This window comes from Mustela erminea, chromosome 3, assembly GCF_009829155.1.
Source record: "Mustela erminea isolate mMusErm1 chromosome 3, mMusErm1.Pri, whole genome shotgun sequence".
NCBI classification, from domain to species: domain Eukaryota; kingdom Metazoa; phylum Chordata; class Mammalia; order Carnivora; family Mustelidae; genus Mustela; species Mustela erminea.
In genome coordinates this window covers 12,952,705-13,024,793 of record NC_045616.1, presented here as the reverse complement: position 1 = coordinate 13,024,793, position 72,089 = coordinate 12,952,705, and the positions used below count along the sequence as shown (strand labels likewise).

At 40.5% G+C, this 72,089-nt stretch overlaps 2 protein-coding genes and 1 long non-coding RNA gene across 4 annotated transcripts; 2 read left to right on the top strand and 1 right to left on the bottom strand.

Annotated features, from left to right (window-relative positions):
• Positions 1-26,342: 26,342 nt before the first annotated feature.
• LOC116585877 (T-cell-specific guanine nucleotide triphosphate-binding protein 2-like) lies at positions 26,343-27,676 on the top strand. The gene has a single exon (XM_032335232.1). It carries the CDS (start codon positions 26,345-26,347, stop codon positions 27,674-27,676), a length of 1,332 nt encoding a protein of 443 aa, XP_032191123.1. The 5' UTR covers positions 26,343-26,344.
• A 15,744-nt stretch (positions 27,677-43,420) lies between these two features.
• Positions 43,421-62,096, bottom strand: LOC116585885. Its single transcript, XR_004283795.1, has 2 exons — positions 61,279-62,096; positions 43,421-43,697 (listed from the first exon to the last, which is right to left on the bottom strand). It is a non-coding gene; the product is annotated as an uncharacterized LOC116585885 (long non-coding RNA).
• Positions 62,097-62,271: 175 nt separating this feature from the next.
• On the top strand, positions 62,272-71,408 carry LOC116585880 (immunity-related GTPase family M protein-like). 2 transcript variants are annotated; one of them, XM_032335234.1, is made up of 2 exons: positions 62,272-62,588; positions 69,593-71,408. In XM_032335234.1, the coding sequence occupies exon 2, from the start codon at positions 69,605-69,607 to the stop codon at positions 70,805-70,807; it is 1,203 nt and encodes a 400-aa protein (XP_032191125.1). In that variant the 5' UTR covers positions 62,272-62,588; positions 69,593-69,604; the 3' UTR covers positions 70,808-71,408. The 2 variants fall into 2 exon arrangements, with proteins under 2 accessions (XP_032191125.1, XP_032191126.1); XM_032335235.1 differs by having other exon boundaries at positions 62,273-62,487.
• Positions 71,409-72,089: the final 681 nt, after the last annotated feature.

Here is a 72,089-nt window from a genome sequence, read left to right as displayed (position 1 = left end):
TTTTTCCTGGTGATTTTTCAGTATATAGGTGATCATTATACTACACAAGAAAGTAAAAGATTTAAAATAGAAAAATATCTCAGTTCTTCCCAGATTTTTGCTGTGTATATTCTTCTGCATGTACTAGGTCCTGAATCTCTCCCTCTTGCCATATTTTGGGGACATCAGAGAAATGTCCAACATCTGACATACAGAGACAATCACTGCTATGATGGGACAAAGACTGAGAAATCATTCAGGGAGGAAGCACTGGGCAAGAGAGACTGAAATTCCAGGTGGAAGCAATAGCAAGGCAAAGATGCAGGCTCACACATGAGCTTGACAACTGGCTATGGATGCAGAGGAGCACACACAGCCAGCCAATTACAGCTGTCAGTAGTAAGGTAGGAAAATCCTCTGAGGCTCAGGTACCCTGGCAGTGATGGGGTTCTTTGTAGTGGCAGAAAGCTCTCACTCAGGGGATCCTTGGGGTGGGCTGCTCTCCAGCAGTGTGTGAGAATCACTCTGGGACTGGTGGTGTATTTGGCTCTGGTTTGCAGTGTCCTTGGCAACCAGTAGGTGGGGGCCTGATGCCTTACTATGCCCACCTCAGGGTCCAGAGTTAGACTTGCTGCTCCTAAGTCAATGTTAAAAGGTCAGGAGGTATGATTTATGAGGATAATTCCTCTGTTCAGAAAAGGAAAATCAATTCTTTTCATAAATAAATGACCTTAGAAATACCCTCTCTCCTGGTCCCACTCAGATGAGTAGAGTCCAGTTAGTGTAATATGCAATTTCCAGACTTTTGTAGAATAGAAATCTTCCCTGCCCTGGCTCAGTTCCTCTTCCAGCCGAGTGAGACACCTGAAGCAGGGACAGGAAAAGAGTCAGCTTCTTTCCTCTTTCTTCCTCCCACTGCCCCCATTATAGGAACAAACTTGGATAGGAGAACTACAAAGGTAGGAAAGGACTCACTCAGGTAGGACATTTGCAATCCAGCTGATAGCCTGGTGTGGTAAATGTCCCTCAGGGAGAAGGTCCCTGGAAGGCCCATGCTGATGCCCCCATTGGGATCTTGGGGCAGGAATAATCCAGACTTCGTAGACTTCTACCTCCTCCGTGGTGTTGGTCACAGGAGGGCAACCCTAACTTTTTTTTTTCCTGATAGCTTTATTTTTTATTAATTTCTTTTCAGCATAACAGAATTCATTGTTTATGCACCACACCCAGTGCTCTATGTAATATGTGCCCTCCATAATACCCACCACCCGGGTCCCCCAACCTCCCACCCTACACTAACTTTTTCTCCTCATCCTACGCAAGGAGACCATGTGCAGCCCTCATGGTTGACCATGTCCCTTGAAACAGGCTCACTAAAATAAGCCTTGCCTTTCCTCTCCTCAACCTTTCAGCTGTCATTTTCTCCCCCAGGGGAGGACTCAAGGATAGCAATGCCAAATTCACAATCTCTTAGCCAGAGAAATATTTCATAACTTTTATGGGCATAGCAATATTGGTGGAAACTGTAAAACAGATCTTCCTTTTTTATTTAAAGTCAATCTAATTAAGGTATAGTGTATTGTTAATTTCACAGATAGAATTTAGTAATGTATCAGTTGCCTTTAACACCCACTACTCATTACATCGAGTGCCTTCCTTAATTCCTATCACCCAGTTACCACATCCCCCGACCCACCTCCATTCCAGCAACCTTCAATTTGTTTCCTATATTAACAGTCTTTTATGGTTTGTCTCCCTCTCTGATTTTGTCTTATTTTATTTTTCCCTCCCTTCCCTTATGATCCTCTGTTTTATTTCTTAATTTCCACATATGAGTGAAATCATATATTTGAAATCATTATATTTTATGACTACTTATTTCACTTGGTTTAATACCTTCTAGTTCCTTGCACATCATTGCAAATAGCAAGAGTTCACCATTTTTGGCTGGCTGAAATATATTCCACATTTTGGGCATTTTGGACATTGCTGATATAAACATTGGAGGGCATTGCTCCCTTTGAATCACTATAAAACAGACCTTCTTTATCATTCTGTGGCAGTCACACAGTGCCCTCCCTGGGGCCTCACTCCCAACCACAATCACCTTGGGTTGCTTTTCCTTCTATTCCTTCATGATAATGAGGGCATGACAATCACTGAAGAGTTAAGCAGCTACCCCAAATCACCCAGACTGTAGTGAACACACAGAGACTCACACCCTCACCTGGCTGAGACAGGTAAATTGACACCAGGTAAGGTCACAGCTGGGTCAAGAACACCACCATAGATGGCATCTGCACTCTGATCCCCATGGATGGAAGTGAGTTAGCCACTGAGCTGGGCACATTGGGCATCCACAAGGAGCAAATTTGCAGGCAGTGTCTGCACCCATCTTAGGGGCCAGACTCAGTTGCTGAATGTGGACTTCTCACTGGTCTGGGCACTGACATCAGAGGAAGCATCTCCAGGTAGAATATAGCAGGATGTGTCTCAGAACACCCCATCCACTTCTGGGACTCTGTACTGAAAGTCCTCAAAATAATCCTGTATAATCCTCAGGCAAATGCTGTAGGAGCCCTACCCATCAGAATGAAGAAATTGAAGATGGTTCACCCCCATTTTGAGAAAATTACACAGGTCTGAGTAGGAAAAGCACCGGAGAAGAATACCCTCAAAATCTCCTTGTCCTTCACAGCACCACTTCCTACCTTCTCTTTAGGATCTTCCTAGGACAACCACAACCCAACACATCTTGCTTCCTTCCTTTGGGAGCATCCTGGGCTGAAACCAGTTAAGGATGGTCCCAGAGGTAACCGTCTCTGCTGGCCCCTTCCCCAGGGTGGGGTAACTTACCAGGAGACTACTGATATCTGCCTGATCATGGTCACCTTCTGTTTTCTGGAGCAGGTGACTGAGAGAGCTCCTACAACCCAAATTGGCTAATAACTCTGCTAATGTAAAGACATGAAAGACAGAGCCTGACACCAGGGCAGGAGAGCTTGTTGAGTTCCCTTCCTTCCATACACAATGTTTTGAACATTTTTATCATGAAAACACATTTAATGTTGTCAAATGCTTTTTCTGCTTCAACTGAGATGACCATATGATTTTGATCCTTAATTCTGTTTATGTGATCTATTATATACATGTGAAATTATGCTTGCTTCCTAGGGATAAATCTCACCTGATCCTGATGAAAGATCCTTTTGATATGCTGTTGTGTTTGGTTTATTAGCATTTGGGGTGGGGGGAATGTATCTATACTCATTAAGGATACTGGCCTATAATGTTTTTTCTCTTCTAGTGTCCACTCAGGCTTTAGTCCACAACTAATTCTGAACGTGCAGAATGGGTGTCTCTTGCTATTTAATTTTTTAGAAAAGTTTGAGAAAAATGTGCATAAGTTCTTCTTTAAATATTTGGTAGAATTAGTCTTTATTCAGAGTCTTAATTGCTGATTCACTCTTTCATCATTATCTGCTCAGATATTTTTTCATTTTCTCCCTGAGTCAGTCTTGATAGTTGTATGTTTCCAGGAATTCATCCATTTCTTCTAGGTATGGGGGAATACAAAATCCTTTATTTTACCAGTTCTCAATTTATTTATTGGTATCTTATCTTTTTTTTCTCAGTGTAGATTAAAATTTGTCAATTTTGAATATCTTTCTTGAAAAGTAGCTCTTAGTTTCATCAATATTTTCTATTGTTTTCTTGTCTTTATCTCTTTCTGTTTCGAGGTTTATTTTCTTCCTTCTGCTTGCACATGGCTTAGGGTTTTTTTTTTTCCTTTTTATTTCTTTGAGATGTAAAGTGTGGATTTCTTTTTAAATTTTTTTTTCCTTTTTCTTAATGTAGGGATTATCACTGTAACCTCTTTGAACTGCTTTATATGTGACACATATATTTTGGCATGTTGCTTGTTCATTATGTTTGTGCAAGATTTTTTTTTTAATTTTTTAATTTTTTATAAACATATATTTTTATCCCAGGGGTACAGGTCTGTGAATTGCCAGGTTTACACACTTCACACCACTCACCAAAGCACATACCCTCCCCAGTGTCCATAACCATACCTCCCTTCTCCCAACCCCCCTCCTCCCAGAAACCCTCAGTTTGTTTGGTGAGATTAAGAGTCACTTATGTTTTGTCTCCCTCCCAATCCCATCTTGTTTCATTGATTCTTCTCCTACCCAATTAAGTCCCCATGTTGCATCACCACTTCCTCATATCAGGGAGATCATATGATAGTTGTCTTTCTCTGCTTGACTTATTTTGCTAAGCATGATACGCTCTAGTTCCATCCATGTTGTCACAAATGGCAAGATTTCATTTCTTTTGATGGCTGCATAGTATTCCATTGTGTATATATACCACATCTTCTTTCATCTGTTGATGGACATCTAGATTCTTTCCATAGTTTGGCTATTGTGGACATTGCTGCTATAAACATTCGGGTGTGCCTGCCCCTTCGGATCACTACGTTTGTATCTTTAGGGTAAATACCCAGTAGTGCAATTGCTGGGTCATAGGGCAGTTCAATTTTCAACACTTTGAGGAACCTCCATGCTATTTTCCAGAGTGGTTGCACCAGCTTGCATTCCCACCAACAGTGTAGGAGGGTTCCCCTTTCTCCGCATCCTCGCCAGCATCTCTCATTTCCTGACTTGTTGATTTTAGCCATTCTGACTGGTGTGAGGTGATATCTCATTGTGGTTTTGATTTGTATTTCCCTGATGCCGAGTGATGTGGAGCACTTTTTCATGTGTCTGTTGGCCATCTGGATGTCTTCTTTGCAGAAATGTCTGTTCATGTCCTCTGCCCATTTCTTGATTGGATTATTTGTTCTTTGGGTGTTGAGTTTGCTAAGTTCTTCATAGATTTTGGACACTAGTCCCTTATCTGATATGTCGTTTGCAAATATCTTCTCCCATTCTGTCAGTTGTCTTTTGATTTTGTTAACTGTTACCTTTGCTGTACAGAAGCTTTTGATCTTGATGAAATCCCAATAGTTCATTTTTGCCCTTGCTTCCCTTGCCTTTGGCGATGTTCCTAAGAAGATGTTGCAGCGGCTCAGGTCGAAGAGGTTGCTGCCTGTGTTCTCCTCAAGGATTTTGATAGATTCCTTTCTCACATTGAGGTTCTTCATCCATTTTGAGTCTATTTTCATGTGTGGTGTAAGGAAATGGTCCAATTTCATTTTTCTGCATGTGGCTGTCCAATTTTCCCAACACCATTTATTGAAGAGGCTGTCTTTTTTCCATTGGACATTCTTTCCTGCTTTGTCAAGATTAGTTGACCATAGAGTTGAGGGTCTATTTCTGGGCTCTCTATTCTGTTCCATTGATCTATGTGTCTGTTTTTGTGCCAGTACCATACTGCCTTGATGATGACAGCTTTGTAATAGAGCTTGAAGTCCGGAATTGTGATGCCACCAACTTTGGCTTTCTTTTTCAATATCCCTTTGGCTATTCGAGGTCTTTTCTGGTTCCATATAAATTTTAGTATCATTTGTTCCATTTCTTTGAAAAAGATGGATGGTACTTTTTTTTAAGATTATTTATTTATTTGACAGAGAGAGATCACAAGTAGGCAGAGAGGCAGGCAGAGAGAGAGAGAGAGGAGGAAGCAGACTCCCTGCTGAGCAGAGAGCCCGATGCGGGACTTGATCCCAGGACCCTGAGATCATGACCCGAGCCGAAGGCAGCGGCCTAACCCCCTGAGCCACCCAGGCACCCTGGATGGTACTTTGATAGGAATTGCATTAAATGTGTAGATTGCTTTAGGTAGCATAGACATTTTCACAATATTTATTCTTCCAATCCAGGAGCTTGGAACATTTTTCTATTTCTTTGTGTCTTCTTCAATTTCTTTCATGAGTACTTTATAGTTTTCTGAGTATAGGTTCTTAACTTCTTTGGTTAGGTTTATTCCTAGGTATCTTATGGTTTTGGGTGCAATTGTAAATGGGATTGACTCCTTAATTTATCTTTCTTCTGTCTTGTTGTTGGTGTACAGAAATGCAACTGATTTCTGTGCATTGATTTTATATTCTGACACGTTACTGAATTCCTGTATAAGTTCTAGCAGTTTTGGAGTGGAGTCTTTTGGGTTTTCCACATATAGTATCATATCATCTGCGAAGAGTGATAATTTGACTTCTTCTTTGCCGATTTGGATGGCTTTAATTTCCTTTTGTTGTCTGATTGCTGAGGCTAGGACTTCTAGTACTATGTTGAATAGCAGTGGTGATAATGGACATCCCTGCCGTGTTCCTGACCTTAGCGGAAAAGCTTTCAGTTTTTCTCCATTGAGAATGATATTTGCGGTGGGTTTTGCATAGATGGCTTTGATGATATTGAGGTATGTGCCCTCTATCCCTACACTTTGAAGAGTTTTGATCAGGAAGGGATGCTGTACTTTGTCAAATGCTTTTTCAGCATCTATTGAGAGTATCATATGGTTCTTGTTCTTTCTTTTATTGATGTGTTGTATCACATTGACTGATTTGCAGATATTGAACCAACCTTGCAGCCCTGGAATAAATCCCACTTGGTCGTGGTGAATAATCCTTTTAATGTACTGTTGAATCCTATTGGCTAGTATTTTGGTGAGAATCCTCGCTTCTGTGTTCATCAAGGATATTGGTCTATAACTCTCTTTTTTGATGGGATCCTTGTCTGGTTTTGGGATCAAGGTGATTCTGGCCTCATAAAATGAGTTTGGAAGTTATCCTTCCATTTCTACTTTTTGGAACAGTTTCAGGAGAATAAGAATTAGTTCTTCTTTAAATGTTTGGTAGAATTCCCCCGGGAAGCCGTCTGGCCCTGGGCTTTTGTTTGTTTGGAGATTTTTAATGACTGTTTCAATCTCCTTACTGGTTATGGGTCTGTTCAGGCTTTCTATTTCTTCCTGGATCAGTTGTGGTAGTTTATATGTTTCTAGGAATGCATCCTTTCTTCCAGATTGTCAAATTGGTTGGCGTAGAGTTGCTCATAGTATGTTCTTATAATAGTTTGTATATCTTTGGTGTTAGTTGTGATTTCTCCTTTTTCATTCATGAATTTATTTATTTGGGTCCTTTCTCTTTTCTTTTTGATAAGTCGGGCCATGGGTTTATCAATTTTATTAATTCTTTCAAAGAACCAGCTCCTAGTTTCGTTGATTTGTTCTATTGTTTTTTTTGGTTTCTATTTCATTGATTTCTGCTCTGATCTTTATGATTTCTCTTCTTCTGCTGGGCTTAGGGTTTCTTTCTTGTTCTTTCTTCAGCTCCTTTAGGTGTAGGGTTAGGTTGTGTACCTGAGACCTTTCTTGTTTCTTGAGAAACGCTTGTACAACTATATATTTTCCTCTCAGAACTGCCTTTGTTGTGTCCCACAGATTTTGAACCGTTGTATTTTCATTATCATTTGTTTCCATGATTTTTATCAATTCTTCTTTAATTTCCTGGTTGACCCATTCATTCTTTAGAAGGATGCTGTTTAGTCTCCATGTATTTGGGTTCTTTCCAAACTTCCTTTTGTGGTTGAGTTCTAGCTTCAGAGCATTGTGGTCTGAAAATATGCAGGGAATGATCCCAATCTTTTGATACCGGTTGAGTCCTGATTTAGGACCGAGGATGTGATCTATTCTGGAGAATGTTCCATGCGCACTAGAGAAGAATGTGTATTCTGTTGCTTTGGGATGAAATGTTCTGAATATATCTGTGATGTCCATCTGGTCCAGTATGTCGTTTAAGGCCTTTATTTCTTTGTTGATCTTTTGCTTGGATGATCTGTCCATTTCAGTGAGGGGGAGTGTTAATGTCCCCTACTATTATTGTATTATTGTTGATGTGTTTCCTTGATTTTGTTATTTATTGGTTTATATAGTGGGCTGCTCCCACGTTGGGGGCATAGATATTTTAAATTGTTAGATCTTCTTGTTGGACAGATCCTTTGAGTATGATATAGTGTCCTTCCTCATCTCTTATTATAGTCTTTGACTTAAAATCTATTGATCTGATATAAGGATTGCCACTCCTGCTTTCTTCTGATGACCATTAGCATGGTAAATTCTTTTCCACCCCCTCACTTTAAATCTGGAGATGTCTTCGGGCTTAAAATGAGTTTCTTGTAGGCAAAATATAGATGGGTTTTGTTTTTTTTATCCATTCTGATACCCTGTGTCTTTTGATTGGGGCATTTAGCCCATTAACATTCAGGGTAACTATTGAGAGATATGAATTTTGTGCCATTGTATTGCCTGTAAGGTGACTGTTACTGTATATTGTCTCTGTTCCTTACTGATCTACCACTTGTAGGCTCTCTCTTTGCTTAGAGGACCCCTTTCAATATTATCTGTAGAGCTGGTTTGGTGTTTGCAAATTCTTTCAGTTTTTGTTTATCCTGGAAGCTTTTTTTTTTTTTTTTTTTTTTTTTAGCAATGGGTTCTGTTGTCATTTTCTTTTAAGATTTTATTTATTTATTTGAGAGAGAGACAATGAGAGAGAGCATGAGCGAGGAGAAGGTCAGAGGGAGAAGCAGACTCCCCGAGGAGCTGGGAGCCTGATGTGGGACTGGATACCGGGACTCCGGGATCATGACCTGAGCCGAAGGCAGTTGTCCAACCAACTGAGCCACCCAGGTGTCCCTGTCCTGGAAGCTTTTATTCTCTCCTTCTATTTTCAATGATAGCCTAGCTGGATATAGTATTCTTGGCTGCATGTTTTTCTCGTTTAGTGCTCTGAAAATATCATGCCAGCTCTTTCTGGCCTGCCAGGTCTCTGTGGATTAGTCAGCTGCCAATCTAATATTTTTATCATTGTATGTTACAGACTTCTTTTCCCGGGCTGCTTTCAGGATTTTCTCTTTGTCACTGAGACTTGTAAATTTTACTATTAGGTGACGGGGTGTGGGCCTATTCTTATTGATTTTGAGGGGCATTCTCTGAACCTCCTGAATTTTGATGCTCGTTCCCTTTGCCATATTGGGGAAATTCTCCCCAATAATTCTCTCCAGTATACCTTCTGCTCCCCTCTCTCTTTCTTCTTCTTCTGGAATCCCAATTATTCTAATGTTGTTTCGTCTTATGGTGTCACTTATCTCTCGAATTCTCCCCTCATGGTCCTGTAGCTGTTTGTCCCTCTTTTGCTCAGCTTCTTTATTCTCTGTCATTTGATCTTCTATATCGCTAATTCCTTCTTCTGCCTCATTTATCCTAGCAGTGAGAGCCTCCATTTTTTATTGCACCTCATGAATAGCTTTTTTGATTTCAACTTGGTTAGATTTTAGTTCTTTTATTTCTCCAGAAAGGGCTTTTATGTCTCCCGAGAGGGTTTCTCTAATATCTTCCATGTCTTTTTTGAGCCCGGCTAGAACCTTGAGAATTGTCATTCTGAACTCTAGATCTGACATATTACCAATGTTTGTATTGATTAGGTCCCTAGCCTTTGGTACTGCCTCTTGTTCTTTTTTTTGTGGTGAATTTTTCCGCCTTGTCATTTTGTCCAGATAAGAGTATATGAAGGAGCAAGTAAAATACTAAAAGGGTGGCAACAACCCCAGGAAAATATGCTTTAACCAAATTAGAAGAGATCCCAAATCGTGAGGGGGGAGAAAGGGGATAAAAAGAGGTTCAAAAAGAAAAAAAGAAAAAAAAAAGAATAGAAAAGAATTTTTTAAAAAAAGAAAACTAATAAAGAAAAATATAAAAGAGAAAAAATATATATATTAGATAAACTAGTTAAAAAAGAAAAGGGTAAAAGTTAAAAAAATTTTAGCAGAAGAAGAGAAAAAAACGAAAAAGAAAAAAATTAAATTAACTGCAAGACTAAAAAAATCACAGGGATGGGGCGCCTGGGTGGCTCAGTGGGTTAAAGCCTCTGCTTTCAGCTCAGATCATGATCCCAGGGTCCTGGGATTGAGCCCCGCATCGGACTCTCTGTTCGGCAGGGAGCCTGCTTTCCTTCCTCTCTCTTTGCCTGCCTCTCTGCCTACTTGTGATCTCTGTCAAATAAATTTAAAAAAAAAAAAGAACATCCTAGGTACTAATAGTTCAGAGGTTATCATAAATGCTTTAAAAAAAAAATCACAGGGAGAAAGCCATGAGTTCCATGCTTTGTTTTCTCCTCCTCTGGAATTCTGCTGCTCTCCTTGGTATTGAAACCGCACTCCTTGGTAGGTGAACCTAGTCTTGGCTGGATTTCTTGTTTATCTTCTGGGGGAGGGGCCTGGTCTAGTGATTCTCAAGTGTCTTTGCCCCAGGTGGAATTGCACCGCTCTTACCAGGGGCTCGGCTGAGTAATCCACTTGGGTTTGCTATCAGGAGCCTTTGTTCCATGAGCGCTTTCCCTAGAGTCCGGAGGACATGAATACAAATGGCGGCCTCCTGGTCTCCCGCCCAGAGGTGCCGAGAGCCTGGGGCCCCACTCCTCAGTGTGTCCTCAGAGAACAGCGCCCAGTTACTCCCGTCTGCCTGACCTCCAGCCACACTCCGAGCTCACTGAGCCTGTGGCTGGTTCAAGGTAACCCCGAGCTGTGAGCTTACTGTCGGCTCTGTCTCAGTAGCAGGTTTTCCCATTCCAATACCCGCAAGCTCGCAACACTCAGACCCCCCCGATCCTTCTGTGACCCTGTGGGACCTGAGGCCATGCTGACCCCGCGTGGGCTTCGCCGCGGTTAAGCCTCTGGAGTGATGTCCCTCAGCGGAACAGATTTCTAAAAGTCCTGATTTTGTGCTCTGTTGCTCCGCCACTTGCCGGGAGCTGGCCCCTCCCTCCAGGGTCTATCTTCCCATAGCTTTGGATTCACTTCTCCGCCTGTCCTACCTTTCAGAAAGTGGTTGTTTTTCTGTTTCCAGAATTGCTGTTCTTCTCTTAGATCTGCCGATGGGTTTGCAGGTGTTTGCAATCTTTAGATAAGCTATCTAGCTGATCTCCTGCTAGCTGAAGTAGTCTCAGCCTGCTACTTCTCCGCCATCTTGACTCCTCTCCTCTGCAAGATATTTTTCATTTCCCTTTTAATTTCCTTTTGGTCCCTTGGTTGTTTAGGAGCAAGTTGTTTGATATGTATATATTTCTGATTTTCCTTTCAAAAGCTTCCTCCTGGTTTCATTAATTACTTTGAATAAAATGGACTAATGTTCCCATCAATAGATATAGGGTGACAGAATGGATAAAAATGAAAGAGTCAGGGACGCCTGGGTGGCTCAGTTGGTTAAGCAACTGCCTTCGGCTCAGGTCATGATCCCAGCGTCCTGGGATCGAGTCCCACATCAGGCTCCTTGCCCCGCAAGGAGCCTGCCTCTCCCTCTGACTCTGCCTGCTACTCTGCCTGTGCTCTCTCTCTCTCTCTCTCTCTCTGACAAATAAATAAATAAATTAAATCTTTTTTTAAAAAAATGAAAGAGTCATCTATACACTGCTCTCAAGAGAATCTTTACATACCTAAATACATATGCAGATTGAAAATGGGGGATTGAAGGATGCCTGAATAGCTCAGTTGGTTAAATATCTGATTTCATCCCAGATCCTGGGATCAAGCCCCATATCAGCCCCCCTGCTCAGTGGGGAGTCTGCTTCTCCCTTTCCCTCCACCTCTCTCCTCTGTTCCTGCTTGCACACTCTCTCTCTAAAACAAATAAATACAATATTTAAAAAAGAAAGAAAGATAGAGATGGAGAAGCATTTATCATGAACACTGATACAAATAGAAAGCTTCTGTAGCAATACATTTATAGTCAAAAGATACTTTAAAACAAAGATTATAACAAGAGAGAAAGAACACTCCCTGATCATAAACAAAAGAATTCAACAAGGAGATAAAAAAACTGTAAATATTTATGCACTTAACATGGAGAACACCCCAATACATAAAGCAGCTAAAAACAAATATAAAGGAAGTAATAGATAATAATACAATAATAATGGGAAACTTTAACACCCTACTTTCTCAATTGATGGATCATCAAAACAGAATGTTACTACAGAAATTATGGCTTTGAATGACACATTGGACCAAACGGATTTAACTGATATATCCAGAACATTTCATCTTAAAATATTAGAATACACATTCCTTTTGGGTGCACATGGAACATTTTCCAGAATGGATCAGATTTTAGGCCACAAAACAAACCTCAACCAATTTTAAAAGACCAAAGTTATACCATGCACCTTTTTGGACCAAAATGCTATGAAATTAGAAGGCAACCAGAAGAAAAAACTTTGGAAAGAGCACAAGTACATGGGGGTTACATAACATGCTACTACACAATGAAGGGGTAAACCTAGAAATCAAAGAAGAAATCAGAAAATACATGGAGACATGAAGATGAATACACAGTGGTCCCAAATCTTTGAGATACAGTGAAAGCAGTTCTAAGACTTAAGTTTATACCAATACAGGTCTACCTCAAGAAGCAAGAAAAATATCAAATAAACAACTTCACCTTGTACCTACAGGAGTTAGAAAATGAAGAGCAAACAAAACCCCCAAAAAAGCAGAAAGATGGAAATAATATAGATTACAGAAATATATGAACTACAACTCCAAAGTCAATAGAAAAGATCAATGAAACCAGGAGAAGTTGCTCTGAAAAGATCAGCAAAATTGATAAGCCTCTAGCCAGAATCATAAAAAGAGGGAGTGTGGGAGAGAGGGAGAGAGGAGAGAGCCTCCCAGAAACAAAATCAGAACTAAAAGAGGAGAAATAGCAGGTGACACCACAGAAGTGCAAAGGATTGCAAGAGAATATTATAAAAATTATATACCAAGAAATTGGATAACAGAGAAGAAATGGATGAATACTTAGAAACATGTGACCTCCTAAAACTTAATCAAGAAAGAAAAATTAGAAAATTTGAACAGACCAATTCCCAGCCATGAAATTGAATCATTTCTCAAAAAACTCCCCAAAACCAAAGTCAGGACAAGACAGCTTCACAGGTGAAGTTTTGCAAGTATTTAGAGAAGAGCTAATACCTGTTCTCATCAAACAATTCCAAAAAAATGGAAGAAGGTAAACTGCCAGATTCATACTGTAAAACCCTCATTAACCTGACACCAAAATCAGATAAAATAAAAACAAAAATAAAAGAGAGAGAGAGAGAGAGCTGCAGGCCAATATCTTTGATGAACATTTCATGCAAAACCCTCACAAAATATTAGGAAGCCAAATACAAAAGTTCATTACAAAAATCGTTCACCATGATCAAGTGGGATCTATTCCCCATGCAAGTGGGGTTCAATATATTCAAATAATTCAAAATAAATCAATCATTGTAATATGTCACATGAATAAGAGAAAGAATAAAAACCATAGGATAATTTTCAGTACATGCAAAAAGAAAAAAAAAACACTGACAAAGTACAACACTGATTGATATAAAAATCATTGACAAAGTAGGCTTAGAGGGAGCAAACATCAACATCATAAAGCCCATATATGGAAAAACAAACAGCAAACATCATTCTCAATCATGAAAAACTGAGAACATTTCCCCTAAGGTCAGGAAGAAGACAAGGTTGTCCACTCTCATCACATTTATTCAACATATTACTGCAAGTCCCAGCCACAGCAATCAGACAAGAAAAAGGAATAAAAGACTAAAGTGGCAGGATGCAAAGTCAATGTACGGAAGTCCATTGCATTTATATAAAATAATAATAAGACAGCAGAAAGGGAAATTATAAAAAACAATCCCACTTACAATTGCACCAAAAATGATAAAAATACCTAGGAATAAACTACAGAGGTGAAAGATCTGCACCCTGGAAACTATGAAACATTGATGAAAGAATGAAGATGACACATAAAAATGGAAAGATATTCCATTCTCGTGCATCGGAAGAACAAACACTGTTAAAACATCTATACAATGCATTGCAACAAACAGATTTAATACAATCCCCTAACAAAATACCAACAGCATTTTTCACAGAACTGGAACAAACAATACTAAAATTTGTATGGAACCACAAAGACCTCAATGGCCAAAGCAATCTTGAAAAAGAAAAATGAAGCTGGAGGCATCACAACTCCAGATGCCAAGTTTTACAGCAGTAGTAATTAAAATAGTATTGGCACAAAAAATAGAAAGGAGATAAATGAAACAGAATTGAAAGCCCAGAAATACACCCACAGGTATATGGTCAATTAATATACAACAAAGGAAGCAAGACTGTGCAAAGAGAAAAAGCAGGGGTTTTTTTAATCTTTTTTTTTAATATTTTATGTATTTACCTGACAAAGAGAAATCACAAGCAGATGGAGAGGCAGGCAGAGAGAGAGAAGGAAGCAGGCTCCCCACCGAGCAGAGATCCCGATGCGGGACTCGATCCCAGGACCCTGAGATCATGACCTGAGCCGAAGGCAGCAGCTTAACCCACTGAGCCACCCAGGAGCCCCAAGAAAAAGCAGTTTTTTCAATAAATTGTATTAGGAAAACCAGACAGCTACAGGCAAAAGAATGAAACTGGACCACTTTATACAACATACACAAAAATAAACTAAAAATGGATTAGAAACCAAAATGTGATTTCTGAAATCATAAAACTCCTAAAAAATTATATGCAGTAAGCTCTTGGAGATCTCCCTTAGTAACATACTTGGAGAATATGTCTTTCCAGTCAGGGTAAAGAAAAGCAAAAGTAAACTATTGTCACTATAATGAAATAAAAAGCTTTCACACAGGGAAGGAAACTAGAAACAAAATATAATGCAACCCAGTAAATGGGAGAAGGTATTTGTAAATAAAATATCTGATAAGGGGTTAATATAGAAAATGTAAGAAGAACTTACCCAACTCAACACCGAAAAAAAAAAATCTGATTTAAAAATGGACAGGGGACCTGATTAGACATTACTCCTGTCCAAAAACAATAACAAACCCAAAAGCATACAAATTATCAATAGATATGAAAAGATGATCAACATCCCTAATCACTAAGGAAATGAAAATCAAAACCACAGTGAGATATTTCACACCAGTCTGAATGGAGAATATTAAAAAGATAAAAAATAACAACTAGTGAAGATGTGGAACAAAGGGAACTGAATTCATCCAGCCATTGTGGAAAGCTGTATGGAAATTCCTCAAAAGATTAAGAACAGAAACACGATATAATCTAGTAATTCCACCACTGTGCATTTACTGAAAGAAAACAAAAACACTAATTCAAAATGGCATCTGCAACTCTTAAGTTTATTGCAGCATTATTTACAATAGTCAAGATATGGAAGCAACACATGTATTGATAGATGATACACAAGATGTGATATATATATATATATATATTTACATACACAATGTATTATTTCTCAGGCATAAAAAAAAATGACAGCTTGCTTTTGCGACAACATGGGTGGTTTAGAGGAAATGAAATAAGTCAGAAAGAAAAAGACAAATACTGCATAAATTGACTTATATGTGACGCCTGAACAAGCAAACAACAACAAAACAGACTATTAAATACAGAGAACAAACTGGTAGTTGAAACAGGGGAGGTGGGTGGGGGCAAAGGTGAAATAAATAAAGGAAATTAAGAGGTACAAACTTCCAGTTATAAAGAATATTCAGTCACAGAGAGAATAGTACAACACAGAGAATGTGGTCAACGATACTGGAACAATGTTGTATGGTGACGAACGGTTACTGCACATGATGTGTTGAGCTTTGAGTAATGTTTAAAATGGTTTTGGCTTTTTGTTTCAAGTTTTTATTTAAATTCTACTCTGTTCACATATAGTATAATATTGGTTTCAGGAGTAGAATTTAGGGATCTAAGTGCATACTACACCAGTGTTCATCATAACAAGAGCCCTCTTTAATACCCAACACCCACTGAGCCCATCTCACAAACAACTCCCAACAATGCTCAGTTTCTTCTGTATCATTGAGTCACTTATGGTTCGCCTCCCTCTCTTTTTTTCTTTTTTCTCTTCCCCTGCTCCTCTGTTTTGTTTCTTAAATTCCACATCTAAGTGAAATCTTATGGTGTTTGACTTCCTCTGACTGATGTATTTCCCTTAGCATAATACACTCTATCTCTGTCCACATCATTGCAAATCAGGATGTTGTGCCCCTAACACTAATGGAATATTTAATGTTAATTTGCTTCAAAAAAAAAAAAAATGGTGTGAGGAGGGGAATAAACTCCATGTTGGAGAGGGATTCCTATAAACTCACCAGAGCTTACCAGGCTTTCATATTATAAATTGAAAGTATTATTGAGCTGTAGATCACATAGGCCTTATTTCTTGAATTACTTGTCACTAAAATAGATAGTTGCTTGAAAACTCATTAATAAAAATATTTTGCCAGGAGGCAGGAGGAGCTTTGAGTGTGTTCATCTAGAACAATTACCAAATAGCAAATAAAGAGCCGAGGGTACAGGACACTGTTCATGCAATGCTGTCATTTTTGGAAAAAGCAGACTATAGATAGTACATATTTGCTCAACACACTCATAAGAATGACACGGTCTCCTCTGGTACAGAAACGTGACAAAGGTCCATTGTGTGGAGGGGGACACAGCATTGCATAAGCCTTAGAACTCTTGAATTATAAACTGTCAAACTATATAGTGACCTTTTATTCAAAAACTAAATGAAAAAAGTAAAAGCTAAAGCCATAATATGGCTCCCCGGGACACAAGTTTACTGCCTATTCACTTTCCAACCCAACTGGTTATACTGCCTTTTTCTTCCTGCACTAATCACCCAGAGTAAGCAAAAACCCACCAGGTTTCAGAAGACTACTCTCACTTCAGACACCAGCTGAACTTGGCCAAATTCACTAGGTTATTAGGATCTCGAACCCACAGTCTACAAATCTGAGGGTTCCCATAAGCCTCTCAGGCTTGCTAATACATGGCAATGATTCATATGAGTCAGGAAAGTTTTACACATAGGAGTAGAGTTTTATCTAAAAGGAAATACACAGAGTGAGGTCTGGGAGCAAGTACTCAGCTTCCATGTCTCTCTCCATAGAATAGGACACATCACCTTCCCAGAACATCAAAGCAAACATCAACCAAGAAGTCCACTGACCCTAGCAGAGTTTTGCTTGGGATTTCAGTACATAGATATGATTGATCAAATCATGGGCTACTTGACTGAGTACTCCCTTCTCACCTCCCTTATCCCCAGAGGTTCAGCTGACCCAAACTCTCCACCCTCTATTCCCATGGTTAGTCTTCCTGGTGACCAGCCATTGACCTGAAGCTATCTAGGATCCTGCCTGGAATCACTTCATTAACATAACAAAGTCAGCTCCTGTCACCCAGGAAATTCCCAGGGTCTTTGAACCTCTGTGGCAGGAGCCAAGGACAAGGCTAGATAGAATCTTTATTAGGCTTCACTCCACATACGGTGTGGGCTGTCCAAGGTTAACAGAGAAAGCACAAGGTTCATTTTCCCAGGATTCAGGCCTATGTTCTCTGACTGTGGATTCAAATTCTACCTCGCCTGAAGCCCAGGCCCTGATTAGGGTGTCCTTTGGGGGTTACTGAGAAGCCTCCTGCCTGGGGTCCTATTCCCTCCTCTCACTCATGATGCCAAAAACACACAAAATCAATGGCCATGGTGCCTTTTACTATCCCTTTCCAGCAAAATGGCTGCGTTTCTCAGAAAAGGAGCCTGCAGCTCTTTGTTTCACTTTCTGTTCCTGCCAATGTAGAGCCCTGCATCTGCTGGCTGCTTCTTTACTGTGGCCAGATTCCTGTGAGGGTGGAGCAGAAGCCAGAGATTACTTAAATCCTGCCTGCTTCTCAAACACAGTGGGGGTGGTCAAAGTGTGAGCAACGGGGGCCACATTTGGGGTGACCATCAGTTCTTTATCTCTGCGGTGATCATACCAGCACACAGGACCTGTTCCAGTGCAAGGCTAGTCTGAGCAGAGCAGTGCTCCCGCTGTGGGCTGCAAGGAGCTCTTCAGCCAGTCCCAGAATTTCCTGAGCTGCCAGGGGATACAATTCAGAGCTCAACTCTGACACCAGGAGTCTCTTTTCCTCCAGGAGCTGGTAAGCAAGACACCACTGTGGATTGAGTACAGATCTAAAAACAGAATTACAGATTTGTATATCTAAGGCTGGGAGAGACTAGATGCTTATTTTGGGTGATGTGGACTTGATAGCCTGAGGGGCAGATTTCTAAGGATGACTGTGATCCAGTTGGAGAATTTAACTATTTGGGACATTTTCAGAGGGCAGTTGGAGAACAAACTTTATTCCTGTGAACACAGAAGGATTATGTGATTGTCAGGGATGTCAGTGGATTAGGGCTTTCCCCAAGAACTTCTGTATCAGACAACCCACATCTCATGCCTAAATACCTTTCACTGCAAAGACAATGCATATTATCTGTTTTAAAAAAAATTCAACTGAAAATTTTAAAGAGCTGGTTGGTTTTTATTAAATGACTCCTGAGTTCTGCAGCATCTTATCTAGCGAAGAGTAAGAGCTCCACTGAGCTGTAGGAATGGACATGTTTTTAGAGGAAGAGAGAAAGAAATCATCAGTAAAGAATACACTGTTTCCATCAAAATCACTCTGCCAAAGGGAAGGGAAAGGGTCTATCAGCTAATTTCTTCATGCTGATCAGGCAATTCCAATGGTGACTGGCTCCAGGATACATTCATGGAGGATTAAACTGTAGTTAGGTTCCATAGTAGGTCTTGGTTTGAGGAGTCAAAGCCTTAACTTAAGAGGCCTGCTATGGCCCTGTGACCCTGTGGCCCTGTGTCACAGTTCCCCCCTCTTGATCAACTCTCAGCTGAACTTGGAGATGTGATCAAAGTGTGAGCAACTGGGGCCACTTCCAGCTACTGTTCAGTGCTTCTCGCAGCTTTTGTTGATCCCTTGCGTGATAGTCATATGTCATCATGTTTTTGCTTACCCTCTATGATGCTCACAGGTGATGATTTCAGGTTCACAATTTTTGGATCATCCATGCTCTTCATTCCTTCTCTGATGTTCCAGCCTCAGGGAGATTATTTGCTTAGTGGTTAGTTCCCTGAATATGCACTGAAAATGTGGAGAGAAGACAATGTACCTGTCAGATTATTGTGGATTTTCTAGGCGGCATAAGGTTCCTAATTATAGGATAAATGTTAGAGTTCAGTTTGAAGCCATGGTATCCAAGACTAAGGAATCAAAATTAAATATGTCAAAGAAAGACCCTGCTGAAGGAGTTATCTCTTTTAAGACAAGTGGCTTACTGAGTGATCGTATGTCCAAAGGCAATCCCTTAGGGCAGGCAAACCCAGTAGTTTGGGCGGGTTTATAATTTTTAAGTTTGACACTTCCGTTAGATCTCTGAAACTTGCATCATGATTGTGAGTGATAGGACCAGTGACGATTGCAAGGTTCTGTTAAGGCTAATATCATTTATCCAAGGAAGCAGCTGATTGATCACCAGAGATTGTGGAAGCTATATTGCAAGTAGCAAACACATTTTCTAATAGTTGCTTTGCCACCATGAGGGCATCAGCCTTGCAGCAGAGGAAATCTTCAACCTATTACAAACATATACATACAATAACAGGAACATATTGATAACCCATACTAGGTAGCAACTGAATAAAATCCATCTGCAGGTGTTCAAAGTCCAGAGGGAATACGTGTGAGAACTCTGGAGGCACAAATAATTTTTCCAGGATAATGGACCTGAGAAGTCCCACATGGCTGGTAGACTATTTCCACCATTTTATACGAGTGTCCTCACTAATAGCTAGTCATAGCTTGAGTCATCTGAAATGCACCATAATGGATGAAGGAATGAAAACAAAACAAAATGAAAAAAAGGGCGGGGTGTTTTACCAGTAATCCAGGAAGTATCAAGCAGACAGATTTCTTGGGTTTCTCAAAGCCCTGACGGTTCAACTTATGGCCATGGTTTATCCTTTTGTCTGACTCAGAAGCAGAGGGTTGCCTTTATACCCTGACATCAGCATAGCAGAAACTTCACAATGAGGCGACATTTTTGCAGAGGCAGAATGGATGCTACCCACATGTGCCACATTCTTTATAGATTCTTTGGCCGGCTGCCTTTGTGAGAGACAGCTGGGGCATTTTCCTGGCACTCTGGTTCAAGTCCTTTTAGAGTGAGCCTGTTTAACGACAGCAATTTCAGAAGGTAAGACAGTAATTACAAGTGATAAAATTATACTAGGACAGAGCATATTTCCAGGAATTTCACGTCATTTCTATAATACTTATATACCTATACAACTACAATGTAAAATATAGGCTCTTTGATGCTAGAAAGATCCCTTAAATGATAAAGAAGCTTTCAGAAGCTATGCCCAAAAGTGTATCACATGTTAAAAGCCACAGAACTTTGTCTTTTTAACAGATAGGAAATCAAATTCTAATTTTGCATCAGCTAACTTTTGTACTAGAATGGATTGATTCCAATGTTAGTCCTGACAGTGCACAAAATCCCATTCTAGAGTATCATTTTTAAATCTTTCTACAACTTTTTTTGCCTTAAAAAAAAAAGAAGAAAGAAAGAAAGCGCATCTCCAGCCCTCATACCCTTTATTTTATTTTATTTTATTTTTTTTACCAAAAGCACATGTCCTACTTCTGTTTCATTCAGAGATGCTTCCTTTTTTATTTTTGTATCTTAACAACTCACATTAATTAGAGTTCTTCACCGTTAGAAACTTCAATTTCTAGGAAATAAAGGGTAAGCCCTGATTAACTGTATGTTACTTCAGAATTCATTAGATTGCAAACTTATAAATGCATTTAATAATTTCTAGGAGCATATGCTCTTTTGTAGTACAATCTTTCAAATAATCATGACCAAAACATTTACCAATAGACCTATATTTATCTTTAGTTTCCATGTAAAGAAAACAAAAGCAAAATTAAAGAAACCATTATGTAGTAATTAATGTTTCATGTTTTATCTTACTTGGAAATGATCTAGGTGTTCAATGATCTTAAGTTACATCATTACTTTGAACAAAACTTTGAGATATTAGGTTATCAAAAAGATTTTGAAAACTACTTTAAAGTTTACCTACAACTTTTAAAAATTTTACTTAAACATTTACTCACTATACTTGTTCTTAATAATTACCCTTAGATTACCACTAAAATGAGTAATCAGACACCATGAAAAATTAGTCAGTTATTCTCCCAAGGTATTTTTATTTATTTTATTTTAATTTTTTTACTATGTTATGTTAGTCACAATACAGTGTTTTTATTTTTATTATTTTTAAACTTTTTAATTTTAATTCCAGTATAGTCAACAGATACTGTTATATTAGTTAGAAGCATACAATATAGTGATACAACAGTTCTATACAATGCTCAGTACTCTTCATGAAAAATGTACTCTCAAACCCCATCATCTGTTTCACCCATCCCCTACTACCATCCTCTCTGGTAACAATCAGTTTGTTCTCTTTAGTGGAGAGTCTGTCTTTGACTTTGTGTCTTCCTCTTCTTTTTTTCCCCCCCATTGCTCATTTTTTCTCTTTCTGGAATTCCACAAATGAGTTAAATCCTATTGTATTTGTCTTTCTCTGACTGGCACAAGTGGCTTACTGTTATACACTGTAACCCCTTTCATGTCTTTGCAGAAGGCGAGCTTTCATTCTTTTTAATGGCTGTGTAATATTCCATTGAGTATACATACTACATCTTCTTTATCTATCGATACACACTTGGGCAGCTTCTCTAATTTGGCTTTTGGAAGTAATGCTGCAATAGACATAGAGATAATGCATCCCCTTGAACTGGTGTTTTTGTGTTTGTTGGGTAAATACCTAGAACGATTACTGGACTCTATGGTAGTTCTATTTTTGAGTTATTGAGGAACTTCAAAGCTATTTTCCACACTGACTGTACTAGTGTACTTTCCTACCAACAGTGCAAGAGGATTCATTTTCCTCCATATCCTCGCTAACACTTTTGTTCCTTGTGTTTTTAATGTTAGCCTTTCACAGGCATGAGGTGATGTTTCACTGTGGTTTTGATCTGCATTTCCCTCAAGATAAGTGTTGCTGAGCATCTTTTTTGTGTCTGTCGGCCATCTGGATATCTGCTTTGGAGAAATTGCTATTTAGGTCTTCTGCCCATTTTAGTAATTGGATTTTTTTATGATTTTTTGCTTACATTAGTTCCTTATATATTTTTGATACTAACTCATCATAGCCTATGTCATTTACAAATATCTGTTCCCATTCAATAGGTTGTCTTTTAGTTGTGCTTAGAATTTACTTCACCGTGCACAAGCTTTTTATTTTGATGTGGTCCTCATCATTTATTTCTGCTTTAGTTTCCCTCTCCTCAGAAGACCTGCCTATAAACTGTTACAGTGGCTTCTGTCTGAGAAAACACTGCATGTTCACTCTTCTGTGGTTTCAGGTCTCACTTTACATCTTTAATCCATTTTGAATTTGTGTTTGTAGGTGAGATAAGGCAGGAGTTCAGATTCATTCTTTGGCATGTAGCTAGTTGTCCAGATTTCCCAATACCATCTGTCTGTTGCCCATTGTATATTATTTCCTGTGTTGTCAAAGATTTATTGCATAAGTAATTGGGGGATTAATCCTGGGTGTCTTACTCTGTTCCATTGGGCTCTGTGTCTATTTTTAGGCCAGTACCATACTATGTTGATTGCTGTGCGGTTGTAATATAACCTGAAGTCTGGAGTTGTGATCCCTCCAGTTTTGTGTTACTTCTCAAGGTGGTTTGGCTTTGTGGGGTCTTTTGTGGTTCTTTACCAATTTTAGGAGTATTCATCCCATCTCTGTGAAAAATGTTCTTGGTATATTTGTAGACCTTACATGGAATCTGTAGTCGTTGTGGGTTATAGAGACATTTTAACATCTGTTCTTCCAACGCATGAACATGAAAAGTCTTTCCATTTCTTTGTGTTGTTTTGATTTTCCTTCCTCTGTACTTTACAGTCCTCATAATGACCAGTGTACTGCCTCTGAGTGCTGACAACAGATTGTTAGGAAGCTAGCCTTAAATGGAGGTTAACACACATTTCTGTCTACCTATATCCAATAGCAAATAGGGGGCAACTGATACATGTTTGTCTGGCCTTATTTTATGGCTCCCAACCTGAAGGGTACCGAGGCAAGTTATTTGGGACACAAAACAGGCTTGTAGACCTTTATGGCTTCCATAAAGGCTTCCATATGACTTCCAGTACCATAGTTCTTTTTGTTGTTGTTGCTTTTTAAGTTTTGGCTTAAATTCAGGATAATTAACATAAAGTATAATATCAGTTTCAGTGATTCCACACGTACTTGCAACATCTGGTGCTCATCACAATACATGCCCTCTTTATATCTATCACATACCTCACCCAACCCCTAACTCTGGTAACCATCACTTTCTTCTCTATAGTTAAGAGTCTCTTTCTTGGTTTCTTGGTTCACCTCCCTTTCTTGCCCACTATGATCACTTTTTTTCTTAAATTCCACATATGAGTAAAATAATGTGATTTTTTTTCTTCCATTACTGAATTTTTTACCTAGTAAAATACACTCTACTTCTGTACATGGCATTGCAAAAGGCAAGATTTCAATATTTCTTATGGCTGAATAATATTGCGTAGTGTATGTGTATGCAGTATATATGTGTACCCATCTTCTTTATCCATTCATCAGTTATTGTACATTTGAGCTCTTTCTCTAATTTGGCTATTGTAGATAAGACTGCTATAATCTTCATGGTGTATATAACCCTTCAATCAGTAATTTTGTAATATTTAGTGAATACCTGCTAGTACAAGTACTGGGTCATAGGGCAGTCCTATTTTTAACTTTCTGAGGAAACTCCACACTGTTTCCCAGAGTGGCTTCCCCAGTTGGCACTCCCACCAACATGGTAAGAGTCAGAACCATCATTCTTAGGTGTAAAATAAACAGTATGCCCACATAGAGCACTTACCTCTTTGGATTTTTAAGTATCCCATTTATGTTTCACTTGGTTATTTATTCACTAGTTTATCTATTGTTTATCTTTAAGCTAAGCCTTTATCTCGTGGACTATTAAGAGAAACCAAAGTACTTAGGTAGTGGAACTATGGACACAGCAGTAACCAAAGAACTAGGGGCCAGGGCAAGGATTGAACCAGCACACATCCAAGAAGAGGGAGAATAGGGACCACCGCCTGATTCCACACACACACACACACACAGAACTGTAGCTGCCACCAACAATTGCCAACTTGAAATCTGAGTTCACAGCCAGGAGCTAGGTTTAGAAGTTACTCTGGACTGTTCCGTAGAGCACCTCCTACACATCACCACCAATGTCTCTCATGAGCTAAACCAGCAGGTTCCATTAATAAAGCCTGCAGACAAGAAACAGGGAACAGCCTAAGCCAGCAAAAAGCAATAAATAGAGACTGTGGACTGGAACTGGGGAAGGGATTCCAAAGTGGACTTCTGGACTCAACCACGGGCTAAGGCCTTGTGCTCTGTCACTGCCGGCTGTGTCTGTGACAGAGTGATTCATTAACCCTGGACTGGCAATTCAATGAGAATCTCTCAGGCAAAACAGAGCAGAGCTCAAAACAAGATGGCCTTTCAATGGCCCATGGAAATGCTGAGAGAAACATGAAATCAAAAGGATTTGTGGGAAACCACACCTGTTTTTTTGTTGTCCCCAGATACTGTCAGAAGTTTGCTTTGGATCTAGACGCTGCCAATAAGTCTGGTAAATAAATTCAACCAAGTAAATTCTAAAGACCTAATTGACTTTCTTAAATAATTTTTGATTTGGGTAGTGTCCCATCTTGGGAATAGAAAGGAGCTCCAGTGAGCTGTAGAAGTAGAAAGTTTTTTAACTGAAGAGAGAAAGCAGAAAAACAATGATTGGCAAAGGATCCATTGTTGTAGGCAAGGTTGTCCTCCTAAGGGGAGAGAATAGGATACATCAGTATAATTTTTAGTGCCCCTTTCACCCATAATGAGCTAAATATCCATGCTTTACTCTTCTAAGGAGAATGTTCACATACCCCATTCGTATGTGTGAGACTCCAAACAATGTACACTTGGTCTGAAAAACTTCTTCTCCAATTTGGCTTCACCATCCTCTCTTCTGGGCTGCAGTTCTGGCTGCCAGGAAGCCCCTGGAAGATGTGTCTGATAACTCACTTTTGGACAAAGACACCTCTCCAACCTGTATCCTGCCCAGACATCAGTGGTGACTTGAAGTGACTTGCTTCCTAGTCTAAAAACTCCGTTCTCTCTTGGAACACTGAAAAAGTTTCTAAAAAATTTAAAAATTTAAAATAAATTAATACTCTATTCTCAATCGCTATAGGGAACAGTATACAAATCCTTCACATTACTTTTAGTGCTGGGTATATGATTTTTTTCTGGTCCCGCCTCCAGTGATCAGATAGGTCCAAGATTCCAGAACAAGCTCAGTTTCATTGACCTCAGAGAAGGTGACAGAGGGAGCTCCTTATCATGGCTGTCTTACATTCCAATCAATTTCAGTCTTTGTTAACATCATTTGTTACATCAGTGACACGTTATACAGCTCTTTATTCAGGCCACTTTCTATATTTATCCAGTCCACTAGGTGAATTATCTCCCTGACTTCTGTTCTGTCCCCTTTAATACACAGCAGGAAGCAAGGGACGGGTGGGATCTAGGGACAGTTGGGATGGTCCATAACAAGTCCCACGTGGAGAGTCCAGAATGACTTTTTAGAACATTAGAATCCATACCACCTGCTGTTTCTGCTCCAGGAAAAACAGAGAGTCCTTTCCACACCTAGTTCCATGAGCCAACATACTTTCTAGATAAAAAGAAACCACATTTGCAACCATTAAAAGTTTCTATCTCCTAAGGAAGATATACAGTATCTTTTCTGAGAAAGAAAGGAGCCACTCATCCTTATTTAACTGCCTATATGAGAACCAAAGTCTATGACATGAGGTGAGAGGTGATCAGAAGTGGACTTTCTGGAGGGACTCACACCACAGGTGAGAAGGGGTATGAGAGTAAGAGCTGGTGCTGTCTTCTTAGACTTGTCACATGAAGAAATACTAAATTCATAACATTACATTACAGACAAGTGAAGCAAGATAAATAAAGGATAATGTAGGCAAGAAAGTTTGGATAGAAAAATTAGTCAGCAAGACTGAACAATACCTTAAGGAAAAAGAGCTTTCCAAGATAAGGGAAGAGCCTGAGCAAGGGCAAACTTTACATCCAGGTCAGAAGTCCACACAATGCCTAGACAGAAGAAGAAGGGCTTCTGGATACAAAGTTGTGTCCAGAACTGATGTTATACCTGTCCCTAAGAGCATAACCCAAGCCATCCCTTGCTGCATTAACTCTTTTTCCCTTCCCTCTTGTCTCCTCCCCATAGTGCCTTCTACTGCTCCAGCCATGAGTCAGTCCTCCTCTTCCTCTTCCTCTTCCACACCCTCTCCTGCAGAGGGTGGTGATTTGGTCTCCAGCCTTGACAAGCTTTTTAAGGACTTCAAACTGGAAAGTGAAGTGGTCTCTCAGGAAGCCATCACATTGATTCAGTCACACCTGGAGAAGGGGGACCTTCAGAGAGCAGTTTCTGCAATTAGTGATGCACTGAGAGACATTGACAATGCCCCTCTGAACATTGCTGTGATTGGGGAGTCTGGGGCAGGGACGTCCAGCTTCATCAGTGCCCTGCTGGGAGTTGGGCAAGATGATAAAAACGCTGCCTACACTGGGTCATTGGAGATAAACTTGGAGAGAACCAAATACGAATACAAAAAATTTCCCAATGTGATGTTATGGGACCTGCCTAGCCTGGGAACCACTCAACTTCCACTACATGAGTATCTGCAGAAAATGAAATTTGGGGAATATGATTTCTTTATTGTCATCTCTGCTACATGCTTCAAAGAGAATGATTTGCATCTGACTATGGCAATTAGGAAAATGAAGAAGCATTTCTATTTTGTCCGAACTAAAGTGGACGTTGATTTAAAGAATCTAAGAAAGTTGAAACCCAGCACATTCAATAAGGATGAAGTCCTGCAAAGGATCCGCAATTACTATGTGACTCAGTTGGAGAAAGCCAATATGGGTGACACTAACATCTTCCTAGTCTCCAGCCTTGAATTGTCTGACTTTGATTTCCAACGCCTAGAGACCACGCTTCTGAGGGAGCTCCCAATCCACAAGCACCAAAAGCACCACATCTTCATGCAATACCTGTCAACTGTTGCTGAGGTTGCCATTGATGAGAGGAGGGATTCCCTGAGAAAGAAGGTCTGGTTGGAGGCCCTGAAGGCTGGAACTTCGGCCTCCAGCCTTTTCATGGGTTCATTCAGTGATAATGATATGGAGAAAATGGAGGAGAGTTTATCCTTCTACAGGTCTCATTTTAGTCTGGATGATGCATCCCTGGAAACCATAGCCAAGGACTTTAACGTGTCTGTCCAGAAACTCAAGGCAAACCTCATGTCTCCCCATTTGCTATCAGTTGAGAAGGATGATGAGTCATTAGACGAAAAACTGTTGGGATATGTGGAAAAATTCTGCCCTGTTAGTGCCTCTCCTTTTTACGTTGAGATGATTTTCTATTTACAAAATTATTTCCTTGAGTGTGTGGCAATGGATGCTAAAGTTCTTCTTAGAGAAGACAATTTTAAGGATGTTGTGGGCTCTGGACCAAATTCCCTACTTCAGCATGTCAGGAATGATAATGGGAAAAGTGAGACACCCAGCTCCTGATTCTTCTCAGTGTTGTCATGGTGCCTGGTGCCTGGAACGTTGACTTCGGGCTCCCTTGATGCAGTTCTGTCCCACTGCCCTCAAGGTGTATCATGGACATTTTCATAATACACTCTTGAACAAACTACCCCCTTAGGGACTATTATTTGATAATAAGAGCAATTAGCTCTAAAGAATCCTTCCTTCAGAAGACCTTAGTCCTTGTGTGATGGTTACTTCATAGCCAGCACTGGTTTCTCTATGGACATCTAGTAAAAAATGGCTGTGCACACAGTAGGTCCTCAAAAACGATTTTTTAAATGAATGCATACATAGTGCAATTTTGGTGCTCCTGACATTTTGTTGGGAATGCATACATTCTGATCATTAATAGATTCTCAATTAAGGTGACTGATATCCTCCTTGACCTCTCTAGACTTAATCATTTTATTTAAGAACATAACAGATGGTAAGCTGAACATGTGTCACCGGAAATGAAAGAGAAACATCAACTAACGAAAACCGTTATCTGGGGTAACTTGTGAGAGGGACAAGTGCATAAGACGGGGACATAGTCCAAGGATTGCGTATTGCAACCAACACCCCTTGGTTGCTCTCAGCGTATTTTGTGTCTGAACTTGAGAAGTTAAGGAATAAGAGACAAGAGGATTGTGGCAAATCTAAGTGGAAATTTTTAAAAATTACAAAAGTTTTTCTTAATCATATCTGATCCCTCATCTAATAAGAAAAATGCAAATTAGAAATGTCATATCACTAACATATCGTTTATCGTGTCATTACATTGGAGGAGATTGCATTGTTTGACATTCTGTGTCATATTCCATGGGTGAAACGGTTGAGAAATAATTATTGTCATGCAATATTGGTGTTTGCACAAAATGATCTGCCTATAATGTGGTGAATTAGGCCATCTCCATAAAAGTTACACACTCATTTACACTTTGCCCCAGTGATCTCACATTGAAGAACCTGGGCCATAGAAATTGAGGGTAGATTAATGGCTGGCAGGGGGTTGCAAAGTGGGGGAAATATGTAATGCTGCTGAAAGAGCACCTCTTTCAGTTATAAGGTGAATGTGTGGCATGGTGACTATACTTAGTAACACTGTACAATAATACAACACAATACTTGAAATTTGTTAGAGAGTGGTTCCTCCACCTGCTCACCGCACACACACAAAGGATAAATATGTAAGGTGATGGATGTACTAATTAATTTGGCACATATGTGAGTTGATGGATGTGTTAATTAATTTCATTGCAGTAATCATATATCAAATCATCACCTTGTACATTTAAAATAAATATGACTTTGTCAGTTTTACCTAAATAAACCTGGGGGGGGAACAAAACAGCTGGAAAAAAATACAAAATATGTCTGCTTAAAACTATTAATCACAGCACTGACTGAAATGGTAAAACACAAAAATCCAATGTTCTTCAGCAGGAAATGTTACAGCCGCAAAATAGATGACAGGACAAGTGTACAAAGAAGTAACACCCTGTACACTGCTATGTTCTCATCTCCAGGATATACTGTTCAGTGCAAGAAGTAAGTCCATATATCATGTTAGTGATGATCTAAGACAGTGCAAAATATGAATAAATATTTGCTATGTTCTTCAATTTAACAAAAGACAATTTCAGTAATAAAATTCCATTATCTATAGGGGAATTAGTGGTACTGTGTGCAGAGACAGTGTAAGGGCTAGATTTTACTCAGTAAAACTTGTTTTACGTTGGAACACACCACAGTGCTACAAAGCTAGATAACTGTGTAATTAAACAAAAAGACCCAACATTTATAGAAATAGAGAGCATAAAACAAATTAAGGTAATTATTGGCTTAACAAAATAAAAATTATTTCAAGATTCTATTTATTTATTTACTTTCACTTATTTATTTATTTTTAATTTTTAAAATTGCAGTATAGTTAACATACAGTGTTATATTAGTTTCAGGGGTACAAACAGTGTGATTCAACACATCTAACCATGACTCAGTGCTCATCATGATGAGTGCACTCATTCCTCAACATCTATTTCACATATCCTCCCACCTACCTCCCCTCTGGGAACCATCACTTTTCTTCTCTGTAGTTAACAGTCTATGTCTTGGCTTATCTCCCTTTTTTAATCCCCCTAGGATCATTTGTTTGGTTTCTTAAGTTCCACATATGAGTGAGATTCTATGGAGTTTTTCTTTCTCTGACTCGCCTATTTTGCTTAGCAGAACGCTCTCTAGCTCCATGGCAAATGGCAAGCTTTCATTCTTTTTCCTGGCTGAGTAATATTCTGGTATAGATCACATACTTCCTTATCCATTCATCCGTGGATGGACACTTGGGCTCTTTCCATAACTTGGCTATTGTAGATAGTGCTCCTGTAAATATCAGGGTGCAGGTATCCCTTCAAAACTGTTTATTTGTATCCTTTCTGTAATTACCTAGTAGTGCAATTGCTGGATCCCAGGACAGCTCTATGTTTAAGGTTTTGAGGAACCTCCATACTGTTTTCCAGATTTGCTGCACCAGTTTGCATTCTCATCAACAACGTGGGAGGTTCCTTTCCTCCACATCCTCGCAACACCTGTTTCGTGTGTGTGTGTGTGTGTGTGTGTGTGTGTGTGTGTGTGTGTGTGTGTTTATTTCAGTCCCTCTGAAAAGTGTGAGGTGATAACTCATTGGGCTTTAGTTTGCATTTCCTGATGGTCAGTGGTGTTGAGCATCTTTTCATGTGTCTGTTGGCCATCTGTACATCTTCTTTGGAGAAATGGCTGTTCATGTCTTCTGCTTATTTTTGAAATTGGATTATTTGGGAGGTTTTGGTGTTGAGTTTCATCAGTTAGGATATTAACCCCTCATTGGATAGATCATTACCAAATATTGTCTATTCAGTAGATTGTCTTTTTGATTAGTTCATGGTTTCCTTCACTGTACAAACCTTCTTTTTTTTTTTAATGTGGTCCCAATAGTTTATTTTTGATTTTGTTTCCCCCGCCTCAAAAAATGTTGCTATAACTAAAGTCGGACACTTCTTGTGTTCTCTCCTAAAGATTTTTATGGTGTCAGATCTCACATTTAGGTCTTTAATGCATTTGAGTTTACTTTTACATATGATGTCAGAAACTGGTCCGGTTTCATGGTTTTGCATGTAGTTTTCCAGTTTTCCCGACTCCATTTGTTGAAGAGAATGTCTTTTTCCCATTGCATAGATTCATAGAGCATATAATTGTGAGTTTACTTCTGGGGCCTCTATTCTGTTCCAGTGATATTGTGTCTATTTTTGTACCCATACCATGTTGTTTTGATTATGACACTTTCTAGTATATCTTGAAATCTGGAATTATGGTATCTCCAGATTTGTTCTCTTTTTTTTTTTTTTTCAAGTTTGCTTTGAATATTCAAAGTATTTTGTGATTCCAATTTTAAAATTTGAGGACTCTTTTAAGGGTTCTTTTTTTTAGGTCTGTTTATTTGCATTTTGATAGGGCTTGCATTAAATCTGCACATTGTGTTGTATATTTTAGACGTTTAACATTTATTGAGTTTTCCAGTCCATGAGTGTGGTATATATTTCCATGTGTCTATGTCATCTCCGATGTCCTTCATCAGTGTGTTATAGTTTTCCAAGTACAGGTCTTTGGCCTCCTTGGTTAAGTTTATTTAATCTTTTTGAGCATTTTGCATCTGTATTCATCAGAGCTAGTGTCCGGTTGTTTCCTTTTTTTTATAATGTCTTTATCTACTTTTGGTCTGAGGGTAATGCTGGCCTCTCAGAATGAATTTGGAAGTTTTCCTTCCTCTTCTGTTTTTTGAAATTGTTTCAGAGGAATAGGTTATTAACTCTTCTTAACTGTTTAATAGAATTCATCTTTGAAGGTATGTGGTCCTGGACTTTGCTGGGAGTGTTTTGAATTATAATTCCATTTCATTGCTAGGTATCAATCTTTTCACATTTTCTATTCTTTCTTGCATGAGGTTTGGAAGGGTGTATGTTTCTAACAATTTAGCCTTTTTTTCCTAGGCTGTCCAATGTGTTCTCTTACAGTCCTTTAACTTTCTGAGGTGTCAGAAAGTTCCTTATCTTCTGATTTTGATTATTTAAATCCTCTTGTCTCTATGTCTCTCTCTCTCTCCCTCCCTCTTTCTCTCATGAGTCTGGCTAAACATTTATCATTCTTGTTGATCTTTTCAGAGAACTAGCTCCCTCTTTCATTGATCTTTCCAATTGTTGGGGGATTGATTGATTGATTGATTGATTGATTTCAGTTGTGTTTATTACATTCATAATCTTCATTACGCCCTTCCCTGTCTAGTGCTGTGTTTTGTTTCTTGTGTTTCTAGCTCCTTTAGATGTAGGATTAGCTTGCTTTCGTGAGATTTGCTGTTGTTGTTGTTCTTGACATAGGCCTGTATTGCCACAGTTTTCCATCTTAGAATAGTTTCTCTTCATCCCTAAGATTTTGGACCATTGTGTTTTCATTTTCATTCCTCTCCATGTATTTTTTTAATTTAAACTTGAAAACAATCTGCATTCTGCTGGTTAGAATGCCATCTTCTGATGTATCTGTTACATCCATCTAGTCCAGCGTGTCATTCAAAGCCACTGTTTCCTTCTTGATTTTTTTGTTTGGATGATCTAGCCATTGATGACAGTGGAGTGTTCAAGTCCCCTAGTATCGTATTCCTTATGATTATTCCCTATATGTGTGCTGATACTTGGGTTACATATCTGGGTGCTCCCATGTTGGGTGTATACAAATCGTCTGTGATTATTATATCTTCTTGTTGGACTCTTTTTTTTATGATAATGTATATCCTTCTTTGTCTTTTCCAACAATATTCGTTTTAAAGACTATTTTGCCTGATATAAGTATTGCTGCTCTGGTATTCTTACTTCCATTTGCATGAAAAATGTTTCTGCATAAGTTTGCTTTCAATCTGCATGAATATTTTCATCTGAACTGAGTCTCTTGTAGACAGATTATACATGGGTCTTGCTTTTTTATGCTCTCACTCATATATGTCTTTTGTTTGGAACATGTGGTTGTTTTACAACCAAATTGTTGATTGATAAATATGCTTGTCTTTTTTACTGTCATTTTTTATAAGTATGCTTGTATTTTTAGTTCTTCTCTCTTCCTTTTTCTTTCGCTCTCTTATAGTTTGATGGCATTTTTTAGTGATATACTTAGATTCCTTTCTCTTTATTTTTTGTATATTGATTACAGGGTTTAGATTTGTGGTTAGCATTAGGTTTGCATGTAAATGTTGTGCACATAGCAGCCTTTATTAAGTTGATGGTCACTTAAGTTTGAACCCATTCATTATGCCTTGTACCCCAATGCTTTATATATATGGAGTCAGCCTTGACACCCTTTTAGCTATGAATCCCTTGACTGATTTTTATAGATATAATTGATTTTACTGCCTTTCTGCTTTAACCTCGAGATTGGTCTTGTAAGCGATTAGCCTAATACATTTGTTATGTTTGTATTTGCCTGTGAAATTTCTTCCTTCCTTATTTTTCTTAGTCCTGATTATGGCCTTTTCTTTCCACTCAGATGTCCCTTTAACATTTCTTATAATACTGATTTTGTGGTGATGAATTCCTCCAAGTTTAGTTTCTCTGGGAAACCCTTTATCTCTCCTTCTGTTCTATTTTGTATCATTATTTTTATTATGTTCTGTTAGTCACCATACAGTATGTCATTAGTTTTTGATGCACTGTTCCAAGATTCATTGTTTATGTATAACACCCAGTGCTCCATGCAATACGTGCCTCCCCTTTTTTTAAAAGATTTTTTATTTATTTATGTGACACAGAGAGATCACAAGTAGGCAGAGAGGCAGGCAGAGAAAGGGGGAAGCAGGCTCCCTGCTGAGCAGAGAGCCCAATGTGGGACTCAATCTCAGGACCCTGGGATCATGACCTGATCTGAAGGCAGAGGGTTTAGCTCACTGAGACACCCAGGCACCCAATACATGCCCTCCTTAATACCCTCCACCAGGTTCAACCATCCCCCCCACCCACCTCCCCTCTAAAACCCTCAGTTTGTTTCTCAGAGTACACAGTCTCTCTTTGTTCATCATGCCCTCTAATTTCCCCCCTTTCTTTTCCTTCCTGTCTCCTAATGTTCTTTGTGTTATTCCTTATGCTCCACAAGTAAGTGAAACTATATGATAACTGACTCTCTCTGCTTGACTTATTTCACTCAGCATAATCTCCTCCAGTCCCATCCATGTTGATACAAAAGTTGGGTATTCATCCTTTCTGATGGCTGAGTAATATTCCATAGAATATATGGACCACATCTTCTTTATCCATTTGTCTGTTGAAGGGCATCTTGGCTCTTTCCACAGTTTGGCAATTGTGGCACCTGCTGCTATGAACACTGGGGTGCACATGCCCCTTCTTTTCACTATAGTTGTATCTTTGGGGTAAATACCCAGCAGTGCAATTGCCTGGTCATAAGATAGCTCTATTTTGAATTTTTTGAGGAACCTTCACACTGTATTCCAAAGTGGCTGCACCAACTTGCATCCCCACCTACAGTGTAAGAGAGTTCCCCTTTCTCCACATCCTATCCAACATTTGCTGTTTCTTGCCTTGTGAATTTTGGCTGTTCTAACTGATGTAAGATGGTATCTCAGTGTGGTTTTGATTTGAATTTCACTGATGGCTAATGAGGATGAACATTTTTTTCATGTGTCTCCTAGACATTTGTATGTCTTCATTGGAGAAGTGTCTGTTCATGTCTTCTGGACATTTTTTGACTTGATTATCTGGTTTTTGGGTGTGGAGCTTAAGAAGTTCTTTATACATGTTGGATATCAGCCCTTTGTCTATTGTGTCATTTGCAAATATCTTCTCCCATTCTGTGGGTTGCCTCTTTGTTTTGTTGTTTTGTTTGTTTTGTTTTGTTGCCTGTTTCCTTTGCTGTGCAGAAGCTTTTGATCTTGATGAAGTCCCAAAAGTTGATTTAAAATAATTTTTTAAATCTCTCTTCTCCCTCTGGGATCCCTCAATGGGAATCTTATTACATTTATTATGTCACCAAGTTTCCTTAATCAATTAATTCCCATTTTTTGCCACTCTCTTTTCTTTTTTCTCTTCTTCCTGGTTCCTTTTTATTACTCTGTCTTCTGGGCCATTGGTCTGTTCTTCTATTATTTCTACTCTATTTTTTCTTGACTCTAGTAAATTTTTAATAAAAGTTATTGAGTTCTTCATGTCTTACTGGTTTTTATTTCATATTTTCTCTTTTTGTCTGGTCACTGAGTGAGATCTTCTACTCTTTTTTTTTTTTTAATTATTTATTTCTTTGACAGAGAGAGAGGAAGCACAGGAGGGGGAGAGGCAAAGGGAGAGAGAGAAGAAACTCTCCTCCAAGTGGAGAACCTGATGCAGGGCTAAGACCTTGAGATCATGACCTAAGCCAAAGTCAGACTCTTAACTGACTGAGCAACCCATGAGTCCCTCTACTCTTTCTTTCTATCTTGTCACTGTATGAGATCTTCTACTCTTCTCAATGTCAGCATTATATTTATGATCATTACCTTGAATTATCTATCAAGTGTATTTCTTAACTCCATTTCAGTTAGCTCCTTTACTGTTATTTTGTCCTGGCTTTCATTTGGTATATATTCTCCTTCTCCTTATTTTGTCTAACCCTCTGTGTATGATTCTATGCAGTAGAAAAGTCAGCTAGGTCTCCTGACCTTATAAGCAGTGTCTTTAAGAAGAAGAGGTCCTGTAATGCACCATAGTCCAATGTCTCCTGCTCACCAGAAACAGGTGCATCTGCAGTGTGTCATGTGTGTTCTGTGTGTCCTACTTAATATGATTAAAATGGATTTGCTTTCATTCCAGCTGACTGCTCTGGCCCCATTTGCTTTCTCTATAGTACCTGTTCTCTTAAGGGGGCTTTTGGAGGCTCCCTGGGTTTGTATTTGAGTCAGAGTCAGATGCCTGCTCTGTCCACTTGGCAGGACTATTGTCACACCAAACAGCAGAATACTCTCCTTAAGTTGTCCCTGAGGCTTTAGTTGTGGGTAGTCTGCAGTCAGGCCAGATGTCTGCCCACAGTTTGTCTTAGGGTTGTAGTGACCCCCCAATACAAGGCTTCCCCTTGTGCAGCCTCCAGTGAGGTTTTTCTTAGTGGGCTGGACTGGAAGGCAGAACAGACATCTGTCCCTCGCCCACTGCTATGACTGTAATTAAACTCGTATGTGTGTTTATCTCCCCTTATCTATGGACTAAAAGTCACTCTGGAGTGGAGCAGGACACAGCTGGAGCTGCTTGCAGAATGAGGGAAATCAGGAACTGCTTTCGAGGGACTTCTGCTAGGTGGGGCGGATTGACGGAAACAAGTCCACTGGAATACATGGAGGTGGGGTTCGCAGTGCTAAGGTAGGTGTTGGTCCCTGACCCCTACCAGGGTTACATGAAGGATTAGATCCCTCTGGAGATACTTTGGAGGGACTCCTGCACAAATGAGACATGTTGGATATGGGAGGTACACTCCAGAATGTGGAGGTGGTTCATGTAATGCTAGCAAGCTCTGTAGAAAGGGCTCATGCTGGTCCTGCAGGTGTTCTGGTAACTAGGTGGCAGTGGAGAGAGAAGTGGCACTCAGCAGCTCCTTTGTTCTTGGAGAAGTCTCCTAAAGATGCTTGGCCCTCCAGTGCACATTCTGAGATTAGTAAATAAATCTCCTTCCTGTGCACCCCAGGAGACTTTTGAGACCTCTGCATCTAACTGTATCTCAACAGTGTCGTTTGTTTATGCTGTTTCTTGAAGATCTGGGGCCAGTTTCCTATGACCTTTGGCTCACCCAGAGCTGAGTCTGATGACTTTTCAAGTACCTGTTGTTAAGCACCACTGATTATAAAAACTCCTACACTTAAGCCCCTTTGGCTTCAAAGCAAATGTTATGGGTACTCATCTTCCTCATGCCAGGACTCCATGTCTGGTGTGCCTGATGTGGGCTCTGTTCCTCTTCCTTCTCTGTGTTTGTGGTGTCCTTCCACTTTGTGGTTAAGGACACTGGGAGTTTTGTTCTTGACTGCATCTCTGCCCTTCCTTCTATTTTGCATGTGGCCTCCTCTCTAGGATTGACTATGGAGAGTCTGTTGTAGCCATGTGGGGAGGGGAAACTCCAGGGAGCCCACACAAGGGAAAACAAGTCTCCATAACACAGGGCCGCAAAAACCAGATGGACTGAATTCCAAAAGTTTGTACAACCAGCAGGACTTGGAGCCTGCAGCTTTAAAACTCAGCTGGCTCATCACTGGGTAAGCCTGGAGGGCCAGTGAAAGATGGGTCCCCACCTTTAAAGAGACAACAGCCAGCAGAGAGGGAACACAGAATGCATAGTTTGTACAATGCCTGGGGTAAACAGGAGGGAGATGTCTTTGTCAGGATTTGAGAGACTGTGGGTGGACTCCTCCAGGAACAAAGGAGCTGACAAGTGCCATTTTTTCCCCTGCCCCTCAGCATAGGCACGGAGCCACCTGTATTATAGGAGGCCCTGCACAGACACTTGCCCCCTCACCTGATGCCAGTGTGCACCACCAGGGCTAGTGCAAGTACTGCTAGTGCCACGTGCACCCCACCTAGACACTACACACATGTAGTGTGTCCCTGGCCACTGCTGCTGCCAAACACCGAGCCCCTGGCCAGTGCCTCTAAAGCAACTGTGCTCCTACCAACCATTGGGGAACTGGCCTAGGATTGACAGCTCCGTGCAAATATAGATATGCCACATGTGTCCTGTCTAGCTGCTATACACCCCAAGAGGCTACCTCACTCCACCCCAGCCTCTGCATGCTCAGCCATGGCTGCCCTGCTCATTGCCACCACTGGACCCCACCAGGGCCCCGCCACTGCAGCTAATGCATGCCAAGCCCCTAGCTTCCTGCTGTACTCAGGAGACAGGTTAAGTATGTGATGGGGATTAAGGAGTGCACTTATCACAAGGAGCCCTCGATAGTCTGTGGAATATTTGAATCATTATATTGTATACTGGAAAGTAAAATAACACGATAGCTAATATTACGGTTTACAAATTTACAAATCAACATGAGGAAGTCAGCTGTTTCAAGTGATCAATAAATCTGATAAGCTGCTAGTCAGACTGAGCAAAACAAAGAGACAAGACTAAATTATCAACAGAATAAATGAAATGTGGGACATCAGTCCTGTTCCCATGGACATTAAAAGGATAATAAGGAATACTAAGAGCTCTATGTTCACAAATTTAACAACTTTCACAAAATATACTAATTCTTTGAGAGACACAAACTACCAAAGGAGACAGTCCAACCAATCCTTACTATTAACTAAAATGTTTCCCAAAAAGAAGAGAGAAGGAAGGAAGGATAAAAAGAAGGAAGGAATGAAAGAAGGAGAGAAGGCAGAAGGAAGGAAAAATTCCAGGTCTATATTTTTACTCATAAATTCCACCAAACATTTAAAAAAGAAATAGTACTAATTCTATAAAGGTCTTCCAGAAGAGGAATGCACACCTTCTGACTCATTTCATGAAGCCAGTACACCTCAGTACCAAACCAAGAAAATAAAACACAATTACAAGCAATTAGAAGACTAAGGAAGCAACCTTCGTGGATATAAGCATGGCAATATTCATAAATGTTGGCAATGCAGTCACAGCAATATGTGACAAGGCTGATACGTCACAACCAAGTGAGATTCTCTCCAGGAATCAAAGCTCTGTGAACAGTAGGAAAAAAAAATTTTAATCACTCTAACACATAGGATTGCAATAAGATGCAATGAGAAATAACCAGTAACAATCTCAATAGATGCAGGAAAACATTTCAGTAATACTTACCATTCATTTACTATTAAAAAAAAAAAAAAAACTTTCAGAGATGGTGCGGGTGGCTAATTGGTTGAGCATCTGGCTCTTGATTTTGGTCGAGGTCATGATCTCAGTGTCCTGGGATTAAGCCCTCATCAGGCTCCCCTCTCAACAGGGAGTCTGCTTCACAAACTCTATCTCTCTAAAAATAAATAAGTCTTGGGTGCCTGAGTGGCTCAGTGGGTTGAGCCTCTGCCTTCGGCCCAGGTCATGATCTCAGGGTCCTGGGATTGAGCCCTGCATAGAGCATTCAGCTCAGCAGGGAGCCTGCTTCCGCCTCTCTTTCTGCCTGCCTCTCTGCCTACTTGTGATCTCTCTGTCAAATAAATAAATAAAATCTTAAAAAGTAAATAAATCTTTAAAAAAAAACTTTCATAAGCTAATAATAGAACTTCCTTAAGCTAATGAACACGATTCTTTTTAACAAATAAACTAACAAAAACTGACAGCTAATATCATTTTTAATCATGTTATTAAAAGACTAATTGCTTTCTCCTAATAGCAAGAACAAGACAAGGATATCCTCTCTCAGCAATCTATACTACATGCTACTTGAGATCTCACTTTGTGCAATAAGATAAGACTAAAAGAAAGGTATACTTACTGGAAAGAAAAAAAACAAAACTCCCCCTTATGTCCAAAGGAGACATAAGTTTTTCACCAAAAAATCTCAACACGGGGCGTCTGGGTGGCTTAGTGTGTTAAGCCTCTGCCTTTGGCTCAGGTCATGATCTCAGGATCCTGGGATGGAGCCTCTCCCTCTCCCACATCCAGCTCTGTGCTCAGCAAGAATTCTGCTTCCCCCTCTCTCTCTGCCTGCCTCTCTGCCTACTTTTGATGTCTCTCTCTCTGTCAAATAAATAAATAAAATCTTAAAATACAATATCTTAACACATCCATAAAAAACTCCTCAACTAGGGACGCCTGGGTGGCTCAGTTGGTTGAGCAGCTGCCTTAGGCTCAGGTCATGATCCCAGCATCCTGGGATCGAGTCCCACATCGGGCTCCTTGCTCAGCGGGGAGCCTGCTTCTCCCTCAGCCTCTGCCTGCCATTCTGTCTGCCTGTGCTTGCTCTCTCTCCCTCTCTCTCTGAAGAATAAATAAAATCTTTAAAAAAAAAAAAAAAAACACTTTAAAAAAAAAAACAAAAACCTCCTCAACTAATAATGATGAAGTTCTTGAACCTAGGTGGGGTTCGGTGGGGTGAGGTTCGGAGCCGACGGCTAAAGAAAGAATTCTTAAGACGTCTCTGGTGCAAAAAGGTGGTTTATTAGAGCACGGGGACAGGACCCGTGGGCAGGCAGAGATGCGGCTGCCCCGGGTTGTGAGAGTAGGCATGTTATATACCCTGCTGTTGGGGGAAGGTGAGGGGAAGGGAGGTTTCAGTGGAGTTTTCATATGCTAAAGAGGGCCTACAAGGTGCCAGGATGTTCCAGGCCTGCCGGAGGCCTTGCCCTTGCTGCTGGATCAATGTTGTCTTTAGACCAGCCATTAACATTAAGATAGTTGGGAGACTTTGGTGGGGTGTCACAATCCTGCTATCAATCATCTTTGTTAGTGAGATTTAGGACACTTGTAAGCCAAGGGAGACTCCTGTCTAGCAGGATTGTGAGCTCTGCAAGTTAACTATTTGCTTATTGTTCATGGCAGTCAGGGCTGCCTGAGGGATGCTACACTTATGGAGGGGAAAGGGTGAAGAGGGGGTGCAAGGCTCCAGCTTTTGCTTTGTCCTCAGCCAGCCTCCTGCTCCCTCATCAATAATCAGTGAAATGTCACAAAAAGGAAGTCCACTTTACAAAAGTCCACTTTAAAAAAATTTTAATGAAAAATTAAAATTAAATTTTTTTTCAGTAAAATTACATCAAAACAAATAAATGAAATACTTAGGTAAAAACAACAAAATATAAGCGGGAGCTATACACTGAAAACTACAAAATGTGATGTAGGAAAATAAGAAGTTTCAAATACAAGAAAATACAAAGCGTGTTCATAGATTGAAAGCATCACTAATGTGATGAGGGCAGTTTTCCCCAATTAGATCTATAGATTGAAAAGAATCCCAACCAAAATCCCAAAAGCTTCATTCAGAGATATAGACAAGCTAATTCCAAAAATACATAGGAAAAACAAGGGAAACATAAGAAAAAAGCAATTATGAAATTTATAGGAATAAAGTTTGAAGCCACACACCTTATTCTTACCCCATTCTTTTTTTATTGTTGTTTTTGCATTTTTTAAAGACTTCATTTTTAGAGCAGTTTTTGGACCAAAGCAAACTTGAGTGCAAAGAACTGAGGCTTCCCATAGATCCCCTCATCCACACAGACAGGCCCAGCCTCCTCCACTATGAACATTCCCCAGAGAGTGGATCCTTTGTTAAAATCCATGAACACTGAGACACCATTATCACTCAAAGCCAGTAGTTTACATTAGGGTTCACTCTTGGTGTCCATTCTATGGGTTCGAACAAATGGAAATCTAGTATCACACAAAATTGTTTCACTACTTCCTAAAATCCTTTTTTACCCCATTCTAAGACTTCCTAGAAAATCAGCATAATTGGGACATTGTGGTATAGAAGAAAGGATAGATATACACAACAATGGAACAGAATAGAGTTGACAGAAATTGACCTACATACAATTAAACAATTTTTGACAACTCCTAAGGCAATTCAATTGAGAAAGAAATGTATTGTCCAGAATGTTGCTCGTAAAGTGGATACCAATTTGGGGTGGTGGGGCAGTTAACAAATCGACCCAGATGTTCCCTGGAGAGAAGGTTTGTGATGACAAATTTCTTTGTCCTAAGTTAATTTACCTATGTTGTGCCTCCTAATAGTTCCAGTGTCTCCATGGAGCACTTTCACTGTCCCATACTTCTTTTAGTAAATGTTAAATTGCCTTAGGACTTTGTATCCCCACAAGGTCCCTGAGTGAGTGATTCAATCCCTATTTTGAGGGTAAAAGGAAATGCTTTTGAGTGATATGCCGTAAGTTAGACATCTTGAAAGGTGCACAGCCATGCTCTCTGCTCACCCTCAGACAAATATCCACCTGTGTACATGATGAAGTTCTAGAACCTAGGTAAGGTTCGATGGGCTGAGGTCTGGAGCCAATGACCAAGAAAGAATTCTTGAGACATCTTTGCTGCAAAATGGTGGTTTATTAAAGCACGGGGACAGGACCCGTGGGCAGAAAGAGCTGCTGCCCGGGGGTTGTGAGGGATTGCAGGTTATGTACCCTGCGGCTGGGGGAAGGTGAGGGAAAAGGGAGGTTTCAACCGAGCTTTCATATGCTAAAGAGGGCCTACAAGGTGCAGGGATACTGGAGGTCTTGCTGCTTGATCAATGTTGTCTTTTGGCAAGCCATTCACATTTTTGCTATCAAGCATCTTTGTTAGTGAGATTTGGGTTTAGAAGAAATTTAACTTTATTTAGGGCTTGAGGAACTGAGTTATTTGCCTCTGGAAATTGTGCTATTGTTAAGATAGCTTCTTTGTTGTAAATCTCCAGGACATTGGTAAACCAAGGGAAACTCCTGTCCTGCAGGATTGTGATTTCTGCAAGTTAACTATTTGTTTCTTGCTTATGGCAGTCAGGGGTGCCTGAGGAGTGTCACACACATTACTGAGGGGAGCAGGTGGAGAGGGGGAGCAAGGTGCCAGTTTTTGCTTTGTCCTCAGCCAGCCTCCTGCTCCCTCATCACACACAGCATCTCCTTTCCGAATTCAAACAGACACCTCAAGTCTCATAGTTCCATTTCTGAGCTCCTGATTCTTGACTCCCCTGCTTCACCCTTAGCATCAGGGCTACTCTCCTAGAGCCTTCCCCAACTCCTTGATAGGCACTTCTCTTCATTCAGATGCTCAGGACAAATCCAGCATATGATTCCCCTCCCTTATCTTCCCCCAGCAGGTCAACAAACCTTGGCAGGACTATATTCAAAATACATCTGGAGTCCAGGCTCTTTTCACACCCTCTGTCTCTCATTCAACCAATCCTGTGCCTTCTCTCACTGAACAACTAAATAGGCACGTTAGGTTCTTTAGGCTTATCTAGTCAGACTCCTTGATCATCTATCTGCCAAACTCCTTCCAAAGCCTCCCTTCAGTGGTTTCATCATAATTAGAATAACTTCTCAAGAAATTACCAGGCCCTCCAGTATTCTACATCACTGGTCCATGATTATTTGTAAGCCTTCCTTTCCTAACACTCTCCCATTGTGCACACTACTGTATACTGCAACCCAGGGGCCCCCCAGGTAATCATGGACGTGGCAAGCTCCTTGCATTTTTAATGACCTTAGAATTTGCTGTTCCCTCCACCAGGGACACTAATCCTACATATGCATATTTTGTGTCTCTTCTCAATGGTCAAGTCCTCAGAGAGGCCTCCCTCTCTGCTTATACTTCTTTATTCTTCTTCATAGCACCACCACTCCTGGACTCCATGTCACCTTTTCATTTCTCCACTATTTCTTGTATTTCCCCCCTAATAGGAAGGTTCATGTGAGCATGGACTTGGTTTGTTTTATTTGCTGCAGTATCCATACTACACATTTGGAAAGTACTCAGGCAATGGCTGAGGTCTGCTGAAGGAGCCCTAGATCTTCACGTAATTGTGACTATTCAATTAATGTTGAATAAACAGGTAAGAAAGTGAATAAATGAAGACAACTGGATTGTGAGCCAAAGCTCTTAACCATAACAAGCTCACCAAACTGCCAACTGGTAAGCTTCAGTGTGTAGAGAAGGAACACTTCTTAGCTTTTCTCAGATTACCACACCATTGACTCTCTAAAGTCTCATGTGAGAGTATTATAGCATCACTGGCCACTGTATACATGATTTCAAATGAATTGCAGATGTAGAAAGTATATTTTCAAAAACTGAAAGAGAATGGTTTGGAGGCCTTCGTTCACCAAGCAATGACCTTCAGCACACTTCATGGCCTTGGCTGTTATGTAGTTATTCTCCAGGAATAACCAGAGATTCAAGGACTGGTGAAACTCTTGATATTCTTCACAGATATGTCCACTTCCTGGAAATCCCTTTGACTGACTTCACATCCAAGCTAAAATAAAGATTCAAGCACTTCTTCTGCTGGGGCAAATCAGAGTCATGGAAGCAGGCCCTGATGTGGAAGAAAGTGAAAGTCAGTGATGTCAGAGCATCCAGCCAGAGCTTCTCAATTGAGTAAAGCTTTCTTCATTTCAATGGAAGCATCAGACAAATTAGGCAAAATCAACACAAGGTATAGTGTTTATGAACAGGGTTTCCTTCAGCAGAGTCTTCACCAGGTTTAGGAAATCAGTCATTTATGTCAAAGTTGGAAGCCAAGGAAAAGCATAGCTCAGGCACTCTGATATTGCTGAGGGTAGCTAGGCAATTGTCTCATATCTACTGAAAAACTCTGTCCTATTTGAAGGACATGGTTGTTTTTCCCTTCATTGTATAAATCATTGTCCACCTTGATTCTAACAAAGTGGAATTTCTCACCTACCTCCTTAATCTTGGGGGCCAGCAAGTCATCATTAAAATTAAAACATAACAGGGGAGAGAAGTCAAGATGGCAGAGAAGTAGCAGGCTGAGACTATATCAGGTAGCAGGAGATCAGCTAGATAGCTTATCTAAACATTGAAAACACCTACAAATCCAATGGGAGATCGAAGAGTAGAAGAACAGCAATTCTAGAAACAGAAAATCAACCACTTTCTGAAAGGTAGGACTGGCAGAGAAGTGAATCCAAAGCGACGGGAAGATAGACCGCAGGGGGAGGGGCCGGCTCCCAGCAAGCAGTAGAGCAACGGAGCACTAAATCGGGACTTTTAAAAGTCTGTTCCACTGAGGGACATTGCTCCAGAGGCTAAACCGGGGTGCAGCCCACGTGGGGTCAGCGTGGCCCCAGGTCCCGCAGGGTTACAGAAGGATCGGGGATGTCTGACTGTCACAGAGCTTACAGGTATTAGAACGGGGAAGCCGGCTACAGAGACAGAGCCGAGGAGTGAGCTCTCAGCTTGGGGTTACCTTAAACCGGTCGCAGCCTGGGTGAGCTTGGTGCGCGGCTGGAGGCCAGGGAGACGGGTATTATCGGGCACTATTCTCTGAGGGCGCACTGAGGAGTGGATCCCCAAGCTCTCGGATCCTCTGGGTCAGAGACTGGGAGGCTGCCATTTTCATTCCCGTCCTCTGGGAACAAAAGCTCCCAAAAGCAAACCCAAGCGGATTACTCAACCCGGCCCCTGGTAAGAGCAGTGCAATTCTGCCTAGGGCAAAGACACTTGAGAATCACTACAACAGGCCCCTCCCCCAGAAGATCGAGAAATCCAGCCAGGACCAAGTTCATCTACCAAGGAGTGCAGGTTCAATACCAAGGAGAGCAGCGGAATTCCAGAGAAGGAGAAAGCAAAGCACTGAACTCATGGCTTTCCCCCCATGATTCATTAGTCTTGCTGTTAATTTAATATGGAGTGGGGTTTTTTTTTTTCAATTTTTTTTCTTCTGCTGCTAAATTTTTCTTAACTTTTACCCTTTTTTTAATGTTTTTAACTAGTTTATTTAATATATATATATTTCTTTTTTATATTTTTTCTTTATTTGTTTTCTTTTTTTAATTGTTTTTTTTTTTTCTCTGAACCTCTTTTTATACCCTTTCTCCCCCACACGATTCGGGGTCTCTTCTGATTTGGTTAAAGCATATTTTCCTGGGGTCTTTGCCACCCTTTTAGTATTTTACTTGTTCCTTCATATACTCTTATCTGGACAAAATGACAAGGGGGAAAAATTCACCACAAAAAAAAAAAAAAAAAAGAACAAGAGGCAGTACCAAAAGCTAGGGACTTAATAAATACAGACATTGCTAATATGTCAGATCTAGAGTTCAGAATGACAATTCTCAAGGTTCTAGCCAGGCTCGAAAAAGGCATGGAAGATATTAGAGAAACCCTCTCAGGATATATAAAAGCCCTTTCTGGAGAAATAAGAGAACTAAAATCTAACCAAGTTGAAATCAAAAAAGCTATTAATGAGGTGCAATCAAAAATGGAGGCTCTCACTGCTAGGATAAATGAGGCAGAAGAAAGAATTAGTGATATTGAAGACCAAATGATAGAGAATAACGAAGCTGAGCAAAAGAGGGACAAACAGATACTGGACCACAGGGGAGAATTCGAGAGATAAGTGACACCAGAGATGAAACATTAGAATAATTGGGATAAGAGAAGAAGAAGAAAGACAGAGGGGAGCACAAGGTATATTGGAGAGAATTATTGGAGAGAATTTCCCCAACATGGCAAAGGGAAAAAGCATCAAAATCCAGGAGGTACAGAGAACCCCCCTCAAAATCAACAAGAATAGGTCCACACCCCATCACCTAATAGTAAAATTTACAAGTCTTAGTGACAAAGAGAAAATCCTGAAAGCAGCCCGGGAAAAGAAGTCTGTAACATACAATGGTAAAAATATTAGATTGGCAGAAGACTTATACACAGAGACCTAGCAGGCTAGAAAGAGCTGGCATGATATATTCAGAGCACTAAACGAGAAAAACATGCAGCCAAGAATACTATATCCAGCTAGGCTATCATTTTGAAAATAGAAAGAGAGATAAAAAGCTTCCAGGATGGGGCGCCTGGGTGGCTCAGTGGGTTAAGCCGCTGCCTTCGGCTCAGGTCATGATCTCGGGGTCCTGGGATCGAGTCCCGCATCGGGCTCTCTGCTCAGCAGGGAGCCTGCTTCCCTCTCTCTCTCTGCCTGCCTCTCCATCTACTTGTGATTTCTCTCTGTCAAATAAATACATTAAAAAAAAGCTTCCAGGACAAACAAAAACTGAAAGAATTTGCAAACACCAAACCAGCTCTACAGGAAATATTGAAAGGGGTCCTCTAAGCAAAGAGAAAGCCTAAAAGTAGTAGATCAGAAAGGAACAGAGACAATATACAGGAACAGTCACCTTACAGGCAATATAATGGCACAAAATTCATATCTCTCAATAGTTACCTTGAATGTTAATGGACTAAATGCCCCAATCAAAAGACACCGGGTAACAGAATGGATAAAAAAACAAAACCCATCTGGGCGCCTGGGTGGCTCAGTGGGTTAAGCCGCTGCCTTTGGCTCAGGTCATGATCTCAGGGTCCTGGGATTGAGTCCCGCATGGGGCTCTCTGCTCAGCAGGGAGCCTGCTTCCTCCTCTCTCTCTCTCTCTGCCTGCCTCTCCAACTATTGTGATTTCTCTCTGTCAAATAAATAAATAAAATCTTTAAAAAAAAAACCCATCTATATGTTGCCTATAAGAAACTCATTTTAGACCTGATGACACCTCCAGATGTAAAGTGAGGGGGTAGAAAAGAATTTACCATGATAATGGACATCAGAAGAAAGCAGGGGTGGCAATCCTTATATCAGATCAATTAGATTTTAAGCCAAAGACTATAATAAGAGATGAGGAAGGACACATATCATACTCAAAGGATCTGTACAACAAGATGATCTAACAATTTTAAATATCTATGCCCCTAATGTGGGAGCAGCCAACTATATAAAGCAATTAATAACAAAATCAAAGAAACACATCAACAATAATACAATAATAGTAGGAGACTTTAACACTCCCCCTCACTGAAATGGACAGATCATCCAAGCAAAAGATCAGCAAGGAAATAAAGGCCTTAAAAGACACACTGGACCAGATGGACATCACAGATATATTCAGAACATTTCATCCCAAAGCAACAGCATACACATTCGTCTCTAATGCACATGGAACATTCTCCAGAATAGTTTACATCCTCGGTTCTATATCAGGTCTCAATCAGTAACAAAAGACTGGGATAATTCCCTGCATATTTTCAGACCACAATGCTCTGAAGCCAGAACTCAATCACAAGAGGAAATTTGGAAAGAACCCAAATACATGGAGACTAAACAACATCCTTCTAAAGAATGAATGGGTCAACCAGGAAATTAAAGAAGAATTGAAAAAATTCATGGAAACCAATGATAATGAAAACACAATGGTTCAAAATCTGTGGGACACAGCAAAGGCAGTTCTGAGAGGAAAATATATAGCAGTATAAGCCTTTCTCAAGAAACAAGAAAGGTCTCAAGTACACAACCTAACCCTACACCTAAAGGAGCTGAAGAAAGAACAAGAAAGAAGCCCTAAACCCAGCAGAAGAAGAGAAATCATAAAGATCAGAGCAGAAATCAATGAAATAGAAACCCAAAAAACAATAGAACAAATCAACGAAACTAGGAGGTGGTTCTTTGAAAGAATTAATAAGATTGATCAACCCCTGACCAGACTTATCCAAAAGAAAAGAGAAAGGACCCAAATAAATAAAATCATGAATGAAAGAGGAGAGATCACAACCAACACCAAAGAAATACAGACAATTATAAGAACATACTATGAGCAGCTCTACGCCAACAAATTTGACAATATGGAAGAAATGGATGCATTCCTAGTGACATATAAACTACCACAACTGAACCAGGAAGAAATAGAAAACCTGAACAGACCCATAACCAGTAAGGAGATAGAAACAGTCATCAAAAATCTCCAAACAACGGGCGCCTGGGTGGCTCAGTGGGTTAAAACCTCTGCCTTCGGCTCAGATCATGATCCCCGGGTCCTGGGATAGAGTCCCACATCAGGCTCTCTGCTCAGCAGGGAGCCTGCTTCCTCCTGCCTCTCTGCCTGCCTCTCAGCCTACTTGTAATCTCTACCTGTCAAATAAATAAATAAAATCTTTAAAAAAAAAAAATCTCCAAACAAACAAAAGCCCAGGGCCAAATGGCTTCCCAGGGGAATTCTACCAAACATTTAAAGAAGAACTAATTCCTACTCTCCTGAAACTGTTCCAAAAAATAGAAATGGAAGGAAAACTTCCAAACTCTTTTTATGAGGCCAGCATCACCTTGATCCCAAAACCAGACAAGGATCCCATCAAAAAAGAGAACTACAGACCAATATCCTTGATGAACACAGATGCGAAAATTCTCACCAAAATACTAGCCAATAGGATTCAACAGTACATTAAAAGGATTATTCACCATGACTAATTGGGATTTATTCCAGGGCTACAAGGTTGGTTCAACATCTGCAAATCAATGTGATACAACACATTAATAAATAACAAGAACCATATGATACTCTCAATAGATGCTGAAAAAGCATTTGACAAAGTACAGCATCCCTTCCTGATCAAAACTCTTCAAAGTGCAGGGATAGAGGGCACATACTTCAATATTATCAAAGCCATCTATGAAAAACCCACCACAAATATCATTCTCAATGGAGAAAAACTGAAAGCTTTCCACTAAGGTCAGGAACACGGCAGGGATGTCCATTATTACCACTGCTATTCAACATAGTACTAGAAGTCCTAGCCTCAGAAAACAAAAAAAAAAAAAATTAAAGGCATCCAAATGGGTAAAGAAGAAGTCAAACTATCACTCTTCACAGATGATATGATACTATATGTGGAAAACCCAAAAGACTCCACTCCAAAACTGCTAGAACTTGTACAGGAATTCAGTAAAGTATCAGGAGATAAAATCAGTGTGCAGAAATCAGTCGCACTTCTCTACACCAACAACAAGACAGAAGAAAGAAATTAAGGAGTCAATCCCATTTACAATTGCACCCAAAACTAGAAGATACCTAGGAATAAACCTAACCAAAGAAGCTAAGAACCTATACTCAGAAAACTATAAAGTACTCATGAAAGAAATTGAAGAAGACACAAAGAAATGGAAAAATGTTCCATGCTCCTAGATTGGAAGAACAAATATTGTGAAAATGTCTATGCTACCTAAAGCAATATACACATTTAATGCAATTCCTATCAAAATACCATCCATTTTTTTTTTCAAAGAAATGGAACAAATAATCCTAAAATTTATATGGAACCAGAAAAGACCTCGAATAGCCAGAGGAATATTGAAAAAGAAAGCCAAAGTTGGTGGCATCACAATTCCGGACTTCAAGCTCTATTACAAAGCTGTCATCATCAAGACAGTATGGTACTGGCACAAAAACAGACACATAGATCGATGGAACATAATAGAGAGCCCAGAAATAGACCCTCAACTCTATGGTCAACTAATCTTCGACAAAGCAGGAAAGAATGTCCAATGGAAAAAAGATAGCCTCTTCAATAAATGGTGTTGGGAAAATTGGACAGCCACATGCAGAAAAATGAAATTGGACCATTTCCTTATACCACACATGAAAATAGACTCAAAATGGATGAAGGACCTCAATGTGAGAAAGGAATCCATCAAAATCCTTGAGGAGAACACAGGCAGCAACCTCTTCGACCTCAGCCGCAGCAACGTCCTCCTAGGAACATCGCCAAAGGCAAGGGAAGCAAGAGCAAAAATGAGCTATTGGGATTTCATCAAGATTAAAAGCTTTTGCACAGCAAAGGAAATAGTCAACAAAACCAAAAGAGAACTGACAGAATGGGAGAAGATATTTGAAAACAACATATCAGATAAAGGGCTAGTATCCAAAATCTATAAAGAACTTATCAAACTCAACACCCAAAGAACAAATAATCCACTCAAGAAATGGGCAGAGGACATGAACAGACATTTCTGCAAAGAAGACATCCAGATGGCCAACAGACACATGAAAAAGTGCTCCATATCACTTGGCATCAGGGAAATACAAATCAAAACCACAGTAAGTTACCACCTCACACGTCAGAATAGTTAAAATTAACAAGTCAGGAAACAACAGATGCTGGCGAGGATTTGGAGAAAAGGGAAACCTCCTACACTGTTGGTGGGAATGCAAGCTGGTGCAACCACTCTGGAAAACAGCATGGAGTTTCCTCAAAAAGTTGAAAATAGAGCTACCCTATGACCCAGCAATCGCACTACTGGGTATTTACCCTACACATAGAAATGTAGTGATCCGAAGGGGCACATACACCTGAATGTTTATAGCAGCAATGTCCACAGTAATCAAACTATGGAATGAACCTAGATGTCCATCAACAGATGACTGGATAAAGAAGAGGTGGTTTATATATACAATGAAATACTATGCAGCTGTCAAAAGAAATGAAATCTTGCCTTTTGCAACGATGTGGATGGAACTAGAGGGTGTTATGCTGAGTGAAATAAATCAATCAAAGAAAAGAAATTATCATATGATCTCCCTAATATGAAGAATTTCAGAGGCAATGTGGGGGGTTGGGGAGTAAGGAAGGAAAAAATGAAATAAGATGGGAACAGGAGGGAGAAACCATAAGAGACTCTTAATCTTGCAAAACAAACTGAGGGTTACTGGGGTAAGGGGAGGGAGAGGGTGGTTGGGTTATGGATATTGGGGAGGGCATGTGCTATGGTGAGCAGTGTGAAGTGTGTAAACCTGGCGATCCATGGACCTGTATCCCTGGGGCTAATAATACATTATATGTTAATAAAAATTAAAAAAAAAATTTTTAAGTAAAACCTATCAAATGCTGTCCACAAGAGATTCATTTTAGACCCAAAGACACCTCCAGATTGAAAGTGAGGTGTAATCAGGGAGATTCAAATTAAAACCACATTGAGATACCACCTTACACCAGTTAGAATGACCACAATTAACAAGACAGTAAACAATATGTGTTGGGGAGGATGTGAAGAAAGGGAAACCCTCTTACACTGTTGGTAGGAATGCAAATTGGTGCAGCCACTTTGGAAAACAGTGTGGAGATTCCTCAAGAAATTAAAAATAGAACTTCCCTATGACCCTGCAATTGCACTACTGGGTATTTACCCCAAAGATACAGATATAGTGAAAAGAAGGGCCATCTCTACCCCAATGTTTATAGCAGCAAGGGCCACAATTGTCAAACTGTGGAAAGAACCAAGATGCCCTTCAACGGATGAATGGATAAGGAAGATGTGGTCCATATACACTATGGAGTATTATGCCTCCATCAGAAAGGACGAATACCCAACTTTTGTAGCAACATGGACGGGACTGGAAGAGATGATGCTGAGTGAAATCAGTCAAGCAGAGAGAGTCAATTATCATATGGTTTCACTTATTTGTGGAGCATAAGGAATTAACACAGAGGACATGGGGAGATGGAGAGAAGGGAGTTGAGGAAAATTGGAGGGAGACATGAACTATGAGAGACTATGGACTCTGAAAAACAACATGAGGGTTTTGAAGGGTCAGGGGGTGGGAGGTTAGGGGAGCCAGGTTGTGGGTATTATGGAGAGCACGCATTGCATGGAGCACTGGATGTGGTGCAAAAACAATGAATTCTGTTACACTGAAAATAAATTTTAAAATAGTTTTAAAAAAAAAGAAAGTGAGGTGTAAAAAACCATTTATCATACTAATGAACATCAGAAGAAAGCTGGGCTGGCAATCCTTATATCAAATTAGATTTTAAACCAAAGGCTGTAATAAAAGATGAGGAAGAGCTCTGTATCATACTTAAAGGGTCTATCCAACAAGAAGACCTAACAATTGTAAATATTTTTGTCCCTAACTTGGGATCAGTCAATTATATAAGCAAATTAATAACAAAATTAAAGAAACACATGAATAATAAGAAAATAATAGTAGGGAACTTTTAAAAGATTTTATTTATTTATTTGAAAGACAGAGATCACAAGTAGGCAGAGAGAGAGGAGGAAGCAGGCTTCCCACTGAGCAAAGAGCCCAATGTGGGGCTCAATCCTAGGACCCTGGGATCATGACCTAAGCCAAAAGCAGAGCAGAAGTCCCCTACTATTGGGGCACCTTTAAGCCAGGTGCCCCAATAGTAGGGGGCATTAACACCTCATTTGCTGCAATGGACAGATTTCAGCAAAAGATCAACAAGGAAACAAGGGTGTTGAATGACACATTAGGCCAGGTAGACTTCACAGATATATTAAGAACATTCCATCCCAAAGCAACAGAATACACATTCTTCTTGAGTACACATGGAACATTCTCCAGAATAGATCACATCTTGGGTGACAAATCAGGTCAACCAGTACCAAAAGGTTGGGATCATTCCCTGAATATTTTTAAACCACAGTGCTTTGAAACTGGAACTCAATCACAAGAGGAAATTTGGAAAGAACACAAATACATGGAGGTAAAAGAACATCCTACTAAAGAATGAATGGATTGGGGCACCCGGGTGGCTCAGTGGGTTAAAGCCTCTGCATTTGGCTCAGATCATGATCTCAGGGTCCTGAGATGGAGCCCCACATCAGGGTCTCTGCTCAGCAGGGAGCCTGCTCCACTCCCACACCCCTGTGCCTGCCTCTCTGCCTACTTGTGATCTCTGTCTGTCAAATAAGTAAATAAAACCTTAAAAAAAAAAAAAAAGAATGAATGGGTCAAACAGGAAACTGAAGAATTTTAAAAAATTCATGGAAACAAATGAAAATGAAAACGGAACTGTTCAAAATCTTTGGGATACAGCAAAGATGGTCCTAAGAGGGAAATACATAACAATACAAGCCTTTTTCAAGAAATAAGAAAAGTCCTAAATATGCAACTTAATCTTACACTTAAAAGAGCTGGAGAAAGAACAGCAAATAAAACCTAAACTCAACAGAAGAAGAGAAACCATAAAGATTAGAACAGAAATCAATGAAATAGAAACCAGAAGAACAGTAAGACAGGTCAATGAAACTAGGAGCTGATTCTTTGAGAGAATTAATAAGATTGATAAACTCCTGACCAGACTTATCCAAAAGAAAAGAGAAAGGACCCAAATTAATAAAAATATGAATGAAGGAGGAGAGATCACAACTAACACCAAAGAAATACACACAATTATAGGAACATATTATGAGCAAATATATGCCAACAAATTAGGCAACCTGGAAGAAATGGATACATTCTTAGAGAAGTATAAACTACCAAAAGTGAACCAGGGAGAAATAAAAAACCTGAACAGACCCATAACAAGCAACGAAATTGAAGCAATAATCAACAATCTCCCAAAAAAAACCAAGAGCCCAAGGCCAGATGTCTTCCCAGGGTATTTCTACCAAACATTTAAGGGAGAAGTAATACCTATTCTCCTGAAACTGTTCCAAAAATAGAAATTTTCTTTGAAAGAAAAAAAAAGGAAAACTTTCAGACTCTTTCTATGTGTTCAGCATTACCTTGATCCCAAAACCAAAGACCCCACCAAAAAGGAGAATTACAGACCAATATCCCTAATAAACATGGATGCCAACATATTCAGTGAGAGTATCCTAGCCAATAGGATCCAACAGTACATTAAAAGGATTATTCACCACAACCAGGTGGGGTTTATTCTTGGGATGCAGGGGTGGTTCAACATTTGAAAATCAATTAACATGACACACCATATTAATAAAGGAAAAGACAAGAAGCATATGATCCTTTCATTTGATGCCAAAAAACCATTTGACAAAGCACAGCATCCTTTCTCGATTAAACTCTTCACAGTGTAGGGAGAGAGGGAACATACCTTAATATCATAAAAGCCATATACGAAAAGCCAACAGCAAATACTATTCCCCTAAGGTCATGAACGTGCCAGAGATATCCACTATCACCACTATCTTTCAGCTTAGTATTAGGAGTCCTAGCCGCACCAATTGGACAACAAAAAGAAATGAAAGGCATTCAAGTTGACAAGGAGAAGTCACACTCTCATTCTTTGCAGATGACATTATACTCTATGTGGAAAACCCAAAAGACTCTGCCCCCAAATTACTAGAACTCATACAGCAATTGAACAACATGTCAGGATACTAAATCAATGCACAGAAATTGGTTGCATTTCTATACACTAACAATGTGTGTGTAAAAAATAAGGAGTCGATCCCATTTACATTATACCAAAAACCATAAGATACCCAGAAATAAACCTAACCAAAGAGGCAAAGGATCTGTACTCAGAAAACTATAGAACACTCATGAGAGAAATTGAAAAAGACACAAAGAAATAGAAAACTGTGGAAGGAGCCAAGATGCCCTTCAACAAATGAATGAATAAAGAAGATGTTGTTCATATACCCAGTGAAATATTACTCAGCCATCAGAAGGGATGAATATCCACCATTTGCATTGACATGGATTATGCTAAGTGAAATAAGTCAAGCAGAGAAAGGCATTTATCATATGATGCAGAAAATAAGGAATGGAATAGGGGACATCAGGAGAAGGAAGGGAAAACTGAAGGGGTGGGAATCAGAGGGGGAGATGAACCATGAAGACTATGTACTCTGGGAAACAAACTGAGGGTTTTGGGGCAGGGGGATGGGTTAGCCCAATGATGGGTATTAAGGAGGGCATGTGTTGCAATGAGCACTGGGTGTTGTATGCAAATAATGAATCATGGAACACTACATCAAAAACTAATAAAGTACTATATGGTGACTAACATAACATAACAAATTTTTTAAAATGAAATGGAAGAATGTTGCATCCTCATGGATTGGAAGAATAGATATTAAAATATCTATGCTACCCAGAGCAATCTACACACTCAGGGCAATCCCTATCTGCAACTGTCCCTCAGAACAATGTGTGACTTAAAATATAACCCATGAGAAATTTTACTAGTTATCAAGCATGTTTAGATATAGTCTTAAGAAAAACACATACTGGCAACAGGCCTCTGGGGGAGAGGACGGATATACAGCCTTGAAGCTGAGCAGCGGGGAATGCCCAGCCTGTTCAGGGAGGAACACCGCCTGCCTCAGGGATGCCAAGCAGCTGGGAACGCTGCGCCCGCTCAAGGAGGAAAGCGGCCTGCTTCATTTTTCCGTTATTTCCCCTTCCCTCCCACCCCCACCCCTCCCCAAGAGTGCCTGTGGCTAGTTGGATAAGTCCTTTGAATGTGCTTGCTCAACTATAAACTTTATACTGTTTGTCCAGACATATTTTGCCTTCCTTCTTGTTTATCTACAAGGCATATGACTAATATGTTTGGCCTTCTTCGGCTCTTCTGTTGATTACCGTTTCTATCCAATAAAAGCAGGACTGAGGAGTTGTTTGGGACAACAGTCTTTTTTACTGTTGTCCCCTGCTCCCTTTCTCTTGCATCTGACTTGTTTGTGCCTCATTCTTCTCCCATGCACCGTCAGGAAGCGGCACCTATCAAAACACCATCAACATTTTCACAGAGCTGGAACAAATAATTCTAAAATTTGTATGAAACAGAAAAGATCCCAAATAGCCAGAGGAATGTTAAGGAAGAAAACCAAAGCTGGAGACATCAAAATTCCAGCCTATAAGCCATATTACAAGGCTGTAATCATCAAGACAGTATGGTGCTGGTACAAAAACAGATGACACATAGATCAATGGAACAGAATAGAGAACCCATTAAGGGACTCTCAGCTCTATGGTCAACTAAGCTTTGACAATGGAGGAAAGAATATCCAAAGAAGCAAGTCTTTTCAACAAATGGTGTTGGGAAAATTGAACAGCCACATGCAGAAAAATCAAACTGGACCATTTTCTACACCATGCATAAAAGCACAACACAAGAGTCCACCTCACTGACATCATCTGTAAAGGATGGAGTTGGTGTCCAGCAATAGGGACTGTTTCTCCTATGCAGATAGACATGTGCATTGTTATACATTGTCTGAGGTCTGTTAGACCTCTTGTCCCTGAAAACCCACCCCTAGTCCCTAATCTACCAGAGGTCCAGCTGGTGTTCCAGACATACTTTCCCAATTCCAAGTTACCCCAGAAACTGCCAATGTCCTACATCCTACTTAGACTCTAAGAGACTAAGAATGGCAAATGCTGTTGTCCTTTTCCAAACTGGTCATCACCAGAAGATCCCTACAGAGCTAGTTTGCCCCTTCTAATATGTGAGGTGACAGGAAGAAATGCCCACCTTGGAAATGAGCTCTAACTATATAATCCACAGGTACTTTTAACTGGGTTTTTCTAATCTCCAGAAGTATGAGAAGTAAATTTCTGTTCATAAGCCATGCAGTCTGTCGAATTTGTTAGGGCCTGAATGGACAAAAATAATGCCCAACTAAGGATTATTTTATATTGCTATGGCTACAAAAACTCAGAGTTTTAAACAGCACTATGGTAGTGAAGGACTGATTCACATTACAACATAATTTAGTTTCCAATCATAGTCACCTAGTAAAAATTCTGCTTATTTTAAATTTTCGTACAATGTTCACATTTTTATTTTTTATTTTTTTAAGATTTTATTTATTTATCTGACAGAAACACAGTGAAAGAGGCGGCACAAGCAGGGGGGGTGGGAGTGGAAAAAGCAGCCTTCCTGCTGAGCAGGGAGCCCAATGCAGGGCTCAGTCCCAGGACCCTGGGATCATGACCTGAGCAGACGCTTAACAACAAAGCCACCCAGGTGTCCCTCAGCTTTTTAAAAAGGAAGGAGAAGAGATCTCTTCAGACAATAGTTCTCTCCTCTGCAAAGAGAATGGCACAAGGAACTCAATGGAATCTTTGCTCTCTACTTGCCAAACTTAACTGCTCAGTTCTGCAAGTTCAAAGCTCAGTTCTCCAAGTTCTTCCCATCATTTCACATACATAATTTGTTCACTCATCAGCTCCAAGATAAAAAGGGGCTTCTGATGTCGGGTATCACAAATATTTCCACTAACACAACAGAAAATTCAGAGTCTAGTGGAGTATACCAGGAGCCCCTGACATAGGAACACTCCACAGACCTGTCCTCCTTGAGAAATGCAGGCACTGAGTGCTCCTGAGGTCACTGCCCTGAGCCTCTGTCCTGCCCAGGAAAGTGTGAAAACAACAGAAAGGATGACAGCCTCTGACTTGAGGCCCCCCTCAGGAAAGCTTGGCTGAGAGTTGCAGGCCCATATTTACAGGACACGAAAGTGAAACTATTGTTTCTCTGCAGAACAAGCAGTTCCGGGAAAAGAAACATGATGATCTTATGCATTCAGTGGCTCAGGGAGCAGGGGGAGGCAGAGAAACACCAGGGACCATGAAAGACAGGTCTCAGATAACTCCTGTGAGGTCATCTAGCCAAGACTCCCAGGCAAGCCCTGGGGACAGGGAAGAAGGTTGTGAACAAGCTTCCAAAGCTTTCAGTGACTGAGAAGTATTTCCCATCAGAAAGAAAAAAGACTATAACTTCTCTCTGTCTTTCCATTTCTTTCATTTTTAGGGCCCCTATTGCTGGCTGCCCCATCATCCCACTTGGGCATAGATTTCCCTGGCAGGTTATGGGAATAACTCACAAACAACTTCCACTACCAGGAGGTGCTCTGGGGAAATTTGATAAGATACCAGGGAAGTGGACACAAAAAAGGGAACAAGGTACCTAGATTCTAAGATTTATATGGCGGGTCAGGAGGAAAAATAACAAAATATCTCTAGAAGAAGAAGAACATAGGAGGATCTATATCTATAAGGATCTACAAGAGGAGCTGTAAGATTTATTTCCATGCTATAGTATCTAAGACAATTGGATGCTGGCACAGGGGTAGACTAACTGGCCCACAGAAAGGAACAGTCTTGGATGGGACTCAGGCATGTGTGGAATTCTGTTGCTTGGGAGACATACATGGGATGTCAGTGGATATATAAGGCACCATCTAGTAAACAGAGCTGACAAACCGGTTCTCCATATGGATAGAGGATACTGAATCTCTACTTACTTCACCTATGATAATCAACTCCTGATGGACTTAGGACCTAAATTTCAATGGGAACTGAAGAAGAGAACATAGCTGTTCTTAGGGAAAGATTTCTTAAAGGAGATGAAACCTGTATAAAAATACCAAGATATGGACAGACACTTCTCCAATAAAGACATACAAATGGCTATCAGACACATGAAAAAATGTTCATCATCACTAGCCATCAGGGAGATTCAAATTAAAACTACATTGAGATATCACCTTACACCAGTTAGAATGGCCAAAATTAGCAAGACAGGAAACAACATGTGTTGGAGAGGATGTGGAGAAAGGGGAACTCTCTTTACCCTGTTGGTGGGAATGCAAGTTAGTGCAGCCTCTTTGGAGAACAGTGTGGAGATTCCTCAAGAAATTAAAAATAGAACTTCCCTATGACCCTGCCATTGCACTCCTGGGTATTTACCCCAAAGATACAGATGTAGTGAAAAGAAGGGCCATCTCTACCCCAATGTTTATAGCAGCAATGGCCACGGTCACCAAACTGTGGAAAGAACCAAGATGCCCTTCAACGGATGAATGGATAAGGAAGATGTGGTCCATATACACTATGGAGTATTATGCCTCCATCAGAAAGGACGAATACCCAACTTTTGTAGCAACATGGACGGGACTGGAAGAGATGATGCTGAGTGAAATCAGTCAAGCAGAGAGAGTCAATTATCATATAATTTCACTTATTTGTGGAGCATAACAAATAGCATGGAGGACATGGGGAGTTAGAGAGAAGGGGGTTGGGGTAAATTGGAAGGGGAGGTGAATCATGAGAGACTATGGACTCTGAAAAACAATCTGAGGGGTTTGAAGTGGCGGGAGGGTGGGAGGTCGGGGTACCAGGTGGTGGGTATTATAGAGGGCACGGATTGCATGGGGCACTGGGTGTGGTGAAAAAATAATGATACTGTTATGCTGAAAATAAATAAATTTTTAAAAGCTTATATTAAAAAAAATAAGATACCAAGATGACAGCTGTATAAAACAGATGGACCAGTGTGATACCTTTGACTCTAGAAAAGTGTAAAGTTTTTCTTTATGAAATCAAATACAAAAAAAAGTCTAAAAATATCCACAAATCTGAAGAAGATAATTTGCACAAATGTAACCAAAAAAGGATCAGTGGAAGGAAAGATTTTAAAGATTCCAGAAATCACTAGGAAAAAGAGAAAAAAATTCAGCATGACATGAATAGAACTTTCTCAAAAAAAAAAGAAATATATTTGGGCAAAAAATAGAGAAAATACTGCACATTAACGACTAATGAGACAAATGCACCTCTGTGCACTACAAGATGACAGTGTTAATTAGTTTGACTGCAAATTTTCAAAAGTCAGGAAAAATTGGGTACTGGTGAGAATGTTGATTGATAGAATCTCTGAAACGTGGCTGCTGGGAATGTATATCAATACAATCACTTTGAAGAAACAATACAGCCGAATCATAAAATGGCACATCCATGTGCCTTAGGACTCAGCATTTCCACTCCTAACACTATACCAAAGAGTCATTCTGCAAAAATGTGCAGAAGACATGTGGACATATGCTCCCAGCAGAGGTCTTCATAACTGCAAAACAGAGAGGATAGGCGTTGACAGAGAACTGATAAATAAGTTGACTTACACAGCATCGAAAAGCATGAACCATAGTTATATAGAGAGGAATAAATCTTTTAGTGTAGTGTTAAGACTAAATATTGGGGTGCCTGGGTGGCTCAGTGGGTTAAGCCTCAACCTTTGGCTCAGGTCATGATCTCAGGGTCCTGGGATCGAGCCCCACGTCGGCTCTCTGCTCAGCAGGGAGCCTGCTTCCCCCTATCTCTTTGCCTGCTCTCTGCCTACTTGTGATCTCTGTCTGTCAAATAAATAAATAAAATCTTCAAAAAAAGATTAAATATTAAGGACACATAGAACACCCCTTAAATAAAGCTTCAAGAAAACTAAGCAATATATTGTTTAGGCATGCGTATATAAGTGATAACACCACAAATAAAAGAATCATAAACACATATTGCATGACATTGTCACCCAGGGGCTGGGGACAGAGCTAGAGTAAATAGGAACACACGAGGAGATATAAGTGGTTAGAGATGTTCTGTTTCTTGGGATGATTGTTCAGTGTTAAGTGATCATTATATTACATGAGTAAGTAAAAGATATAAAATAGACAAATATCTTAGTTCTTTTCAGATTGTTGCTCTGTCTATTCTGTGTGTACTCGGTCGTGAATCTCTCCCTCCTGCCGTATTTTGGGGACATCAGAGAAATGTTCTCCGTCTGACGTACAATCACTGCAATGATGGGACAAAGACTGAGAAATCATTCAGGGAGGAAGCAGTGGGCAAGAGAGATGAAAATTCCAGGTAGAAGCAATGGCAAGGCAAAGATGCAGGCTCATACATGACCTTGACAACTGGCCATGGATGCAAAGGAGCACACACAGAGAGCCAATTACAGTTCTCAGTAGGAAGGCAGGAAAATCCTCTGAGGCCCAGGTACCCTGGCAGTGATGGGGCTCTTTGCTGAGGGTGAGAAAAAGCTCCCATCAGGGGCTCCCCAGGGCTCATCTGCTCCCCAGCAGTATGTGAGAATCACTCTGGACATGGTGCTCTCTGTTGGGTTGGCTGAGGTCCACAGTGTCCTCTGCACCCAAGGGGCTGGGAGCTGATGCCCCAGAATACACAGCTCAAGGTCCAGCTCAGACTTGCTGCTCCTAAATCACCATTAGGAAATGAGGAAATATGATTTATAAAGATGTTGTTATGTTCTCTCTGTTCAGAGAAAAGGGAAATAAATTCTTCTTAGGAACGAATGGCTTAGAAATCCCTCCTCTCCTGGTTCCACTCAGATGAGTAGATGTCCAGTCAGTGTAATACACAATCCCCAGACTTTTGTAGAACAGAAATGTCCCCTGTCCTGGTTCAGCCCTTCCTCCAACTGGGTGAGACATCTGCAACAGGGACAGGAAAAGAGTAGGCTTCTCTCTTCATTCTTCCTCCCAATGCCCTCATTACATGGAGGAGCATGGCGTAGGGGAACTACAATTATAGGAAAAGACTCACCCAGGTAGGACATTTGCAGTGCAGCTGATGGCCTAGTGTGGTGAATGTCCCTCAGGAAGAAGGGTCCTATGAAGGCCCATGCTCATGGCCCCATTGGGATCTTGGAACAAGTATAGTCCAAACCTTCCAGCCTTCTGCCTCCTCTGTGGTGTCAAAGTTCAAAGGCAGCTCCTTCTGTTGGCCATGTCCCTTGTAACAGGCTCACTAAAATGATCCTTGCCTTTCCTCTGCACAACCTGTCAGCTGCCCTTTCATGACCCAGGGGAGGAATCAAGGATGACAATGACGAAGTCACAGGATCTTAGCCACAGAAGGATTTCATAACTTGTTATGGACATTTGCAATCTCAGCAGAAACTTTGTACAACAGACCTCCTTTTTCACCCCGTCAAAGTCACACAGCCCCCTCCCTGGGGCCTCCCTTCTGAACACAAACACCTGGGGGTCTTTCACTGCTGCTCCCACAGGAGGATGAGGATAGAACAATCCCTGAGAGTTCACACAGCTTTTACACTCATCAAGTCATTCATGAGCTGTGTTGAGCTCAGACCCTCACTTGGCTGGGGCAGGTATATTGACACCAGGGAAGGTCACAGCTGGGGGCAGGAAGAGAAATCCACCATGGATGTCACTTCTGCAGTCTGATCTCTGCAGGCAGAAGGGAGTTAGCCGCTGAGCTGAGCATGTTGGGCAGCCCTAAGGAGTAACTTGGCAGGCAGTGTTTGCACCCATCTGAGCCGCCAGCCTCAAGGGGGTTGAATATGGACTTCTCACCAGTCTGGACACTGGCATCAGAGTAAGACTCTTAGGTATAAGGCAGCTGCTCTCAGCCTCTGGGCTGAAAGTGCTCAAATTACCCTGCACAAACCAGGGCAAACGCCAAAAAGCCCCCACCCTCCAGAAAGCTGAAGATGGAACCGGTTCAGGCCTGTTTTGAGAACTGGAGTGTTTTCCAGGAATAGAAACTGAAAGCAGCCACTCTGATTTCCCTCCCCCCAGAGCCGTGCTCCCAGCTTTACTCAGAAATTGCTCAGCTCTGAGGCTGAAAGGACTGGGCAGAAAACTGTGAGATTGCCTTCTCTTTCCTGGGTCCTCTCCCCACTGCCCCTTCTGTCTGGACTCTTTCTAAGACAATCTCAACCCAGCACAACTCCCTTCGTTCCTTCGGGAGCAAGCTGAGCCTGGAACCTGTTGTGGGGGAATCTCAGAGGTAGGCATCTCTCCCTGAGAGCTTGACCCATTCCCTGGGAGGGCTAACTTGCCAGCAGGACCATCTGCCTGATCACAGTCACCCTCTGCTTCCTGGAGCAGGTGAGTGAGAGGGGTGACAGGGGGTAAAACCCAATGTGGCTGATGACCCTGCAGGAGGAAAGACATGAAAGGCAGAGCCTGACACCAGAGCAGGGGAGCTTGGGGACTGGCTTATCCCTTTCAGTGAGTATTGACAACAGGGCCCCCCTCTGACATTCTTCAGAGGCAAAACTCAGAACCCTGTACTTTGCACCAAACCAATTCTACCTTCTAGTGTGGAGACAATGGGCCTTTCATCTCCATATTCATGGCAGTTGGGGGGGACGGGAGGATGTGGTCTTCTGATAGCCCCTACTTGCTTTCCAAAGGGCTGGGGCAGAGCTGGCTTCAACATTTCAGATGACAGATTTAGGAAGAAAAGTTAATTTATCTGTCAACTAAGGAGTGAAGGACATGCAATGATGCATTGTGCTTCATTCATCTAACAGAAATATGTCCCATACCTGCCAGGCACTAAGGGCACCAGAGAGTCTAAGGAATTATTTACTATAAGTGCCAAGACCTGTGTATGTGTATTTTTATGATACCAGGCATCTAACATGGGATGACACAATATTTTCTGGGACTTTCATCTCTTGAAGAGACAGAGGTTTTTTTGTTTTTGTTTTTGTTTTTCAATTGATCTAACACACAGGAAGTCAAGGTGAGATGGGAACATGTGAAGGTTGCGATGGGATTTAGACAAACCAAGAAAAGGATTCAAGAGGTCTTGAATCCTTTGTTTTAGTTCAGTTCCTATGTCCTAGCTAGCCTGGTTCCCATGAGACCCATCCAGCCTTCCCCATCCCATACTAGAGGCAAACTTATTGGCAACCAGAATACATAGCATGCTCAGGAGCAGAAGAAACCCCTTCATACTGACTTCAACCAAGTCAGTGAGCCTGGAACTCACCCAGGATATCATCTCCCTGGAGCCAGGATGGCTGGTAAGACCTTCGGAAACCTCTGTGTTCCCCCATAAACAAGAACTTGGGCTATTGTTAGGAAAGGTCAAGAGAGGTCTTAAAGAGGGCTTTGAGTTTAAGGGTAAGGGAAGGCTACTCTTAGGGATTCTCACTCCAGAGTGTTCCTCGAGCCTGACCCAGACCAGAGCTCCATCTTTCTGGCTTTTAGCCAGCTTTGTCCATGCACGTTCCCCCACCATGTCACTCAGTCCCTCACCGAGCTCAGGGCACCTGCACTCCTGTGGGAGGAGGCACCATCCTTGCTGACCTGTTGCACCTCAAATTTGTCACAGGGGCTCCTGGTGGAGGACCCTGAAGATTTGGGGGCACAAGGCAGATGAGATGGTAATTACATCATATTTCATGAGATTCCCTCCCTCTGAACTCCCAGCATCTCCTGATCATATCATTATGCATCCATCTCCCAAGGGTGGGGGGACAGTCAATTTCCCTGTAACAGTTTCTAAGATCTGATGACACATTGCAGGATTTTTTCCTCATACTTGCAAAGCAATGAGTTTTCCTTAATGTGTTGTGAGGATGGGAGCTGAGAGAGGACTGTGATTTTCATTCTCTCCCCAAATTAAGAAGCATGCATCTAGGGAGAGGTAAGTGGCAGTTGATAGCAATAAGTGGACCCACATCCCCAGGAGGAGCATCTCATCATCTAGCCATCCCTCAGCCCCTGGGCCTGGATATTCAACACTAACTAGAATCACCCTCCCCTCCTATCCAGATAGAAACATAAAATGACATTATTGGAGTAAATCTGGGATCCTCCATCATTGCTTTGTTATCTTCAAGCTTGTTTCTTCTTTTTATTTATTTAAATTCAATTTAGTTAATATGTAACATATAATTAGTTACAGGGGTAGAAATTAGTGATTCATCAGTTGCATATAAAATCCAGCGCTCATCCAAACAGGTGCCTTCCTTAATGCCCATCACACATTTAGCCCATGCCCCCACTCACCACCCTCCAGCAACCCTCAGTTTGTTCCCTATAGTTAAGAGTCTCTTATGATTTGCCTCCCTCTCTTTTTTTATTTTATTTTATTTAAATTCAATTAATTAACATATAGTGTATTATTAGTTTCAGAGGTAGAGTTCAGTGATTCATCAGTCTTACATAACACCCAGTGCTCATTTTATCAGGTGTCCTACTTAATGTCTTTCACCCAGTTACCCCATCCCTCCCCCTCCCCTTGAGCAACCCTCAGTTTGTTTCCTGGGGTTAAGAGTCTCATGATTTGTCTCCATTTCTGTTTTCATCTTGTTTTATTTTTCCTTCTCTCCCATTATGTTCTTCTGTTTTATTTCTTAAATTACACATATGAGTGAAATTATAATTGTCTTCCTCTGATTAACTTACTTTGCTTAGCATAATACCCTCTAATTCCATCCACATCATGGCAAATAGAAAGATTTCATTTTTGATGGCTGAGTAATACCCCATTGTATATATAGACACACCACATCTTCTTTTTCCATTCATCTGTCAATGGACATCTGGATTATTTCCACAGTTTGACTATTGTAGACATTGCTGCTATAAACATTGGGGTACATATGTCCCTTCAAATCACTGTTTGTATCCTTTGGGTAAATACCTAGTAGTGCAATTGCTGGGTCATAGGGTAGTTCTATTTTTAACTTTTTGAGGAAGCTCCATACTGTTTTCCAGACTGTCAAGCTTATTTCTTATCTGTGAGATGTTCACAGATCACATTTGGGAAATACCTTCATCTGTAGCTAGGGATAATATCACTTACCTAATAGAGCTTGGAGAAGATTAATCAAGAAATGCCATGCAAAAGACCCAGCTCAGACAGACTCACAGAAACAGGACATTCCTACACTCTGGTAAGAGTTGGAGGGAGTAAGAAGAATCACAGGAAAGTCTTCTTCAGAACCATCAGTGAAGATGCAAGTGGGGTAGTTTTGGTGGAGGAGGAAAGCAAGAAACTACACCACAGGACCTGTAGGCCAATGAGAAATTTCTCCTACAGATGGGCTTTGGGCCTTCTGATTCAGTGTGAGGACTAGCCTCCCAGCAGCATCAGGAGACCCCATAGATGGGTCTGGAAGGGAAGCCCTCATGGAATAGAAGGCCTCATGGGGCTCATAGGGAAACTCTTCAGCAAAGAGGCAGCGTTGAATTATAATATGTTTTAAAAATTGCATTTGTGCAGATAAAAACAGTAGTTTTTTTAATTCAAGTTAGTTGGCATACAGTGTAATATTAGTTTCAGGTGTACATTGTAATGATTCAGTACTTCCATGTATCAGTCAGTATTCATCACAAGTGCACTTCCCAATACCTATCCTCTGTTTTCCCCATCCTCCTACCTACCTCCCCACTGCTAACCATCAGTTTGTTCCTCATACTTAAGAGTCTGTGTCTTCTTTTGCCTCTCTCTTTTTGCTTCACTTTTCTTGTTTTGTTTCTTAAATTCCACACGTGTGAAATCATATGGTATTTGTCTTTCTCTGACTTATTTTGCTTAGCATAATACTCTCTAGCTCAAACCATGTCATTGCAAATGAAAATACTTCATTTTTGTGGCTGAGTAATATTCTATTGTATTCATACACCACATCTTCTTTATCCATTCATCAGTGCATGGACACGTGGACTCTTTCTATAGTTTGGCTATGATTGATAATGCTGCTATATACTTCAGGGTGCATGTACCCCTTTGAATTAGTTTTTTTGTATTCTAAGTAGATACCTAGTAGTACAGTTGCTGGGTCATAGATTAGCTGTATTTTTAACTTTTGAGGAACCTCCATACTGTTTTCCAGAGTGTCTGTACCTATTTGCATTCCCACCAACAATGCAAGAGGTTTCCGCTTTCTCCACATGCTCACCAATGTCTGTTGTTTCTTGCGTTGTTGATTTGAGCCATTCTGACAGGTATAAGATAATATCTCATTATAGTTTCAATTTGCAATTCCCTAATGATAAGTGATGATGAGCATCATTTCATATGTCTCTTGGCCATTTGGATGTCTTCTTTGGAAAAAGGCCTATCTGTGTCTTCTGACCATTTTTCAATTGGATTATCTGGTGTTTGAGTGTTGAGTTGTATAAGTTTTTTTATATATTTTGGATACTAGCCCTTTATCAATATGTCTTTACAAATATTTTCTCCCATTCTGTGTGTTACCTTTAGTTTTGTTGTTTCCTTCATTCTGCAAAAATGTATTATTTTCATGTTGTCCCTATAGTTTATTTGCTTTCGTTTCCCTTCCTTTCTGGATTAATATCGAGAAAGAAGTTGTGATGTCAAAGAAGTTACTGCCTATGCTTTCTTCTTGGATGTTTATGGTTTTAGGTCTCACATTTGGATAATTAAGGATAATTGAATTTATTTCTGTATATGCTGTAAGAAATTTTTTTCTGCATGTTGCTGTCCAGTTTTCCCAACACCATTTGTTGGAGACTGTCTTTTTTCCATTGGATATTCTTTCCTGTTTCTTGAAGTTTCATTGACCATATAATTCTGAGTTTAGTTCTGGATGCTTTCTTCAGTTCCATTGATCTATGTGTCTATTTTTGCACCAGTACCATACAGGTGTTTTTTGTTTTGTTTTGCTTTGTTTTTATTACACTTACATTTTAATGAAAGATGTTTATTTAAAAAGTGGTTTTAGGGCACCTGGGTGGCTCAGTGGGTTAAAGCCCCTGCCTTCGGCTCAGGTCATGATCTCAGGGTTTGGGGATTGAGCCCCTCATCGGGCTCTCTGCTCAGCAGGGAGCCTGCTTCTCCCACTCTCTCTCTGACTGCCTCTCTGCTTACTTGTGATCTCTGCCTGTCAAGTAAATGAATAAAATCTTTTTAAAAAATGGTTTTATACACATACTCATAAAAACACATAAATATATGAGATAAGTGCCATTCTGTTTTGATCACTACAGCTTTGTAATCTAACTTGAAGTCTGGAATCATGATACCCCCAGCTTTGTTTTCTTTTTCTCAAGTTTTCTTTCACTATTTGCGGTCTTTTGTGGCTTCATACAAATTTTAGGATTGTTTGTTCTAGCTATATGAAAAATGCTGTTAGTATGAAACTGTTAGTAGGTTTTTTAGGGGAAATTACCACAGCAAAGACTCATAACCTGTGGGACTATGAAAGCACTTTGTGTGTAGCCCCCAGGAGGAGAATCCCCTAGGTAATCCCAACCAATTCTCTTTCCCAATCCTGCCTTATAAAATGCTTGCAGATTTTACCTCAGGGCACAATTTACAAGAGAATGTTCACAAGAGAACTTAAATACCTAAAATACTAATCACAACAGTGACAAGATAAACAGTCATGTACAAACCTAAGTATTGACTTAAAAATCAGTAGGTTATTATTTGGAAAGTCTGTATAACTTAGATGTTGAAGTGGATGAGGGACAGAGATTCCCCAGGTATGCAATTAGCAGTAAACAACATGGAAAATGTCTTAAGAGGAAAGAAGATGTACTTTTCACTGTTATCAAAAAAATTAAATTATTCTGGACTCTGAAGACATATGCAGTGAAGATGTGTGGGTCCTCAGGATTGAAGGATATTCGGTATTGTCATAAGCTTACTTGTGCCCTGCAGACCTCCCCAGGGGGACATCCTGCTCACCCAGTTGGGGTGGAGGAGAACTTAAGTGCACCTTACACAGAGACCCTCATGACACTCTTCTGCTCAAGTCCATTCATATCTGTGAGCTGCTTAGGAGCTGTCCACTGGCACTAGAGCTACAGAGCATTCCTCAGCAGTCTCCTCTGAGTCCCTAACAGGTGCACATCTCCTGATTCAGGGATATAATTGATACATTCTGCAATTCGCGGCCCTTTAAAGTTTTCATTAGCTTTTAATATATTCACAAAGTTGTAATGCCATCATAATCAAATTTAGAACATTTTCATTATCCAAAAGATATCCCATACCTCTTGACTACCACCCCTCTTTTCCCTCCTACCATTTGCCCTTCAGAAGAAGGAAATACCCCCATGTATTTTCTGTGCCTAAGGATTTGCCTTTTCTGGACATTTCATGTGAATAGAATCATAGAATACATGGTCCGAGGGGCTGTCTGCTTTCACTGAGAGTAATGTTTTGAGGTTCATCTATGTTGTGGGTGGTATCAGTACTTCATTTATTTTTCATGCTCAGTCCTGATCTCTGGTGTGGATAGACGACTTTTGTTTATCTGTTGAACGGTGCATGGGCAACTGTGTTAATTCTACCTGAGGGCTACTACAGATAATACTGCTATGAACATTTGCACACAGGTTTTACATAGATGTATGTCATCACCACCCACAGGTATATACCTGGCAATGTAATTGCTGGGCCATTTGGTGACTCTGTTTAAATTATTTTATCAGTTTTATGGAAATGTTACAGACAAACACCACTATATAAGTTTCAGGCATACATCATGATGATCTGATTTACATATATTGTGAAATGATTACCACAGTAGGTTCAGCTAACATCCATCATCTCATAAAAATACAATAAAAAGGAAAGAAAGAGAAAACATTCTGCATTCAGATGTATTCCCTTAACTTTTCTATAAATCGTATCATGGTGATATGTATAGTCACCGTGTTGTACATTACATCCCTAGTACTTACTTATCTTACAACTGAAATCTTGTACCTTTTGGACACTTCCTCCACTCTCCCCCACTTTTCACCCACTTCCTCCACCTCTCCCCTATTCTGCTCCCTTTTTCTATGAATTTACTTTCTTTTATTTTTAGATTCCACACGTTAGTTAGATCATGTAGTATTTGTCTGATTTATTTTATTTAGCATGAAGCTTTCAAAGTCCATCCATATGGCCACAAATGGGGGGATTTCCTTGTTTTCTGTAACTGAATAATATGTTTAGATTTTTGAGACACTATCAAACATTTTTGCAGGGGCTTGTTGTTTCTCATCCAAAAGGCCTACAGTGAGTTAGATGTGGATCTGACACCCTCAGTCTGGAATATCAAATGTGATGACTCCTCTGCCACCCTGTGTGCCTGGTCTTCCCAACCCCCCTGCTTTTCCTATTTCTGCAGGTTACTCCACTGATGAGCAACATCATGCAGCCCTCCCCGTCCCTTCACACCCCATCACCTACATCCTTTACCTCTGCTGGGCCACACCATGAAGATTGGAGCATCTTATCTATGTCGGATGTCAGGAACACAGAAAAAGCTTCCGAAGAATGGAAGTTGCCAGAAATAGTCTCTGCGGTCAAGGAGACCATGAAGACAGCATCCAGTGCCTCAGTGAGAATTGCAGTGACTGGGGACTCTGGCAATGGCATGTCCTCCTTCATCAATGCACTGCGGGGAATTGGGCAGGAGGAGGAGGACTCAGCTCCCACAGGTGTGGTGAGAACCACCCAGAAACCCACTCTCTACCATTTCTCTGACATGCCCAGTGTGGAGCTATGGGACCTACCTGGCACAGGAGCTGCCACCCAAAGCCTGGAGACCTATCTGGAGGAAATCCAGTTTAGCAAGTATGATCTCTTCATCATCATTGCATCTGAACAGTTCAGCATGAATCTCGTGAAGCTTGCCAAAATCATCCAGGGACAGGGAAAGAGGTTCTACGTTGTCTGGACCAAGCTGGACAGAGACCTCAATACACGTGTAGTCTCAAAGGAACAACTCCTGCAGGATATCCAGGAGAATATCCGGGTAGCTCTCCAGAATGAGGGAATGTATGAACCCATCATATTTCTGGTCTCCAACTTTGATCCCTCCTTGCATGGCTTCCCAGAGCTTAGGAAGAGGTTGTGCAAAGAAGTGTCTGACATCAGGTATCATAAGCCCCGACAGAACCTGTCTGACACCTATGGGAAGATGATTAATGACAAAGCAATCACTTTTTGGAGGCAAACACGCTCAGAGTCTTTCCAGGAGAGCCTCGGCATCCAGAATGCAGATTACCTTGAGAAGTTTTTGAATGTCTGCCACTCATTCTTTGGTTTGGATGATGAGTCTCTCCAGGAGGTGGCCCAGAGTATGGGAAAACCTATGGAGGAGTATAAGGCCATTATGAAGTCTCAGGATCTACACACTGTCCTCAGCAGGGACTGGATATTATCATGGACAAATTGTAATACAGACACTTGCTTATATTCGGTTCTGAACAGAATCCCATTTGTAGGTAACACCGGTTTCTACTACCTTAGAGGGTGGAATCAGTGGCGCCTCCTTGACAATGTCGCCAAGGACACCAACACCATCTTGAAGAAAGTTTTGAGAGATACTGCCATCTGAAGGGTAAGGTCTCAGCAGGCTCCTTCTTGGGGAAAGTCAGGATATCTGGGGTCCTCTCCTCACACTGTATCCTTTAGAATTCTCAATCAGTTCAGTATTTCCACTTTTGTTAGTTCTAAGTTCCTTGAGGTAGATGAGCTGACTAGAACATTTTGAACCCACATCTCAGCAAATCTCCAAATATGTCCTACTTCTCATTTATTAAATGAGCTGGGATCCAAAGATGTAAGAAAAGATTGCACAGTGTGACATACAGTCTCATTCTGACATCCCTTTATCACTTAACATTGGCATCATTTTTCCAAGGCCTCTTGATTTTCTCCTGTTCCTTCAGTTCTCACTTCTCAGTACATGGACTCAAAGAGACACATCTGGAGTCAGAGAATAGAACATCCTTTGGGATGTTCCCTTTGGAGAAGTATAATTGGAGAATGTGTGTTTAGTTGTTCTCCGAAAAGTATTGTGTAGTGGTACCAGGATCCAAGGCCAGTCTTGTGTCCTGTAAAGCTCTGTCCTTATATCTATCCTCAGCAATTGCCCAAATCATTTATATCCAAAAAAGGATACAGGGGGTGGACTCAAAGGCCATTTTACTGGGATTGAGAAATTGTTGAATGGAAAAGGCAAACCTGACTATTTTAAGTACCAAACACCAAGAGGTTCCATGCTGTTCATATGCACACGCTTATGGTGGGCCTGTCATGGGAAGTAGTGCCTGTTAGATTATGTTTGCTATGCAGAAATTTTTGCTCACATAAAGTACCTGCTGAGGCACCTGGATGGCTCAGTGGGTTGGGCCTCTGTCTTTGGCTCAAGTCATGATCTCAGGGTCCTGGGATTGAGCCCCACATCGGGCTCTCTGCTCAGCGGGGGGCCTGCTTCTTCCTCTCCCTCTGCGTGCCTCTCTCCCTAATCATGATCTCTGTCAAATAAATAAATAAAATCTTTTAAAAAATAATTAAAAATAAAAATAAAGTACCTGCTATGTTTTGTTCTTCTCCAAAGTTATTTCCCATGTTGGTCAAAGGCAACTAAATTTGAGCATCAGCATTAAGGAAATCAACCCACTGTCTATGATCTCACTGTTTATACAGTTAACCCAAACTATATAGACTGTATGGAAGTTCTCCTAATTGGAAACCACTCCAGACCCTAGCCCTAGATTTTTCTCCTTGCTGGGCATGTATGTAATAAAAATAGTTTTTTATCAAAAAAATTTTTTCAAAATGTTCATCATCACTAGCCATTAGGGAAATTCAAATTAAAACCACATTGAGATACC

Coding starts and splice junctions, on each gene's coding strand:
- LOC116585877 (XM_032335232.1), top strand. CDS start 26,345: ATGAGTCAGTCCTCCTCTTCCTCTTCCTCTTCCACACCCTCTCCTGCA.
- LOC116585880 (XM_032335234.1), top strand. CDS start 69,605: ATGAGCAACATCATGCAGCCCTCCCCGTCCCTTCACACCCCATCACCT.